General features: G+C 45.0%; 1 long non-coding RNA gene across 2 annotated transcripts; it reads right to left on the bottom strand.

Annotated features, from left to right (window-relative positions):
• Window positions 1-38,909: 38,909 nt before the first annotated feature.
• LOC139079716 (uncharacterized) lies at window positions 38,910-54,327 on the bottom strand. Of its 2 annotated transcripts, XR_011533597.1 has the most exons (4): window positions 54,211-54,327; window positions 53,677-54,014; window positions 51,201-51,314; window positions 38,910-39,086 (listed from the first exon to the last, which is right to left on the bottom strand). It is a non-coding gene; the product is annotated as an uncharacterized lncRNA (long non-coding RNA). The 2 variants fall into 2 exon arrangements; XR_011533596.1 differs by lacking the exons at window positions 38,910-39,086; window positions 54,211-54,327 and adding an exon at window positions 40,888-41,440 and having other exon boundaries at window positions 53,677-53,821.
• Between the last annotated feature and the right edge of the window lie 17,762 nt (window positions 54,328-72,089).

The raw sequence follows: 72,089 nt of genomic DNA, 5'->3' as shown, positions 1-72,089 counted from the left end.
AATCAGGCCAAGGCGAGGCTTTACCTGAGACCACAGTGTAGGGTGACCAACCATCCCCGTTTACCTATCCTGGTTTTAGCACTGAAAGTCCTGCGTCCCAGAAAACCCCTCCGTTTTTGGCAAATGGAGCTGATTGGTAAGCCTAGACTGCTAGAGTGAACAAATAAAAATACAGGATATCCAGTTAAATCCACGTTTCAGATGAACAAAGGATCATTTTTAGTATAAGTCTACCTTGTGCAATATTTAGAATATACTTGTAAAGAATTACTTGTTGTTCATCTGAAATTCAACTGTAACTGGACATCCTGTATTTTATCTGGTAGGTTTACCCTCGCCCGGACCCCTGTCTGTCCCTTTCCCCCTCCTTATCCTCTTTGCCACCTCCCTCCCCTGCAGGTTTTTGCTAAAGAGCGCTCCCGCAATGGACCACAGGGCTCTCACTCCCTGTCTCAGGGTCTGCTTCGAGGGAACCTGACTGAGGCTGTCACTGCCTCTCTCTGCTGTCCACAGCGGCCAGAGGAGTCCCTTAATTTCCCCCAGCCTCTGCAGAACATCTGTCTTTGGCCCAGTCTCTTGGCACTGGATGGGCAGTGCGGTTCTCGGCAGGGTCTCTGGGCTGGGTGACCCTGGGGGAAGCCACTGTCTGTAGCTACATTCCTGCAGGGCTGGCTTCTTGGAAACCTCAGGAAGACAGAAGTGTCCAGAAATCCCTGTGACCATGGCCTTCTTTAGGGAGATTCTGTTTTCATCCACCCGTGACAGAGCTAGGTAGGGTTGGTGGTTTAAGAGCTGAGCCTGGATTTCACCCTCTGGAACACGAAGATTAGATTAAATGACCTCTGGGGGACCTTCCAGCTGTGATCCAGCTAGATTTGGAGTTTTCGTAAGCCTTAGTTTATAAAGTACTTAAGCTAGTATCTGACACAGGGTAGTACTCACCAAACAGTTTCTATTAGTATTTATCATAAGCAACAGTGATAAATAACATCTGATTCTCCAGATAACATGGATTACTAAGCAGATGTCCCATGGGGCACCCAGCTAAACAGATTTCAGTCAAAGCCACCCAAAGGTGGAGTGAGTCGCCTCAGAAGGTGTTGAGCCTCCCGTCATTCAAAGGGAAGAAAGCGGGGGAAGGCGTTTATCCACCTGCCGGGGGCAGACACTTTCCACCCACCCTCACCTTTAATCAGACACTCCGGTGTTCTGGCAGAGGCCACAGGACAGCTCAGGGGGGCAGGCCAGCCTCGGCGGGGCTAGAAGGATGTACAAGTCCCTCCCAAACCTGAGATTCCGGAATTCTGTGAAAACACTGACATTCCACATTTATAATAAGCCCAGTGGCCCCTCTGGCGTCCAGGAATATGGAAAATGGTTCTAGGACAATGTCCCAGACTCCCCCCTACACTTTTCAGAGCTGCAAACACTCCCAGACCAATTAGAGGACCAGCGGGTCCCCTGGGAAAGAGAGAGAGATCGACCATGGACACTCAAACCTTCTGTCCCTTAAGGCCTCCAGAGACAGAAGACGGTCATATCCTCCTTCCGCTGGCCCGTCACCACGCTGTGCGTGCTGTCCCCTCTTCTCGAGGGCCTCAGCTCAGCCACAGCCTGAGGGTGAGGTGTGCTCAGTCACCAGCCCCAAGCCTGTGTGACTGAAAGAACTGGCTTTCTGTTCCCTCTCCCACAACTGTCACAAGGACGCCCAGGAGCCCTCATTTCCCATCAAAGCCCGTCATGGGATCTTTGCCCACAATCACAAAATCACAGGCTGAGGAGACTGTGGGGTGCCTGGGCCAACCTTAGCAGACCCGTGAGCGGAGTCCCCTCTAGAAGGCCCCCGCCAAGTTCCCCCGCTTGACACCTTCAGGGTGGAGAGCTCACTCCCAGCTGGCATCACCTTCCCTTCGTTGAACTACTCAGCCATCAGAAGGTGCTTCTCCTGTCCAGGGGTGATCTGCCCTCTGTGGTTTCCTCTCACTGGGCCTGCTTCTTTCAGCGACGGCACAGAGAGTCCAGTCTGGTTGGAAGAGGGTGTGTAAAGAGGTGCAGGGAGGCATATGGGGAGAAGCTTCGAGAGGTGAAGTCGGAGGTGGTGAGAAATGTCAGAGAGGGAGAGAGGGCAGGGATATGCACATTCTAAAAGGAACCTGTATCCTGCACGCTTGAAGATGTTCTATCATACCTTTTTTAAGAGTTTGTTGCTAAAAAGGTAACTCCTCAGCCCTCTGGGAAAATTGTCCATCCCAAATAACTTCTTCTCTGAGAACCGCAGAAAACTGGGGTATTGTTACTGTGTCAGGTACTCTGTGACCTACTGCGGCGACAAGAAAGGGGTGATCGGGAAGGGAGGAGCTCAAAACTGTGTCACAGGGAGGACAGCTGAAAGAACTGGGTCTCTTCGGCCAGAAGAATAGATTTGGGAGGCGTAGTAGTTGCCTCTGAAAATCTTTCCTGGAGAAGAAAGATTGTACCAATTCCAAACGGAGCAAAGAATTGGACTCAGGACAAAAGGGTGAACCATCAGAGTCACGGAAAGCTTTCTCCTAGACAGAGATAGCTAACACCTGCTGAGGTCATGAGGTCCCTGCCCCTGAAGGTGCAGGGAGCTGGGGTGGGGCGACCACCAGTGCAGTTCAAGCCCCGTGTGGAGGCTGTACTTAATGACTTTTAGTATCTGAGAGTCCATGAGCTGTCTTTTAGTATATATGCATCACCAACCCCACCTGACACACGCACAGTGAGGTCCGGCCATTGAAAACGAGAGGCTGTGTATTTTTCAAGGCACATCAGCGTAGGCTATGCGTTTCTTGCTTTGCTGAGCTTTGGTCAATCAGAGATCTTCCCATCGCTGACTTGGTTGTCAGCAAGTAATAAAAGCCTTTCCTCTCTCCTTGGGAGGAGCGGAGCAGATTGCCTGGATCTGCTGCGTACTGCCCTGGCTCCGGTCTCAGCACCACACGCGCGCCTTCTGCGCAGTCTGTTCCCGTTTTGACAATGCAGAGGGGAGAGCTGGAGAAAGTCCCGTAGCCAGGGGCTCTGCAAGCCGCAGGGTGGGGCTTTGCTCTGGGACAGGAGGGATCACGTTTGCATTTAAGAAAGTCAAGGTCAAACCCTTGCTCCCGAGGGAAGCAGCGGAAAGTTGGCTGGGGTCGGCATCTATCCTCAGCATCTTTCAGAAAGAAAGCGCTACCTAATGCAGTCACACCAGGTATTCTCAAGGGCCGAGTCTGAAAGGGGTTTTTCACCGTCCTCCTGTGAACTCCCTATACCTCTCTAGCATCCTGGAGAGTAAAATAATATGTTGGCTTTTTCTCTGCGTAAGAGACGAGATTGTGCTGTGCTGCCTGGGGATGGAGTACTAGGCTCTCTGATTTATTGAGATCCAGAAAACATCCTTATTCAGACTAGAGCGTTTTACATCCTGTGACCAGCCAGTAGCGATTCATTAAATGATATTACTCAGCTGTGATTTACTGAGCCCCCTCAGTGCCAGGCCGTGCACCAGGCACTGGAGAGCAAAGATGAACAAGATCCAGGCTTTGCTCTCAAGAACCTTATAGTCCAGTGGGTGAGACAATCACAAGCCAAAACTTAAATCCATGCAGCCAGGGCTCTGGAGGAAACATGCTGTGAGTACACTCAGGGACAGTGTCCTCAAGGAAGGGATGCTCGAGTTTTCGAAGATGAGCAGGATTTTCTGAAGCTCCAACGGCAGGAGTGGGCAGGGCTGGTGGAGGGAGGGATCTGTGTGTTCAAAGGTGTGGGAAGGATGTGGAAAAGCTTTGTTTATTTAAGGAGCCACGTGTACTTCGATGTGACCAGAGCCACTTAAGATGCAGGCAGGGAAGTGCAAAGGATGAAGCTAGAAGAGTGGTTTCAACCAGGGGTGATTTTGTTCCCCAGGGACATTTGGCTGTCACAAGGGAGGAGGGGTGGCGCTACTGGCATCTAGTGGGGAGAGGCCAGAGGTGCTGCCGAACATCCTACAGTGCTTGCGGCAGCCCCCACAGCAAAGAACTATCCTGTCCACAATGTCAACGGTGCAGAGGTGGGGAGGCAGCAGCCACCTCGTGAAGGGTGGAGCTCTTTTAGGGCCACTGCATTTTCTGAGGGTCACACAGAGTGGGCCCTCAGGGGAGAGAAACCAGGGCAGGGTGTGGCTTTCACACCCTGCAGTCTGAGGCCTCCCCTTTACTTGTGCTCTGCCAGCCCTCCCAGCTTTCCTTTCTGCACACATCTTATAAGCCTGCATCTAGTAGCTTCCTCCAACTTGTGGATGAAAATATCAAACACAAAAATTACAGGGGCAAATAATGCCTTAGATTCATACAACATCATTCAATTTGTGGGGCACTTTGCGTCTCTCATCTCATTTTACTCATTCTACAAAAGACAAAAATGATGCTCAGAGATGTTCTGCAATCCAGCAATTATTTAACTGCAACACTCTCAGCTCTCATCTCTTCTCCCAGCTGGTCCCTGAAAGCCATCCCTCTGGCTGCAGGGGATGCTGGGAGTATCCTCCATCCTGGCCTTGACAGCCTCCTTTCCAGCTTCCTGGATCCAGGTCTGTGTGAGGGGCCAAGAGCAGGCTCCCTGTCTCCCTCAGACTATACCTGTGACACTCACGTACCCTTCTGACCATGGGGGACCTCACACCCCCGTGGTGACCTGGCTGCCTTGGTAAGAGGACCTCTCCTGGCCAGCATGTCAGGGACAGCTGCTGGGCTCATGTCCTCTGGCTGGGAGGCATTACTGACCCTGTGATTTGGCCCTTCATTCGAACTGGCAGATGGGCACTAGTGCCTTGCTCTGACCCTGCTCCCCTCGACCAAGCAAGTCGGACCACTAAATCACCCAGCGGAGGACACCACTGGTCAGCTGAGGGGTGGGATTGTTCCAAGTGGAACCCCGAAATACTGCTGATCTGAAATGTCACTGTCCTCCATGACAGCGTTCACGAACCACGCCAGGTCACACACTGCACCACGCTCTCTATAACTGACACTGGCTGTTCTAACAGCTTGTTCAAGGCCTGTCCGTCTGTGGTTTAGATGTTTGTAACATGACAATTTTCTACCCCAGGAGCTCATAAGCTCACTGAGAACTGATTTCCTACATTCCCAAAGCCATCTCCTCTGTAATATGGGAAAAAAAACAGAGTCTCCCCCGTCCTGTCATCTCCCACGACCCATTAATTACAGGCCCAAAGAAAAGAATCAAGGGCAATGAATCTTCATGAAATAATAAAGTCCTGCCCAGTATCAGGCCCCCTTGTGTCATCCCAGCACTGTCTACCCTGTCCCACCCCATCAAACCTCTCGCTCCCAGCAGCACCTCAGGGTGGCTCCCATTGTCTTCTCTGTGGCTCCTCCTCCCCCCAGTGTGGCCCACTGGTTGTCTCCTGCTGACCATGGCTCCATCCCTCTCCAGGAATATTGCTCCTTCTCCTGCGGTCAAGGCTGCAACTAGACAGGGTGCCTGAGCCCTGGCTGCAGGGCGGGGTGGATAACAGGAAACAGGAGCAGAGGGAGAAAAGAGGTGGCTGGAAGAGGGCAGGTAAGAGACGACCATGGCTGGGTCTAGGATGGAGATTAGGGAAAGAGGGAAAAGGAACATGTGAAAGCTAAGCCTGTGTTGGAAAGAATGTGAAAAGGGGCTCACGCCCCAGATGGGGTGAGGGGCAGGAGAGCAGTCTCTTCCAACCTTGAGTCCTTTAAATAATAAAGCGGGGTCCAGTGACAGGGAGCTGTGCTGGGACTCTGATCCTAGAGAGTAAGCATCTCTTTCTCGGGGTACAGGACGACAGCGCCCACTCCTCCACGAACCAGCTGCTTGCATTTCCCAGGGGGGCACTGTCCAGAGACTCTCAGGTGCCCTCCCTGTGTGCTTGGTCATCACCCCAAGCCACTGCTGAGCATGATGCCCACCTGCTCGGCAAGGGACAGTGGGTTCATAGCACCGGGGCTGGACCCAGGGTGGGGGCTCTGCGCTGAGCCATGGGACACTGTGACAGGAAGGCAGCCACCGTGTCAAGTGGCTGCTCTGATGGGCTTTCCAAAAATACCTTCAGTCCTGCTTTTCACGGGGCACCAACCCAACCCTCGTGAGTGCCAGGCACACAGGCGAGTACGGCCTGCTCCCTGCTCACCCTCCCGCTGTGCCCCGCCCCCCCCTTAGCTCAGGTTCATCCACTCGCACCGTGATTACTACACAGGCTCCTGACTGCTCTCTCTTCTCCACATGGACCACTGAGGTGACTGAAAGACACAGGAGACCACCCCATAACCAAAGCCTATTCAATTACTCGACATGCGTCCAGCATCCAGTGAACGTGTGCGAGTTGAATGCCTTTTCCAGGCCGGGACTTGTGGTAGATGCTAGGTTGGGTGAGCGAAGCCAGACGCAGAAGAGCACCTGCGGTGTGGACCCGTTTGGGTGATGCTCGAGAATAAACATCACTAATCCAGAACAATGGCTGGTGGAGTGAGAAAGGGCAGGAGAGGGTTTCTGGGATCTGAGATGTTCTGCATCTTAATCTGCGTGATGGTCTCATGGGTGCAAAAATATGTAAAAAGGTACTGAGCTGAATACTTAAGATTTGTACCCTTTACTATGCATGTTATGCCTCAATAATTTTAAAAATTTATATAGAGTATTACTCTGCTGTTACTTTTTGCAGTGGTGTACATACCCATGAATCAAATTTTATCAGCGAGTATCTCTGATTGGTGAAATGATAGCGAATTTTTCATGCCCTTCTTTAGACTTTTCTGGATTTCCCCAATATTCTACACTGAAGCTATCTGGTTTATGTAATGAGATTAAATATATTAAATGTTATTTTGGAAGTCACAACCCTAGAAGTGAAACATTCGGCAAGCACGAGGCAGGTGGCTCTCTTCCCAGAGGGGACAGAGTCTGCTCACGAGCTTTTGTCCTCCTGGACAGTGAAGACACGGTCTTAGGAGTCCTGACCCAGCTCTAGGATTTCAGGGCAACTAAATAAAGCTCTTGGCCCACTGAGGGCTGTGAGGTGGGGCTGCTGGAGGAAGCCTGGGGCTTTCCTCTCGTTCCTGAGGGGATGGAGCCTCCGGGCGTTCGGAGGCCTCGCCAGGCCCAATGTCACCCTGGCAGCCGAGAACTTGCCCAACTCCGGTCACCTGCATTGCTGACCGCTTCGGCTGGGGATCCCACACCGCAGCAGCATGGGAGGCCTCTCCCCTGAATGTAGGGTGACTTTAGGACCCCGCACCTCATGCGGTTAGCAAGAAAGACCTGCCAGTGTGTGCAGTTTGGGGCCACAGTGAGGAAAAAGGAGGTGATGGGGGTATTAAAACAAAAACAAGAGCAGATTAAACCCTGGAAACCCTGCAGAAGAAAGAAAAGGGAACTCAGAGGAATCGATCAGGGCCTTGGTTTTCTCTCTGGGAAATGGGGCTATTATTACAAATGAGCACTTGGAAAGTGCTGGAATTGGGGCTGGTTTTGGGTTCTGGTTTTGCTGACATTTTGGGAGATGGAGTCTGTCACACGGCTGGCTGTTCCACCTCCTGCGCCGATCCTAGTGCCCCTCTGGGCCACCACGTTCTGCACAGAGCAAGGGGCAGGATGTATTTTTTGTGCCCAAAGCCTAATTTCTTCATTGGCAGAGCTAATGGGGCCCTGTGATGAATATCTGCTTGTGATTCACAAACGCATGTTGTATATCCAGCCCAGATCCTACAATCACTTCCCCCTCCCTCCCACCTCCTCTCCCACCCCCAACATGTAGGCTCCCACAAAGAAGTCATGTGAAGCCTTCTCAGATGGAGCCCAGGAATGAGCCGGCGGCCCAGCTCTGCCCTGTGACACACGCAGCCTCCAGCGGTCACATGGCCTCCAGTTGCCACCACCTGCCCTCTGTCCCCGGCCTGGTGCCCTCTCCCTGGCAGCCTTCCTGAGCTGACTCGTCCCTCCGGGCTGTAAGCTTGGCAGACAGCAGGACTGAGAGACAGAGGGTACCGAGCCAACAGGCTTGGACAGTTCTGGTCCCAGCTGACCTCGAGGTGCAGCCCCGTCCAGGAGTGTCCTCCACACCACGTGGTGTGCCCCACGGTGGATTAGGTGCCCTGCTGGCCTGATGCAGAGGTGGACAGAGCTGTTGGCAGCTGGGCCCCGGCAGCCAGCCCCAGCCAGAGCCCCCAGGAACTGGGAGCATGAGCCACAGGTGCTGAAACAAGGCTGTGCAGGGAGCCAAGGGCACCAGCCAGCCGTGTACCTCGTGGAAAGGCATGGAGCCAGGCATTGCCAGGCCTTAGAAGGAGGGAAGAGGGCAACTACAGGCAGGGCCATCTGTGTACACACTCAAAAAAGAAAAGAAGGAAAAAAGCCCTCTAGAGCAGTGGTTCTTAACCAAAAGGAGTTTGCCACCCCAGGCACAATGTCTGGAGACATTTTTAGTTGTCACAACTGGGGGCGTGCTACTGGCTTCGAGTGGGTAGAAGCCAGGGAAGCTGTTACTGAACATCCTACAAGGCACAGGACAGCCGCCCACGGCAAAGGGCTATCAGCCCCAAATGTCAGTGTTGCCGCAGTGAAGCGACCCTGCTCGAGAGAGAAGGTAGCCCTCCTGGGCAGATCTGAGCAGGGCCCCAGGCGTGGGCCCTCTGCCCCCTCCAGAGTGACCTGTGCCTGTCACTCCCAGGCCCGGAACCCTCAGCACCTGCCAGTGCCTGCAGATTCTAACCCAAACCCAAACCCCTTAGCCTTCCTTCCATGGTCTAGCCGAGGCTTACCCTTCAGCCTCACCTCCTGCTGGGTTTTGGTGACACCAAACCATTCAGCATCCCAAGGCCTTTGCCCTTGAGGAAGGGGATCCCACATCCTCTGTCTGGAATGCTCTCCTCCTCCTTCCATCTGGCAAGTACTCACCCATCCTTCTGAGTCCAGCTGTGCCATTTCCTCATCTGAGAAGCCCCTTGCACCCTCATCCCTGGGTGGCACATGGCATGGCTGCCATAGAACATCACACAGGACATGCTGGGGCGGCAGGCCTGTGTGTCTGTCTCAAGGGACTGTGGGTTCCCTTGATGTCTGGGTCTGTGTCCCCGGTGCCTGTGGAGACGTTGAACAAGGGGAGCAGCACTTTCTTTGATCTTGGGGTAGGTGAGCATTGTCCCTCAATGGCTCAAGATACATGGGGAGCTGGAGAGAATGCAGAGGAAGAGGTGAGGCCAACTGAGCCATCAAAAGCAGGTGGGAAGCAGGGACATGAATGAGTCCTGAGGGACAAGCTGAACAGGGTCTGGGAACAAGCCACAGAGTAGCAGTCAGCCTGAGAGACTCAAAGGGAGATGGTATGTGCCAATTCCAGAGTTGGGGTCTGTAAGCCCCTAGCAACTCCCAGCGTGGGCCAGTGGCATCCAGGACTGGGATTGCCACCAAGTGCTCGGCACACAGGCGTGCTACATAGATGAGGAAATCTGGCCACTCACACTTGAAGGCAAGATGACTTACTTTTCCCCAAATCAGCCTCATGGGCAAGGCAAGGCAACAAGAGACGTTCCCATTTCATAGATGAGGAAGCTGAGGCTCAAGGAGGTAAAGGGACTGTCCCCAAATTGCCAACTACTGCATCCCCACCTGCTTCCATCTTTGGGCTGCACCATTCTGAGGCAGCCAAGAAAGACCATTCCTTCACCATTGGTTTAAGTTCCAGGAGAAATCCCAAAAGACAATGAAAAACAGCACTGCGCCAATGCCACTTCTCGTGTGCTCAGTCAGCCTCAGGATTTGTTTTCATTTTTTATAGCTTTACTGAGATATAATTGACCTAGAATAAACTGCATACATTTAAAGCATACGATTTGATGAGAGTTGACACATACGTGCTCCCATGAAGCTGTCGCCACAGTTGAGATGACGTGCATATCCACCACCCCATAAGCTTCCTCCTGTTCCTTATTTGTCCATCCTTCCCACCTATCTTCACCTCGCCCCCGGACACACACACAGGCAACCACAGCCCTGCTTTCTGTTGCCATTGCATTTCCCAGAACTTATCTAAATGGATCAGACAGTATGTACTCATTTTTATCTGGCTTCTTTCAGTCAGCATAATTATTTTGAGATTCGTGCACGTTGTTGCTGTGTCAGAAGTTCATTCCTTTTTCTTACTGAGTGGTATTCCATTGTAGGCATACACCACAATTTGTTTATCCACTCACCCACTGATGAACATTTGGGTTGTTTTCAATTTTGGGGTTATTACAAATAAAGTTGCCATGAATGCTTGTCTACAAGTCTCTGTGTGGACATAGGTTTCCATTTTTCTTGGATAAATATCCAGGAGTGGATTGGCTGGGGCATATGGTCAATTTATGCTGAAACTCTTAAGAAACTGCCAAACTGTTTTCCAAATTAATTGCACATTTCCCATTCCCACCAGCAGCGTATGAGAGCCTGGTTCCTCCACATCCTCACCAACACTAATTGTGATCAGTCTTTTCAATTTCAGCCATTCTAGTCGCTGTGTAGTGGTGTCTTATTATGGTTTTAATTTGCAATTTCCTAATGACTAATGATGTTGAGCATCTTTTGACATGCGTATTGGCCATCCCTATACGTTCATTGGTGAAATGTCTTTTCAAGGAAAAAGTTTTGAAAGTAAAGCATATAGCTTTGAACACGGCCTTTGGAGTCTGTCAGACCTGGTTTCACATCCTGGCTTGGCTGCACAGCTTTGGATAAGTGGCCTACCCTCTCTGAACTTCATTTTCTCCTTGTATAAAATGAGGATAATAATAGAACCCAATCAGGTTTAAAGGAAGATCAAATACTTAAAACCTTTAAAGCACTTAACTCAAGGCCTCGCATATAGAACTTAATAAATGTTATTAATAATTATTATTATAACATCCTCTGCAGGTCTGACTTGAATTGTAACAGGCAAGACCCCCGGCAAAACTCAGAACTAATCTCTGTGAGTATTCAACGGTGCTTTGTGTCCAGCACAGTAGACATCCAATATTTTCTTCTCCCTAGCCGTGTGAAGAGTGGGATTTAGTACAAGTCTGGTACGTGAGAGCTCAAAGAGTCCTTAGAGATACTTAAACCAACTCCATGCCTTAGCTCAGGGCCTCTGGAGAGCAGAGCCTGAGGCGAGGATATAGTCCCGGGACTTGACTTGGTAGGTGCAAACTGAGGGTGGTTAGGGAGAGGGGAAAATGGCGAAGAGAAACAAAGGAGGATGCACGGGATCTCACGCAGGTAACCGCCACACAGCTACTCCACAGAGCGCCAAGGAACACGGGCAGTCTCTTGGCAGGCGTGCTTTGTCACACACAGAAATTCCCTGGAAGTTTCGCGAAGAGAAACCATGCTTCTCAGAAGTCCAAGGAGGGGGAAGTAGGGAACCTGCATCTGTCAGTTTCCCTCCTAGGGTCGAGGTTCACTCCATAGAGAACAAACCCCCCCGCACTTCCAGGGTGTGTCACCCAGCACCATGATGGCCACCAGGGAAAAACATCCATGGACTGCCTCGTGGCATCCCACCTGAGCCCAGAAGTCAACGGGCAGCCTAGTGCAGGTGGGGTGCAGCCCAGGGAGCAAACGAAGAAGGTGCACAAGCCTTGTGTCTTGCCTGAGGCTGCGCACCCACAGAGGCAGACCCTGAGTCCAAGATCTGAGTGCAAGAAGGTTGGGGGGATAGGGTCCAGGAAGCGCGGATAGGAGAATGGAGAGGGGACAGAGGGAAGCCAATGCAGGGGGTGGTGATGTGGAGGCTACTGTTGTGAGCTGCGCATCAGGGGTGCAATTCTGCTGGGGACAGCTAGGAGACAATATGAAACAAATTTCAGGATTGTCCTACCTGCGAGGTGAGGCAGCCGAGATAGCTACCCCCAACTTCCATCCGCCATTGGCGGAGGGCTGTTCCTGGGGGCATTAACTTCTATCACCCCTCACCCAAGAGAAAGGGGAAGAGTCCCGGTTGCTGGCAGAAGGATGCCTTTAGCACATCCTGGAAGGGGGAACGCAGTATCTGCTTCATCCTGGGTAGGCAAACTTTTGCTTAAAGGGCCAGAGAGTAAATATTTTAGATTTGTGGGCCACGTGGTTTCTGTTGCCGCTAGTCAACCCTGCGGCGGTAGCTCAGCCCCAGACAATACGTAAACAAATGGGACTGGCTTTGTCCCAATATGACTTCATCTACAAAAACAGGCAGCCAACCCACAGGCCATACTTTGCAAGCCCTTGTTCTACATTTATGATACACCCCACTTTGCAGATAGAGAAACTAAGGCTCCATAGATTAAAGTAACTGGTCACACAGCCAGCCAGAGGCACATCCCCTGACTTTCTGCCCAGTATACCTTTCTACCTCTTTATTGCCACCGTCATGCTTCTTAGGGGACTTGTAGCCAGAACTCTTTTGGGGGAGTCGGTGTAACCCATAATTCTTAAATGACAGTGCTTCCTTTCCTCTTAGTGGCCAGAGAGGCCTCAGGGACCGAAGCCCCGTAGCCTGCAAAGATCGCGCAGAGCCGCTTCTGGAGGCGTCACTGACAGGCTGCTTCGGGAGCCTTCCCATGCCAGGCCCTGTTCCGTCAGCCTCTGCCTCGGCTGCTTTGGCAGAGCATCTCCCCACAGCGACCACAAAGCACAGAGTGAAAGAGAAGTTAGAACTTTGGAGCCTGTAAAAATCTAAAAATACCCCGGAATGTGTGCACATATGTGGCCCTTCTGTGATCAAAACATCTGGGGAGAAGATCAAATGCTCCTGCTTCAACTTGCCTAGAATGCTGCGAAGACTGGGGAGGGAAACGAAGTTGAAAGTCAGTGACTTTAGGGGGCGGGTTGGCAGGACGTCACAGCAGTCTTGTTTTTTTAAGACAAAATAAGTTATGCGCATGCAGAAGCCTCCCACGGGGGAAGGCCTGGACCTGGTTTCCTTGGGATTCTGGGGACCGTTTCTCATAACAGGGGCGGGCGGAAAGTTCATTGGCTACAGGCTTGAATTCCTGATTTGATGCCTTTTTCTAAAAAAAATATGAAGACTAAAATAACAACTCCCTCAAGCAAAATACTAAGAGCTGTGACGATGTAGGGAATCATTAAACGTCAGACTTGAAGAAAGCCTAGTGTAAGCCATGCATATGATAGATGAGGAAACCGAGACTTAGAGAGAGCTTTCCTGGTGGCAGAGGCAGGGCTGAAATGTACGCCTCCTGACTCCCCGACCAGAGGTGCCCTGGGAAGAAGAGGTGGAGGAAGGTTAGTCCTGGTCCTGCTGCATCTAAGCCACATGAGCTCGTCTATACACTAAAGATGCTAACGGTTAGTTTTTTCTGTGAGAAGCCAGGCAGTGGACCTCTAGGTCTTGTGCAGCTGCTTGCTGTGGAGCTATGGGATCCCTCAAGGGTGAACAAAGGCAGGCAGATGCCCACTGTTTTCATTACCAATCATGGCCCCAAACCGTAATAGAAGATCCTGGTAGTTTGGGCTGGCTGATGTGTGAGCCTGGAATTCCATTTGGCCCCTGGCTTGAATCTTCGGCCAGAAGCAGGCTCGCTGGCCTATAGGGTGCCCTTTCCTCAGGCTATGCCCTAACTCTGGAGCAGGCACAACTAGCCACTCCCTAAGGCTTAGGGCAGCCAGACTAAGCCACCCACCCATCCTCTTTTCCAACTGGGTGCCACACTTCGGTTTCCACCGGCCTTTGGAATGCAAATAGTGGCTTCTTAGAAACTCCTCACTTTGTGGTGTTTTTTTTTTTTTTTTGGAGGAAGATTAGCCCTCAGCTAACTACTGCCAGTCTCCTCTTTTTGCTGAGGAAGCCTGGCTCTGAGCTAACATCCGTGCCCATCTTCCTCTAGTTTATACGTGCGACGCCTACCACAGCATGGCTGCCAAGCAGTGCCATGTCCGCACCCGGGATCTGAACCAGCGAACCCCGGTCCGCCGAGAAGCGGAACGTGCGAACTTAACCGCTGCGCCACCAGGCCGGCCCCAGAAACTCCTCACTTTGGAGGTGGGAGGAAGGCCCGATCCTCGAAAGAGAAGATGTAAAGGGAGGAGGGTCTTAGCAGAGCCTGCCTCTCAGGTACCAGAACTTTTCAGCCTGCCCCTTATCATGGAGGGCTATGATCCAAGCACGCCCGTGACTTGATCTCCACCGGAAGTGAGGCCTAGTGCGCCCCCTAGAGGCCAACATTTTGTTTATCTCCAGTTAGTCCAGCCGGCTCAAAGACCAGACCCAGCAGAGGCACAGATGTCTTCCACAAGAGAGAAAATCATGAATTAGCAGAACAGTCCTAGGAGTATCTTGACAATGCTATTTCTCTAATCCTTTCCACTGCTTCTGTCTCCCACTGGGTCCCACGTGGGACCATTGAGATAGGAAGCTTACACTCCCGAGGTCTTTACAAACACCTCTTTCATGCTGCCCCCTCTCACTACGCTAAGCTGAAAAGTCACGTTCTCTCCTATTAACCACGTGGCTAACAAGCTGAAGACCACATAACGGACTTCCAAGAGCAACAAACCATGATTGCAACAGAAACGCCCATATTTGCCACTATGCTGTCAAGTTTATCAGTGTGTCCCCTCCTATTTTAATCAGCCCCTCTTTGCCACAGAGAAAAATATTCTCCAATTATGTCAAAAGCTCCGTTTGCACTTTGTTTCTTCTTATTCTATTTGATTCCAGCCGTGGGAACCATGGGGGCCATAGGAGCCAGGGTGGAAACTGAGTCTCTTCCTCAGTAGCTGCAAAGGGGCAACTTGTGCTGCAGCAGTTTCAACCCGTCCTTAGCTGGGTCCATCCTACACCAGCTCTCTCATGTGTGTACACTTCTCCAGAGCTCCCAAGGGTCAACAAGACAAATTGCCATTGCAGGACTCACTTGCGGCATCTGGAAAACACAAACTAATCTCAAAGCCAAATGCCAACCACATATGCCAGCTTCCAGAGGATTAAGACTGGGATTAAGTGGGATTAAAAGACTCCACCTTAAGTCCACCTCTAGGGACTGAGGAGCATCCAAATGGCAGGAATCAGCTTCATCTTATCTCCATTTCGGGGGCTGTCCTGTTTTGTATATTGGGGGGGGTCACTCGTCATATGTATTTTTAAAAACTGGTCCCAGGGTATTTTTCATTTGGGAAGTGGGGAAATGGAAGCAGAGAGCCTCTTGGTGTGTTTCTAGTCTAGACACTAGGCTGGAGGGTACATGTGGAGTCACATTGATCCTGAGATATGCTTGTGATTTCTGCATCCTGTGGGTATGGGACTGATACTGTGCACTCCTTAGAGAGACTATCGACTAAAGTGACCTCACACCCAGATTCGCTCAGGAAAGTCTCAATTTACACCTGTTGTCCTGACTTCCTGTCAGGTTGAGCATTTATCCAAGGTGTTTGTATGTAATTTCTTTTAGGGAGTGTTACCTCGTTCTTCCCTGCATACTGTATAAACCTGTCTGGTGAGCTTAGTTGTACAAAGTGACTGAGCATATTTCCAGATAGAATTTAGAACAGGTAAGACTACATGACCTAACTAGCAGGTAACCATGAGGAAAATTGGGTGAGCTACCCGTTCATTGGTTCTAGGTCTAGACATAAGAACAGAGGCGAGGTTTGGAGGAGAGACCTCGTGAAGAGTCAAGGAGGACTTTTCTGATACTCTCGATTTTTCTGTCCCAAGGCCACATCCCTAAGTTAAAAAAAAGAAGATCACAATATTGGAGCATGTTGGCTGTAGGCTCCACCTTCTAGGGGGGAAACTAAAGCGCCTTCTCACATGCTTTACCCATAAGCAGGAGTTTTCTGACGTGGGTGATAGGCAGTGCTCTACTGGGCTGCTAAGATGTGAGGATGATAGGATTTTAAACACTGGCCAATTCCAGTCATCTAATATAGCTGCTTAGGGCATCATGTTGAGAAAGATTCTAAGTTTGGGAAAAACGAGAGCCACCACTGACTTGGGATGTTGGCCATGGTTCAGGAGCAGGGAGCATCTGCACACATCTCAGTAATTTGCCATTTCCGTACTAACAAGAAGAGCTTTCAATAGGAGGAACAAACTACTTTAAAAATCCTTCCTTCCACATGGCATACCCTATTGGATCCTCTTTCATTTCTGGACTCGTTATGTCTGTAACTCTAGCTGGCTACGAAGGGCCTGCAGTGCTCCAGCTTATGAGACTGCCCTCTTTTACCATGTTTTATAAGAGTGAGTAGAGTGGGAGATTTAAGCTTACTTCACTACATCTTAGGAAAGCTCTCCCTTTCCCTTTATCCTCTTTCCCTTGAATGTGTCCTTCCTTGGCTTTGCTCATGGGAACGATAGCTCTTAGAATGGGCTATGGTAGTTTTCACATAGGCCTTAGTCCATCCAGGACGACAAAGTTGGTCCTTCTGATTCAGGCACAGTCTAGCGTACCTCAGCAAGGTGGGAAGAGTTGGTGCCAAAGCTTTCTCTATAGTTATAAACGTTTTTCCTCTGACTAGCTTTTCCCATTTGTACCTTTCTCATGGAAATAGCAGGGCTGGTGTCAGACAAGGTGGGCAGCTGATCAAGGACTCATGGATTTGAGACCCTGCCATCTTATCACTACTACCAATAATATATACCTTCCTGGAGATGTAAGGACAAAGATAATGTATATAGAGTGCTTAGGACTTAGGCAGCTCTTGTAGAGTTAGCTATTACTATTATCCTCACAATAATGACCAACATCACTTGAAGATCAAATCTTTCCTTACCTGACTTGATTTTTGGCCAAAGTAATATGTACTATGGTGATTGGAAGGTAATTCTCTTAAGAAAATACCTGGACAAGAGCAGGCAGTGCATATCCTCTCTAAAGACCCATTAGTAAGAAATTCAATACAAATTCCAACTTATACTCCGTTGTTTAAATGAAAGCTTTGAAGCATAAAAGAAAGTTTGGTGGTTAGGAAGCCACCTTGCTTCCTAAGATTCATACTTTGTGAGGTCTGCATTGCTTCTTTCTTTAAAAGTATCCTAGAAGTCCAGAGTGAGCTTCCCCAGATAGTATTTGCTCATCAGTGGGCTGGATGTGAGATGTGCACAGACTGCAGATGTGGTGTATGCAACCACTGGAAAACCTTGAGGCCCTTTGGCAAGCTGTCTTCAGGATGGCAAGGAGCTGGGAAGTGGGCGTGTGTCTTAGCTCCTTCCATAGAAATGGTCATCTTGCATTACAATGGGAAGATGTGGACCAGAGGGCTCTTGGGAAGGAAGTAGCTTACATCATTAAGAACAACTATAAATATAGGATTTATAGATTTGGATAAATTAGGTTTATACACTGCCTATTGGTCAGGAAGGAAAAAGACTCTGTGTTATGAGTCTGTGCACTTTTAAGATATGCCAGTAAAGATGCTGAAGGCCCTATTCTCCAAGGAAAACTTCGGTAGATAAGAAAGCTCAGTGTGTCGGCCAGGCCCTGATCTGTGTAAATAAATGTTGGGCCAAAGATGTTAAAGGGCTTCTGCTTTTACAAGAAGGGGAGGACCTTAGAAATGGAAGTCCCAAAGACAAGGATGATGCTATGAGATGAAGCCAGTAAGGCATCTTGTAGCCAGGAAAGGAGGCTGAGAATGTGCAATGTGAGCCCAAGGACACACTATGTGAATTTAAAGGATGATTTTTGTGAGTCAAAGGGTCTATGGTGTCAATGTCCACTGCATCAGAAGCCACAGGTTTGAGAGATGATATGAAAATGGAATTTAGCCAGGGGAACCAGGAAACCCCTAAATTCTCCCTTTGCCCAACCACTTTCTTCCTCATAAGGAATCCAAGGAAGACAGGTATGCTCAAAAGTACCAAAATAAGACTTTATTAGATAAGTCTCCAGTACTAAAATCTGTTACAAAATTCCAACAAACTAGGCTAGACCATGTGAAGGGATCCCTTTTCCTAATCCGAACAAGCCACATGAATAGCTAATGTTCCACTGTACCCAGGGCACTATCCCATCTGAGGTAGACACACCTGGAGTTGCTGGTGCTTGTGTCAGGCTTGGCTGTCCCTCTCTAAGGATTCTTCCCACTGTAGGTCCACCTAGAACCTACCTCTGCCATTGTTCACCAGGGGCAAGGGATGTCTTCAGGGCAAACTGAAGACTACAGAGAAGAAGGTAACAGGAGGAAGACTTTAGCGGTTGAGGAGGAACTTTTCAATGGTCAAGCCCTCCAAGATGGAAAGGCTGCCTCTGAAGATTGTAAGCTCTCTGCCCCTGGCAGGGCACTAGTCAAGACAGGTCAACTTCTAGTGGAAATGCTGCAGAAGAGTTTACAAAAGAGGAGAGACCCATTAGGTCGCTGTCCATTTCTAGAATTATGATTCTGAGTCACTTCACCACCGCAGGCCTCAGTTTTCTGATCTTTAAAAAGATTCCTGAGTTCTTTTCCTGCTCTGTGATAATGATAGATCCTTAATAATGTTGCCACATAGTGTGACCTTGTAGATGTTGATGCACTGTGGATGAAGGGAACAGAACGAACAAAGGCATGACAAACAAAAGCTGAGGAAGTCCATCACCACTGACCTGTCTTACAAGAAGTACCAAAGGAAGTTCTCTATGAGCTGAAATTAAAGGACACTAATTAACAACGTAAAATCATAGGAATGTATAAAACTCACCAGGAAAGGTAAATACACAAACAAAGTCAGAATTCTCCAATGTTGCAACAGTGGCATAATATATTGCCTATAAGAGACTCACTTTAGCTTTAAGGACACAGATAGGCTGAAAGTGAAGAGATGGAAAAGACATTCCAAGCAAAGGAACCAAAAGAGAGGATGAGTGGCTACACTTATATCAGATAAAATATACTTTAAGTCAAAAATGGTCACAAGAGACAAAAAGTCGTTATATAATGACAAAGGGGCCAATTCATCAAGAGAATATAACAATTGTACATATTTATGTCACCTAACATCAGAGCACCTAAATATACAAAGCAAATAGTAACAGAACTGAAAGGAGAAATAAACAGCAATACAATAATAGTAGGAAATTTACTGTCCCACTCACAACAATGGATAGATCATCCAGACAGAAAATTGATACCAAAACAGCAGGTTTGAACAGCACTATAGTAACCAAATAGACCTAATAGACATGTACAGAACATTCCATCAAACAGCAGCAAAATACACGTTCTTCTCCAGTGCACATGGAACGTTCTCCAGGATACATCATATGTTAGGCCACAAAATGTCTTAATGAATTCAAGAAGATTGAAATCATATCATGTATCTTTTCCAATCACAATGATATGAAACCAACCACAACAGTGTGAATCAATAACAGGATGAAAATTGGAAAATTCACAGATATGTAGAAATTAAACAACACACTGCTGAACAATCAATGGGTCAAAGAAGAAATCAAAACAGACGTCAAAAAATATCTTGAGACAAAAATGGAAACACAACATACCAAAACTTATGGGATGCAACAAACACACTTCTAAGAGGAAAATTTATAGCTATAAACACCTGCATTAAGAAAAAGAAAGGGGCCGGCCCAGTGGTGTAGTGATTAAGTTTGCATGCACCGCTTTGGCTGCCCCAGGGTTCACCAGTTCAGATCCTGGGCATGGATCTAGCACCGCTTATCAAGCCATGCTGCGGCAGGTGTCCCACATATAAATAGAGGAAGATGGGCATAATGTTAGTTTAGGGCCAATCTTCCTCAGCAAAAAAAAAAGAGGAGGATTGTGGCAGATGTTAACTCAGGGCTAACCTTCTTTAAAAAAAGAAAAAGAAAGATCTCAAATAAATAACCTAACTTTACACCTCAAGGAACTAGAAAAAGAAGAACAAATTAAGCCCAAAGTTAGTAGAAGGAAGGAAATAATAAAGATTAGAACAGAAATAAGTGAAATAGAGAACAGAAAAACAATAGAAAAGATCAATGAAACTAAGAGTTTGTTTTTTGAAAATATAAACAAACCTTTAGCTGGGTTTGTTTCTTTCTAACCAAGAAAAAAAGAGACATGACTCAAATAAAATTATAAACGAAAGAGGAGATGGTCCAACTGATATCACAAAAATATAAAGGATCATAAGAGACTACTATGAAAAATTGTACATCAACAAATTGGATAATCTAGAAGAAATGTTTAAGTTCCTAGAAACGTATAACCTACCAAGACTGGATCATGAGGAAATAGAAAATCTGAATAAGCCAATAACAAGTAAGGAGATTGAATCCATAATCAAAAACCTCCCAACTAAGAGAAGCCCAGGACGAGAAAGCATTACTAGCGAATTCTACCAAACATTTAAAGAACAATTAATGCCAATCCTTCTCAAACTCTTCCAAAAATGAAGAGGAGAGAACACTTTCAAACTTATTTTATGAGGCCAGCATCATTCTGATACCACAGCTAGATAAGGACTCTACAAGAAAAGAAAATTACAGGCCAATACCCCTGATGAACACAATGCAAAAATTCTGAACAAAATTCTAGCAAACTGAATTCAACAGCACATTAAAAGGATCATGATCAAATGGAATTTATCCCTGGGATGCAAGGACAGTTCAACTTTTGCAAATCAGTAAATGTGATACACCACATTAACAAAATGAAGGATAAAAATCACATCATCTCAATAGATGCAGAAAAAGCATTTGACAAAATTCAACATCTTTTCATGATGAAAACTCCCAACAAGTTACGCATAGAAGTAATGTACCTCAACAGAATAAAGGTCACATATGACAAGCCCACAGCTAACATCATACTCAACAGTGAAAAGATGAAAACTTTTCCTCTAAGATCAGGAACAAGACAAGGATGCCCACTCTCACCACTTCTATTCAACATAGTACTGGAAGTCCTGGCCAGAGCAAGTAAGCAATAAAAATAAATAACAGACTTCCAAATCAGAAAGGAAGAAGTAAAATTACTTGTTTGCAAATGACATGATCTTATTTTTTGGAAAGCCTAAAGACTCCACCAAAAAACGGTTAGAACTAATAAACAAATTCAGTAAACTCGCAGGATACAAAATAAACACACAAAAATTAGTTGTGTTTCTATACATTAACAAGGAACTATCCGAAAAAGAAATAAAGAAAATAATCCCATTTACAATAGCATCAAAAACAACAAAATACTCATGAATAAACTTAACCAAGAGTGTGAAAGAGCTGTACACTGAAAGCTGTAAGACATTGATGAAAAGAAATTTAAGGAGACACAAACAAATGGGAAGATATCCTATGTTCATGGATTGGAAGAATTAATATTGTTAAATTGTCCATACTACCCAAAGTGATCTATAGATTCAATGCAATCCCTACCAAAATTCCAATGACAACTTTCATAGAAGTAGAAAAAAATCCTAAAATTCATATGGAACCACAGAAGCCCCCAAATAGACAAAGTAATCTTGAGAAAGAATAAAACTGGAGGCATCACACTTCCTGATTTCAAAATATATTACAAAGCTATCAAAATAGTATGGTACTGGCATAAAAACAGACACAGACCAATGGAACAGAATCGAGGGCTCAGAAATAAACCCACACATATATGGTCAACTAATATTTGACAAGGACACCAAAAGTACACAATGGGGAAAAGATAGTCTCTTCCATAAATGGTATTGGGAAAACTAGATATTCCCATAAGAGAGAATGAAATTGGACCCCTATCTGACACCACTCACAAAAATTAACTCAAAATGGATTACAGACTTAAATATAGAAAACCATAAAACTCCTAGAAGAAAACAGAAGGGAAAAAAATCCTTGACATTGGTCTTGGCAATGACTTTTTAGATATGACCCCAAAAGCACAAGCAACAAAAGCAAAAGTGAACAAGTGGGACTACATGAAACTAAAAAGCTTCTGCATAGCAAAGGAAACCATCAACAAAATGGAAAGAATGGGAGAAACCTACAAAATGGGAGGAAATATTTGCAAATCATATACTTGATAAGGGGTTAATATCCAAAATATATAAGGAACTCAGACAACTCAACAGCAAAACCCCAAATAATGCTATTTTTAAAATGGCCAAAGGACATGATAGATATTTTTCCAAGATATCCAAATGGTCAATAGATAACGTGAAAATATGCTCAACATCACTAATCACGAGGAAAATGTAAATTAAACCACAATGAGATATCACCTGACACCTGATAATGGCTATTATCAAAAAGACAAGAGATAAATGTTGGCAAAGATGTGGGGAAAAGAGAATCTTTGTTCACTCTTGTGAGAGTGTGAACTGGTACAGCCACTGTGGAAAATAATGTGGAGGCTCCTCTAGAAATTAAAAATAGAACAACCATATGATCCAGGAATCCCACTTCTGCATACATATCTAAAGGAAACAAAATCACTATCTCGAAGAGATAGCTACACTCTCATGTTCGTTTGCAGCGTTATTCACATTAGCCGAGATATGGAAACAGCCTAAGTGTCTGCTAACAGATGAATGGATAAAGAAGATGTGGTATATAATACAATGGAATCATATTCAGTCATTAAAAAAGAAGGAAATCCTACCATTTGTGACAACATGGGTGAAACTTGAGGGCATTATCGTGAGTGAAATAAGTCAAACAGAGAAAGACAAGTCTTAATACCTTCCTTCTCAAACTCTTCCAAAAAACTAAACAGGAGGGGAAGCTTCCTAACTCGTTCTATGAAGCCAACGTTACCTGATACCAAAACCAGACAAAGAAAACACAAAAAAAGAAAATTACAGGGGCCGGCCTGGTGGCAAACAGTGGTTAAGTGCACACATTCCACTTCAGCGGCCCAAGGTTCGCCAGTTCGGATCCCGGGTTGGGACATGGCACCGCTTGGCACACCATGCTGTGGTAGGCATCCCACATATAAAATAGAGGAAGATGGGCATGGATGTTAGCTCAGGGCCAGTCTTCCTCAGCAAAAAGAGGAGGATTGGCAGCAGCTGTTAGCTGAGGGCTAATCTTCCTCAAAAAAGAAAAGGAAAATTACAGACCAATATCACTGATGACCATTGATGTAAAAATCCTCAACAAAATACTAGCAAATCAAATACAATAGATTAAAAAGATCATACACCACGATCAAGTGGGATTTATTCCAGGGTTGCAAGGATGGTTCAACATCCACAAATAAATCAATGTGTACACCACATTAACAAAATGAAGACTAAAAATCATGTGATCATCTCAATAGATGCCGAGAAAGCATTTGACAAGAGCTAACATCCATTTATGATAAAAACTCTTAATAAAATGGGTATAAAATTAAAGTACCTCAACATAATAAAGTCCATATATGACAAACCAACAGCTAATATCATTCTCAATGGAGAAAAACTGAAAGCTATCCCTCTAAGAACCGGAACCAGACAAGGATGCCCACTTTTACCACTCTTATTTAGCGTAGTATTGGAAGTCATAGCCAGAGCAATCAGGCAAGAAAAAGAAATAAAAGGGGTCCAGACTGGAAAAGAAGAAGTGAAACTGTCGCTATTTGCAGATGACATGATTTTATATGTAAAAACACCTTAAATAATCCATTAAAAACTTTTAGAAATAATAAATGAATACAGTCAAGTTGTGGGATACAAAATCAACATACAAAAATCAGTTGCATTTCAGAAAGAATAAACAAATGGGACTTCATCAGATTAAAGAGCTTCTTCAAGGCAAATGAAAACAGTATTGAAACAAAAAACAACCCGCTAACTGGGAAAAAATATTTGCAAGTCATATATCTGACAAAGGCTTAATATCCATAATATATAAAGAACACTCGCAACTCAACAACAAAACATCAAACAACCCAATCAAAAAATGGGGGAGACATGAACAGACATTTCTCCAAAGAAGATATACTGATGGCCAATAGGCACATGAAAAGATGCTCATCATCACTGATCATCAGGGAAATGCAAATCAAAACTACACTAAGATATCACCTTACACCCGTTAGAATGACAAAAATATCTAAAACTAATAGCAACAGATGTTGGAGAGGTTGTGGAGAAAAAGGAACCCTCATACACTGCTGGTGGGAATGCAAATTGGTGCAGCCACTATGGAAAACAGTATGGAGATTCCTCAAAAAATTAAAAATAGAACTACCATACGATCCAGCCATCCCACTACTGGGTATTTATCCAAAGAGCTTGAAGTCAGCAATCCCAAAAGTCCTATGCACCCCAATGTTTATTGCAACACTGTTTACAATAGCCAAGACATGGAAGCAACCTAAGTGTCCAGCAACAGACGAATGGATAAAGAAGATGTGGTACATATATACAATGGAATACTACTCAGCTGCAAAACAGAACAAAATCATTCCATTTGCAATAACATGGATAGACCTTGAGAGAATTATGTTAAGTGAAATAAGCCAGCAAGAGAAGGATAATCTGTGTATGACTCCACTCATATGAGGAATTTAAAATTATGGACTAAGAACAGTTTAGTGGATACCAGGGGAAAGGTGGGGTGGGGGGTGGGCACAAAGGGTGAAGTGGTGCACCTACAACATGACTAACAAACATTAATGTACAAATGAAATTTCACAAGATTGTAACCTATCAATAACTCAATAAAAAAAATCAGTTGCATTTCTATACACTAACAATGAAGTAGCAGAAAGAGAAATTAAGAATACAATCCCATTTACATTGGAACAAAAAGAATAAAATATCTAGGAATAAACTTAACCAAAGAGCTGAAAGATCTGTACACTGAGAACTATAAAACGTTGAAAGAAATTGAACACAAATAAATGGAAAGATATTCCATGCCCTTGGATTGGAAGAATTAACATAGTTAAAATGTCCATGCTTCCTAAAGCAATCTACAGGTTCAATGCAATCCGTATCAAAGTTTCAACACACTTTTCACTGAAATAGAACAAAGAATCCTAAAATTTATATGGAACAACAAAAAACCCCAAATAGCCAAAGGAATCCTGATTAAAAAGAACAAAGAACAAAGCTCCCTGATTTCAAAATATACTACAAGGCTATAGTAACCAAAACAGCATGGTACTGGCAGAAAAACAGACACACAGATGAATGGAACAGAATCAAGAGCACAGAAATAAACCCACACATCTATGGACAACTAATTTTCTACAAGGGAGCCAGGAACATACAATGGAGAAAGGAAAATCTCTTCAATAAATCATGCTGGGAAAACTGGACAGCCACATGCAAAAGAATGAAAGTAGACCATTCCCTTACACCATGCACAAAAATTAACTCAAAATGGATTAAAAACTTGAATGTAAGACCTGAAACCATGAAACTTCTAAAAGAAAACATAGGCAGTACACTCTTTGATGTAGGTCTTAGCATATTTTTAAGCACCATGTCTACCGGGCAAGGGAAACAAAAGAAAAAAATAAACAAATGGGACTATATCAAACTAAAAAGCTTCTTCACAGCAAAGGAAACCATGAACAAAGTGAAAAGACAACCTAACAGTTGGGAGAAGATATTTGCAAACCATATATCTCATAAGGGGTTAATACCCAAAATATACAAAGAACTCATACAACTGAACAACAAAAAAAACTAAAAACCCAATGAAAAAATGGGCAAAAGATCTAAACAGACATTTCTTCAACGAAGATATACAGATGGCCAACAAACACATGAAAAGATGTTCAGCATCACTAACTATCAGGGAAACACAAATCAAAACTACAATGAGATATCACCTCACTCCCATCAGAATGGCTGTAATTAACAGGACAGGAAACAACAAGTGTTGGAGAGGCTGTGGACAGAAGGGAACCCTTGTACACTGCTGGTGGTAGTGCAAACTGGTACAGCCATTATGGAAAACAATAGGGAGATTCTTCAAAAAATTAAGAATAGGTCTACCATATGATCCAGCTATTCCACTGCTGGGTATTTATCCAAAGAACTTGAAAACACAAATGCATAAAGATACATGTACCCCCATGTTCACGGCAGCATTATTCACAATAGCCAAGACTTGGAAGCAACCTAGGTGCCTATCAAGGGACGAACGCATAAAGAAGATGTGGTATTTATACACAATGGAATACTACTCAGCCATAAGAAATGATGAAATCTGGCCATTTGTGACAACATGGATGGACCTTGAGGGTATTATGCTAAGCGAAAAGTAAGTCAGAGGGAGAAAATCAAATACCATAAGATCTTACTCATAAGTAGAAGATAGAAACAACGACCAACAAACCCACAGAAACAGAGATTGGATTGGTGATTACCAGGGGCAAGGAGGGAGGGAGGAGGGTGAAAGGGGTGATTAGGCAAACATGTGTGAGGATGGATTGTAATTAGTCTTTGAGTGGTGAACATGATGCAATCTACAGAGAAATCGAAATATAATGACGTACACCTCAAATTTATATAGCGTTATAAACTAATGTTACCGCAATAAAACAAAACAAAAGAAGATGTGGTATATAATACAAAGGAATAGTATTTAGTCATAAAAAAAAAAGGAAATCCTACCATTTGTGACAACATGCATGAAACTTTGAGGGCATTCCGGTGAGTGAAATAAGTCAGACAGAGAAAGACAAACACGTATGATCTCACCTATATGTGGAATCTAAGAAAGTTGACTCATGGAATCAGAGAGAGTAGAGCGTGGTCGCCAGAGGCTGGGGGCTGGGGAAATTGGAGAGAGTTGGTCAAAGGGTACAAACTTGTGGTTTAAGATAAATAAGTTCTGAGGATGTAATGTACAGTATGGTGACCATCAGCAACAATATCATATTACATACTTGAAATTTGCTGAGTAGATCTTAAATGTTCTCACCACACACACACACAAAAGGTAACTATCTGAGGTGATGGGTGTGTTAACTAACTTCATTGTGGTTATCATTTCACGGTATAGATGCATATCAAATTTTTTTGAAACATGACACATTTACTATTCCACTTTAAGGAAAACCACTGGATTAGCCAGTGAGGAAAAATTACAGGAGAAAGTGAACACAGACCTGCGTTGTCGGTGCTGGAGATAAATATGAGGTCATTAATATTTTAAATAATAAACATATGTGTATCTGCACATATCACTCATTCTGCCTAATGTTTTATCAGTTCATGCCTTTTGCTTCAGGAATTGTGTGCCTTCACGTGGTATATAATCCAATTTCCCAACCAGCTTTAGGAGATGCCAAATATTTAATGACACCCCACCTAGAAACAATAAATACATTTGAGTCAGTTTTAGACTCCTGGGGAAAGGGATGCTGAAAATTTGATGAAAGGGATTAATAAATTATAACCAGGCTATTAAGATGTGAACCACTAAAGACTCCTGACACTCTTTTCCTTTCTCTAATTAGAACTAGGAAACAAATAAACAGACTCGCCTCCCCATGCTCAGAATTCCATGCCCTCCTTTCCAAGCCCGCTTGGTTGGTCGAGTTCATGGACTTCCATTTAGACGTTAGGAAGGTTTTAACCTATTGGCAATAAGGCTCTGACAGAGGCAGTCACTAATTCACTAAACCAGATGCTATGACCCTATTGGTGAGATGCCAATCACACAGCTGGGAGGGTGGAAGACCCAATTTGTGGGCTGTGGGGTATCTTCCCAATCAAAGTGCTCCTGCTGATGGACTTCAGGGCCTGCTTCAAGCTGTCACAGATCCAAGCTTCCTGGAAGGAATCTTAAAGTGAGCTCATCCCACCCTTTTTGTGTTTAAGCGGAAACTTACAAAAGTTTGAAACTTCTCTGAAAGGAGAGGGAGCAAGTTGCCCAAAGTCATGCAACCTTTAACAGCCGACCTCACACAAGAACGTGGGTCTCCTGACACCAGCCCACTGCTGCTCTTTCTACATCTATTTCTATACCTATTGTGGGGGCCCCAATCCAACAGCTCTGTACCTCCCTATCCGATCACTAGACCAGCTCCTTATGATGTGGGCATCAGAGGACAGCTACAGCTATCAGGTGTGGGGAGACAGTCCCAGCTCCCCACTGTGGGTGAAACATCCGTGACTCCTCCCTCTGAATACCTAACGTGGAGGGACTGACATCACACTCATTCGCTGTGGGTGCAGAAACTGACTCTCTCACTCCTCTTCGTATCCCAGAGCATGGAGCCATGCTGGATAAAGACATCTTCAGCGGAAAAAATTGTTGAAATGAGTAAATCATGAGAGTTTACCTAATTTCAGAACTTGTCTCTTTTTCTGAGTGTACAGTGACTCAATTCAAGAATGGTTAAAAACTCATTTTCCTCCAATATTTCATGGATTCTGCCTCAAGACAATCTTCAACAAATATTTATTCAGGTTTACTACATGCTAAGTGCTAGGTAAAGAGAAATGAAACACAGCCCCTGTCCTCAGGGCTCACAGTCTATCAAGGGGGATAGATGTCCAGAGGGTTGTCATCTGGGCTGAAGGCACGCCAGGAGGCAGGTATAGCAGAGAAGGAACATGCAGACAGAGACAGGTGCAGAGGTGACAGCTGAGCTGAGTGTTGAATGACAAGTTAGTTGGAGAGATAACAAGGAAGGGTGTTTCAGACAGAAGGAACAACACATGCAAAACCATGGAATGAGACGGCATGAGAAAGCATGGCTTAGCACGTAGGAAGAATGACACTGGCAAATTTTAAGATGCTGTACAAATGAAATTTAAATTTGTTTGCTTCTCTGCTTGTTTGCTTTTCCAGAGGTGGTCATGGTTGAATAGGGAAGAAGCATTGGATTTGGCACTGGAAAAATTTTTTAAATAATAATGATTTCAGTTTTCGTTGCTGAGCTTATCCCGTACTCGCAGGCTCTTGTGCTACACAATCACCACATGAGGGAGACATCACTACAGCCCCTACGGACACACGGGGAAACCGACGCTCAGGGAGTCCTAGCCAGCTCTAGCGTGGCTGTTTGGCTTCTCAGTCCTGTTTGTCGAGACCGAGGGATGTGGCATAATCAGAGCCACCACCTTAGATCCAGGCCAAGGCCACGCTCAGCCTCTCTTGGCCGGGAACTTCCTTCTGCCATAAAGAGCGGCAGTCCCACCTCTTCCCTGAACTAGCTCCATGGTGATTCCTACCACACAGAACTATCCCAGAACCTTCCAAAGCGTGGGAGAAAACTGCCCCGCCCACTCTCCTGCTCAGCTCGGGCGCCTCGCCTCGACTCTCCTTGCAGGCCTGGGAGTGCGCCCTCCAGGGGACATGTGATTGCGACTCCTGAAAGATAAGGACTCTTCCACACTCATCTCAGTGTCTCCAGCACCAACTGGGCAAAGAGTTGGCCTCCCAATCACAAACAGGCTGAATGCCAGAGAAGATTGAAGCCCTGACTCTGCCACTTCCTGGGGCCAGGCACAGGCTGCAGTCGGAGCTGGTGAAAACTACGGCCCTACCTCACCCGGTCACCACGTGGCCGACCTGAGCCAGAAGGGTGCACCTGGGTAAGCTTCTTGTTCTAATAAACTTCTGGAGGTTCCAGGGCCCACCCTCATCTCCAGCCCAGCGCTGAGCCAGGGGTGGTCATGGAAAGTGACCAGGTGTCTCGATCAGCCCCCACCATCCTGCTCGGTCTAGGCATGCCGTGTCTCCACTGCAACCTGAAGAATGCCCTGGTAGTTTCTAGTGAGTAAAAAGCATCCTTCCCCATTTTCCTGCACAGTTTTTTCTCTCTTATTACATTTCTTTGGCTAGTTTAAGGATATCTTATATCAGAGTGGAGTAAAATGCATATTTCTGTCCTGAACCCCACCAAAGATTTTAAGTAGGTAGGTTTCTTTTAAGTAGCATTTTCTGACTAAGGAATGCTCAATACTGTCACCCTTTGGATACTAACTGACTCATTCTCTCCCTCCCCCTTGTTTTTTTGAGGAAGATTGGCCCTGAGCTGACATCTGTTGCCAATCTTCCTCTTTTATTTTCTCTCCCCAAAGCCCCAGTACATAGTCATATATCCCAGTTGTATGTTCTTCTAGTTGCTCTACGTGGGATGCTGCCTCAGCGTGGCGTGATGAACGGTGCTGGGTCCATGCCCAGCATCCCAAGGCAGCCGAAGCGGAGCATGCAAACCTAACCATTCGACCACAGGGCTAGCCCATTCTCTCATCGTCAGGTTTGAATCTTGGCCTCCAATTACTATCTGTGTGATTTCGAACCAATGACTTAACCTCAGTCATTTTTTTCATCTGTGAAATAGGAATAATGCCAGCTTTTTCCCAGGGTGGTTGTAGATTGAGAAATAACTACAAATTGCTCATAATAGACACTCAATACATCACCGCCCTCCTGTGTTCTCTACGTATATCTTTCCTTCTACACTACCTTTCCAACCCTCTGGAGAAGAAAAGGATGGCCAAAACCCTAAGTACCCCATAAATAAGTCGAGTAAACTAATACTGAAAAGCGTCTATTGGATTGGAAACTGGGGTTTTTTTTAACCTTAATAAGATCAATTTTACTGAAAAGATTGGGCAATGAGTTGCCCCAAGTTGTGCTATGAACTTGCCACAACTCCCACTTCCTCCCGCTCGTCCTCTACACTAGTATGTCCACGGCAGCTCTCCAGGCTCGGATATGAATCTGTGGTTTCCAGGCAAAGACATCAGGCAGGGCTCACATCTCCCCAGTCTCAACCCCCACCAGGCCAGAAGGACAATCCCTTGAGCATGTTAATTGAATGCTATAATTATAGTTGATGCATAATAGGCATTTTGCACTGATGTTGTACACTGCCAAGAAAATATTTACTTGGCTAACTCAAGTCCACGACCAAGTCTATTTTTTTCACAACAGAAATAATGCTTTCATTTGGCATCACCAGACACACCAGCGTGAAGCATCTTGGATATTTCAAACATCATCAAGATGTCTCGTACATCTTGCCTCTTGTGTGCGTCATATGCCTCCACGCTTTGCAGGATCTAGTCCTAAATCTTGGGTGGGTTCTTTTGTGTTCCTTACTGAGTTTTAATGAGATAGCTGTTTTTTGAAATTTCATTTGGGGAGGGGGAGGGGAAGTGAGATGTGGGGATCAGGAAATTTGGGCAATGTTTTTTTGTCTCAAAGCCCCTTTCATTAAGTCTGTCACTTCCTTCGCACTTGGATGCTTATTTCCCTTCAGATTTTTGGCCCGTGCTGTTCACAGCAAAGCCTTTTAAACCACAGGCTCTCTGGCAAGTAGCAAATGCTGCCTCCTCCACCTCCTTCCTCCCATCTCACCTCGGCCGGCTGCCCTCGACCAGGAGTTGGTCTCAGACAATGGCAAGTGTGGACCTGTGTGATTTCCCCTTCAGCATCCACTTCCCAGTTCTCAGGGGGGCGCTGGTCCTCTACAAGGACGTTCCTATCCATCGGGTGACCCACCCAGCCCTGGACCACATCATTCTAATCGAAAGCTCCCGTCAGGATGGGAAATCCCACATTTAGGGAAATCTCTTTCTTGCTCAAGCCCTGAGGGGGTCTCCCTTCCTCTCTCATTTTCCTCTGGGTTTCTTCGCTAGTTGGGGTAGGCATGCTTCATAGTTTGGGGTGCAGGGTTGTGGTCTTTTCCTTGTTTTATTGAAGATGAAGGGCTTTTTTTCCCTCTGTTTTTTATTTGTTGTTGTTTTCGGGGGCGTTCTAGAGAGGGACCAGAACTAAAAAGGCCTTCATGCTGCCATCTTTAACCTGAAGTCCCGAAGGCCTTTTCAAACCGCATCCCGTCACTTATTCCTTATCCTCCTGTGTTGTGTGCACTGCTGCAGATTGCTTCAAAGCATGCTGTGGAATAAGCGGAGGGCATCCGGATATAAGCTTTAAAGGCCACGTTCTTCCGCTCACCCCTCTCCACACTTTCATTTCTGTTTACCTCTTTGGAAGTCTTTTCATTTTTCACTTTCTTTTTTGTCATTTCTCTCATCCAATCTGGAAACTCTTCTATTCTCTAAAAGAGCTCAAAAAAGAGATTCCTCTTCTCCTCCAGGCAGAAGAGCAAACCGCCCTTGTCAGAGATGTAATGAGTTCTCTCCCTTCACGGCCTAACCGTATGCCCTGAATCGCTAAGCAAACCCCAGGGGGATGTGGCTCCCCTCGAAACTCTCTCAGCCACTGCCATGGAAACTGCCTCTTTCTGGTGTTGATTGAAGGGGCTTCCGGGAGAACTGATTTTAGGTCCCCACACCATGCCCCTCTCTGCAGCTTGCTGTATATTACAGAGGAGAGACCCTGGTTAGCTGAAGAGCCGCCCCATTCCTCCCACCCCCATCCCCACGGGGCCATTGAGCGGTGTAAGCCTGGCATGAGCAGCATCCTGCTCGCCAGAGTTCCCACCTGCTTCCTGCACCTGTCTTCTTGGGTTCCTGATCCGAGGGGAAAGAAAAGATGATTCAGCCTTGCATGTGTGTTTATCCTGCTGGTGGAATGTCATTAAATATGGAAAATCATGCAAGTAGAGTTCCAAAGAAATGGATCATTGTACTGATGATTCCCCTGGATTCATTGTGCTCACAGCTGGGAAACCCGGTTCCTCAAAAAAGATACCTTCAGGATTCAGAGTAATAGGAGGGAGGATAAAGTCCTGCCCTCCCTCCGGTGGACAGAACAGGAGTGTGAGAGCCCAGATTTGAGGGCAATAACTTCTACTCAGGCTGCCGTTGACTAAGGGCCTCCTATTCAAGCCAACCAGGAGAGGCACATCTTACACCTTATCTCATCCAGTCCTCCCGTAATCCTGCAGGCTCGGACCTCCATGTTATGCGTAAAAATAGCAAGGATTCTGGTAGAGATGGAAGGGACCATAGGAATATTTTTAAAGAGTAATTACACCGTTGATGATTACTTGTTAAATCAAAAATGTTCTAACGTTTGCCTTTGAATAAGTCTTTCAAAAAGCTGCAAATGGAGAGGTGGGGACTGACCCTGAACTTAGGCCTTCAAGCAATTTGAGGTTGGAGACCAGTTGCTCCTGAGGCGACTTGAATATGAGAACAAAGCCAGTGTCTCTCCCGGGCCAACTTGCCCTCTTCCCAAGGTCAGCCATCAAGACGTCCAAGTGCATCATGGCAGTTCCATTCGTGTCACTGAGACTGTAAATATGACTACACGGTACTTTCCGACTATGCCAAAGATCACAGGACTTTTGAACTAGAGAGCATCTTAGCAACTCTAACCCCTGCATCAGAGATGACAACTAAGACCTAAGCAGGCAAAGGCTTTCCTCAGTTTACTTTTTTGAACTGTGGAAGGACAAAAAGTCAGTATTATAACAAAAGAAACCTCCTCCATGATGTTGTCGTAACCCCTCTAATGCTGAAAAAAAGGAAAATAGCACATACACTCAGCCCCAAGGCAGATGCCTGCAGTCTGAAGGGAGTCAGGGGAGGGGGGTTCTGAGAGAACAGAGGCTGAGTGCAGAAGGCATGGAGAATAGTGCTGACGCAGGACCCGGCCAGGGAAAAGCAGAGATGAGTGTGGCCATCCAAAGAGCTCCATGTGCTGGAGACGCACGGAAGGCCACATGGATTTGTTTTGCAAATTAAGTTAGAACTGTTCTGTGGTCCCATCCACTAAAAGCAAGAGGCCCAGTTTCTTAGCCTCAAAGGTCCCTCCTCTCCCCTAGATTGTATGAAAACTCGAAGGGCTTACACATTGTGAGACTGTTGTAGGACAGGGAAGACCCTCTGTGGACCTTTTGGGTGGACACTGGAACTAATCCTCCACCATCCACCTAATGTCCTTCCCCATTTATCCAGTGGTCCCACTATCCATCTAGGGTCCCATCTATCCAGTGCCCCTCTGTCTATCCAGCATCCTCACCATCTATCCAGTGTCTCATCTATCCAGTACCCCACCATCTATCCAGCATCCTCACCATCTATCCAGTACCCCACCATCTATCCAGTGGTCCCACCATCCATCTAGTGTCCCATCTAGATATCCAGTACCCCACCATCTATCCAGTGGTCCCACCATCCATCTAGTGTCCCATCTAGATATCCAGTACCCCACCATCTATCCAGTGGTCCCACCATCCATCTAGTGTCCCATCTAGATATCCAGTACCCCACCATCTATCCAGTGGTCCCACCATCCATCTAGTGTCCCATCTATCCAGTGCCCCACCATCTATCCAGCATCCTCACCATCTATCCAGTACCCCACCATCTGTCCAGTCGTCCCACCATCCATCTAGGGTCCCATCTATCCAGTGCCCCACCGTCTATCCAGCATCCTCACCATCTATCCAGTACCCCACCCTCTATTCAGTGGCCCCACCATCTGTCTAGTAGCTCCCACCATCCATCCAAGTTTCCCCACCATCTATCCAATGCCCCCCACAATGTATCACATGCACCTTACCATCCATATATGCATCCCTGTCTAGGAGCTGTCTAGTGCTGCTACCATTTCCAGCAGAGAAGTCTTGCTTGCCTAGTACCCTGCAGGCCAAAGTGGGCCTTCAAGGGAAGTCACGACCTTTGGTATCCAGTCCTTTCACATACCTTCCAATGCCCCATGGACCCAGAGTTGCAATGCCAGAGTAGATCCAGGCATCCACCCACCATGAAATCTGCAGCCACCTTCCCAGGAATCCCCCAGGGGTCAGGCTACTTTCCTCTTCGACTCCACTAAACCCCGGGGACATGCCATTTCTTTCTCCCACAGGTGTGTTTGCAAGTTGATCAGAGAAGGCCCAGACCTCAGAAAAACAAAGCCCAGCCCAGGTGAAACCATTTTCTTTATCTAGGTGTTTGTTTGTTTAAAAGTGGACAATTACAGAGTGTCCGGTACGTGCCAGGACTTATTCATATGCTGTTCAATCCTCACAACGATGTTTTGCAGTGGATAGAGACTGAGCAGCCTCCCCAAGGTCCCTCAGCCAGAGCTGAGATTCAAATGCAAAGAGGAATCTGTAGCATCCAGAGTCTGAAGAGCATACTCTGGCTTCAATGTTGCTAAATTTTGTGAACCACAGAATCATAGAGTTGAAAAGGCAGGCTTGCTGTAGGCCAGTCTTCCGGCTAATATTTCAACGAGCAGAGAAGTGGGAGCTCTCATCACTGGAGGGTCTTCACAGCACAGACAGAAACCTCCCGCCCTTCAGTTTCTCCTAGATATCGAGGCTCCAACTTCCGGAGCCACACCGGACCAAGCCAGTCTCTGCTTCCTCTTGACAGCTTTTCAGAGTTTGGAAGAAAACTCTCCTGTAGTCTTTCTGTCTCTCTTTTGCAGCCTAGGCATCCCCAGATTCTTCTACCCTTTCAACTATGGCTGATTTCAACTCTCTGCCTCTTATTTCTGATGCGAAGCTGGGCCGTGAAAGGGTTTTGCAAGAAGTATCAACTATTGTCAGTGACATTCCTGGGCATCCGTGTGGAGTAAATCCTCACACTCCTCTTTGGTGCTCTCTACCAGGTGCCAGAAACCCGAGCACGACTCGCGGGTGATTTAGGAACATCCTTGAAAACCTGCCTAGCGGGTAACGAGATGTTTACCTGCAATCACCTCAGAGCAAAGGTTAAGCGCTTTCGAATATTGAAGACATTTTAAAAGATTATTGTCAAAATTTGCAAAAGGGGAAAATATGAGAACATCTGTTCTTGAAAATCACTGTAAAATATTCACGTGCAAATAACTTAAAAATACTGAGTAGTGAATCTCTCTGAGTTCTTTGGGTATGGGGGTCCAGAACGTCTCAGCCAGAAGAGAGTTTTCCCCAAGAGGTCCTCCTACATCCTCTCACCTCACCATTTTCTTTATAATACTATACCTTTCCTCGGGGATTATTGCCACGATATTTAAATACGGGGTTTTGTAATAAGGGTTTTTAAAAATAGATCTCTCTTGGCAAGGGAGAGAAGTTCTTTTGGAACCGTTCTAGTGTCTGAGATAAACATTATGTAAAGGAGTGTTTCTGCCGTGAACCCGGAGAGTCACCCGAGGCCCTCTCGTGCCCTCTGGAGAGCGGTTCCACCGTCATGAATTTCATTCTAAGATCAAAAAAGAAGGGCCCTGGGAAGGCCGCTGGTTCTTGGATATTTTGCATCCTTTCTGATGCCTGTGTTACTCTTCATTTAAGGACTCTTGTTAGAGCCTGATAGCCTTGGTGACTTTGGTAAGGTCGGGATAGAACTCTCTCGATACTTCAGGATCTCCCGACCTCTTTTATACGCTAGCCTGGTTGGCAGTTTCTGGACTGAAAGACGAACTGCGGGCCTGACCCACTTTATAAAGTTTGTGGTGCCCCAATAAGCTTGCCAGACTTAGAAAAAAAATCATGCCCACTTAAATTTGGATTTCAGATGAACAACAATTTTTTAGTGAGTGTGTCCCAAACACTGTGTTGCAGCTGGCATCCTTATGCTCAATCTCAGTGTCAACTGCCCTACATTAATTTTCGTTAATGACCTTTAGAAATCTCTCCATTGTGAGATAAAATAAAAACTCCACCTATTTTTTCAATCTTTATTAAAAACATAACAAATCCTTTCTTGACAAAAGAAATACGTGCCAATTGAGGCATATGGCTAGTCTCACCCAATGTGTGTGCCTTGCACAGAATTGGAATCTGGGCCTGCACTCATTTCTTAGGAGCCGATAATTACAGGAAACTACAAATAAGCTCAAAACAAAAAACAAAAAACAAAAATGAAAGGAGAAAGAAAGGATCTCAGCACCTGAAGAATCGTGAGGAGATCGGGAATCTCGTGTCTCACCGTTATTTTCCCCGCACCCAGCACTGTGTCCAGTGCACAATAAATACTGGTACAATAATGTAGACGTGAATAAATGAATGAATGAGTTATGCTCAAAGCCTCTTTCTCAAGCCACAGCTACAAGATATGTAGGGGCCTTTCAGATCTCAGTGTTGTGTTAGGCTCTAAAATAAGAGACTAATTAGGCTTTAAAATGTGTGGCTATGTGAGTTAATGAGTTTTGACAAGAAACAAATTTCTCTTCCCTAAATGGGACTCTGCTTCTTACCTGAGATAAAATAGATAAAACAAACTGAAGTTTGAGTAAGAAGCCATATAACTGTTTCCAGTAGAGACATTCACGATGAAATAGTTTCAAAAGCATTGGACACCACCAACGCCTCCACCCCAACCCATAATTCCCTCTTAGAGAAAGACACTCCATGTTGAAGTGCTAACGTGCACAGTGGAAAGCCAGGGATCGTGAATCTTAATGGAGCAAAGAGGAGGGGAAGGAGTGGAAGGGGGTGGGAGGGGATGGGATGGGATGGGAGAAAAGGAATGGAACCGGAACATCTAAACTGAATAATTGTAAAAATGCCAAATGCCAAGATATTATTTATGCTCAGACGACATCTCAAAGACACTGCATCTCTTATGTCTCCGAAACATAAGAATTTTGCAACAGAGTGTTACAAGCCTTATTTGAGAGATTTATTGAAAGTTTGCTCCAAGTCATTGGGCATTAGGGTGGATGTTATAGCTGGCTAAACGGAGATTCATGTACTGTTTCTATGCTAAGCCTGTGAATGTTTTAAGTTTTAATCACTTCAGTTGAGCAGGCAGCAAATTTGGTGCCTGTCCCACTATTCTTTGATCCTTGAATTTGTGACCACTTGGAGAAGTTGATCTATATCTGATCAATTTCATGACGTAAAACACTAGCTGGAAAAGTGCAAGTAACTAATACATATCTCTTTCTGTAAAAGGGAAATTATTTCCATAGAAAAGAAGCATAATCTCTATTTTCCATGATTCAGATAAAGGTTTTATTTCTATCATGTAAATCCACATTTTAATAGATTTTTATTGTTGTTTTGCTTATCCCAATTCACTTTTCAGCTTCATCAAAACACTCAGTGTGGATATTTTATTTTCCAAAGTTGACTGAAGCAAATATGGACAGTAGCTCATTGCCAATTCTATATATTAAACTTTAAGGATGTATTTTCTGTGCTATACTGGGCAGAAAATAGCTATTAGATAAAGTCATTTGAAGAAGCAAACAAACTTTTGTAATCTGTTCTTCAGCAATGAGTTCTTCGGCAATACATATATAGTTGCCTTAATAACATGAGCCTCTGTTTTTACTTGATTTTATTTGAAAATGAAAAATCCAAATTTTTAACATACAGGACTATGTTGAACAGATCACTTTAATCAGTGTAAACAATCGAACTATACGCGTTTGTTTGGAAATGTATTATCTGCCCATCCTTATCCAAAATGGACAGGAGGTGCTATAAACTAAAACACGTTAGTATTATTTAAAATATTAAGAAAGGACAACCTTTAGATATTTGAAGTCAACTGATATGTTCTCCTGAGGTTTTTTTGTTTTTTTTTTTAAGGCTAAAACATACAGCTTCTTCACCCATTCCACATCTGTTGCGGTGTCAGTACCTGCATGACTGAATGTGTCCCCCTGGAATTTGTATGTTCAAATCCTAACCTCTAATGGGATGGCATTTGGAGGGGGGACCTCTGGGAGGTGACTAAGTGATAAGATAAGATAAGATGACTAAGATAAGAGTGAAGCCCTCATGAACGGGATTAGTGCCCTCGTAAAAGAGACCCCAGCGAGCTCCCTTGCGCCTTCCACCAGGTGAGGACGCAGCAAGAAGATGGCAGGCTGTGAGGCCGGAAGCTGGCAGTCACCAGACACCGAACCTGCCGGCTCTTGATCTTGGACTTCCCAGCTTCTAGAGCTCTGGGAAATAAAATATTTGTTCTTTAAGCCACTCAGTCAGTGGTATTTTTGTTATTGGAGCCCAAACAGACCAATATAGTACCCCTCTGTTCTTCGTCTGCACCTGAACAAGCTCAAGCTTATAAATAACCCGAGTGCAATGTGAAACCAAAACCCGGCCACAGAACAATGGAAAACTGGCAGATGGCCTTCCTTGTTCTGGTCACCGTACTACATAATGCCACCTATTTATGAGGCCTTTTTGGCATCCCAAAACAGCTGTATAAAAGATTTATTTTACTGTTGCTTGTTATTGAATTAATATGAAAGTTAATATGTCAAGATAACGTTTTGAAGCATTTTGATGTGCTTTTCTTTTTTCCCACTTGTACATCAAATTTGTCCTTTTCAGCCAGAGGGTCATTGCCTTGAGGAGAATAAGGATTGTTAAAGCTGGAATGCAAAGAGAAAAAAGATGTCAGTTCAACCTTTAACCGCCAAATTAGGATCTTAAAACAATAAGAACCAAGAATTTCATTTTCAAAAGCAAAGTTTATTGAGGGACAGGAAAAGAGTCAAACCTGGGAGGGCTCATTTATGGTGTTGACCACAAACCACCGAGCAGGTAGAAGGCAGGATGTGCATAAGAGTAGGAGATAACACTTCTTAGCCGTGAGGACAGTTGCTGGTAGAGGGAGAAGAGGACGAGAGAGTGGAGACTCAATCACGCGCCTTCTGCCCCCTGCGCACACGTGCCCCTCCTTGGCGTCGTAGCTGGAGCAGGGGGCCCTAACATGGCATGACGATAAATGGAGCGCTTCCCCACCCCTGACATTCCGGGGCTCTCTATCACTCCTGATTTTTATTAAATAATATGAACTAATTTAAGTATGAATGCATTTTAAAACTACACAAAGCGTAAGTATACAGTTGGATGGATTTTCACATCCACCCAGATCAGGAAATAGACCATTACCAGCCCCCCAGATCCGCGCCCCCTTGTGCCCATTTCTATCATTAATACCCCTTCTCAGGGGTAACTACCATTGTCATGTAACACCATAGATCATGCATAGACATCTTTTTGAACTTTATACAATACGCATTCTTTTGTGTCTGGTTTCTTTCACTCAATATTGTGAGTGTTATTCACCTGTGCTGTCATCTGTAGCTATAGTTTGTTTATTTTCATTGTTGAAGAGTATTCTAGTGAATAAATACGTCACCATTTATTTTTCCATTCACCTGATGATGGATATTCGAGTGGTTTTTGCCTATTACAAATAATGCTGCTGTGCACACTCCTGATCATGTTTTATGGTGCCCACATGTACGCATTTCTGTTGGATTTACACCTAAGAGTGAAATTGCCACTGGGTCATGAGCTATGTGCATGTCAGCCTTAGTAATTGCTGACAGCTTTCCAAAATGGTTGTATTAGTCTGAACCTTAGGAAATTGTAGTTTTTGCAGGTCAAAATATTTGAATACCAGTAAGTTCAATCGTTTAACCTCCAATTTACGTTTCTCCCAGAAGTGTAGGAGAGTTCCAGTTGCTCCATATCCTCGCCAACATGTGATATTATCAGATATAGCCAATCTACTGAGTGTGTAGTATTCTCTCTTTATAATTTTAATTTCCATTTTCATGATGACTAAGGTCTACATCTGGACTTTCTATTCGATACCTCTGGTGGTTATCTCTCTCTCTACCAACGCTACACTCTTGTAATGACTATAGCTTTGTCTGGTAGCGTAAGTCTTCCAACTTTATTCTTCAAGATTGCCTTAGGTATTCCCGGCCCTCTGTGTCTCCATGTAAAATCTGGAGCAGATTGTTGATTTCCACACACACAGACACACACACAAATCTGCTGACATTTTGATTATGCCGACATTTGCTTCAGAGGGAAGTGGTGATATTGAGTCTTCTGCGCCATGAATGTGGAATCGATTTCCACTTGCTTAGTTCCTCCTATGAGGCAGCCAGCGCTTCAGGAGAAAAAGCAATGCAGAACGGCAGGCTCCTCTCTTTCAGTTTTCCTTCTTTCAAGACTCTGGACCCTTCAAGTCTGGGCTGCTTGGTAGCTCATCAATCCCTTCATCCACGTCCTCACCTTCAAACAGATATTTTTCCCTAGTTTTTCCTGGAAGGGGGCTTATCTGATAGAAATTTGTCCACCAAAGTGGAAGTGAGTAGAAGATGGAGAGCAGAAGTGGGGTAAAGCAAGGATCTGGTATCCAACAAAGGTGAGTTCAAGTCCAGGTTTGGCTGTTTATTCTTTGTGACCTCAGCAAGCCTCGATTTCCTTTAAAAACATCAGATTAAAGACACAGAGGTGGGAGATGATGAGATGTCTTCAGAGAATGGCTATTCTGGAAGAAGGGTACACGGAAGAGAAGACTAAAAATGCAGGGAGAGGTCCACATAATACCGGCATTTACTCTGTGTGTGTTCACTATGCATCAGGCCCTGTGCTACGAGACACCGTCATTCTCGTGTCATGGATGAATAAACTAAGGATTAAGAAGTGACTGGTTCCAGGTCTCTCTGCTAGTATCGATTAGTGATGGAGCCTGGATTTCAGTCCAGGCAGCCTGATTCTGAGCATCTGCTCCTCATCAGAGACTTCAGCAGTGAACCACACAGTTTCAACTTTATTCCACACTCACTGGAGAGCTTTCAGATTTCTTTAAGGCCAAAATGATGTTTGATTTAGGAAGAACAATCTGGTCATGCTTGAAGGATGAATAAATCTCTCAACATAGTTTTTAATTCTAGATTTCTACGTCATTGTCCCGTATTGTCTGAACAAAATAAAACAAACAAAAAAGTAAAACTCCTGCAATTTATTAAGCCACATATCTAAAGAGACCACCACTCAACTTGTTGCGAATGTTACCCATTTTCTTGGTTTTACATTTGTCTTGATTTTCCGGATTCACAATTCTTACCCAGCAAAACTACTTCTTGAGAAATGGGTATGTGAGCCATCCTGTATCTTATATATACATTTGAGTTCCTTTCTGACCGATTTCCACATGCTTGAGATTGCTATTCTTATCAGCTATACTGTTTTTGTGTTTATTACTATTACTTTTTAATTGCTAAAAAAAAATCTCTCAAGAGCGTAATCTCGTCAGTCCTTCTGTGACGGTCCTCTGCTGGCATGGGGGATGTTAGATGCTATAGATATTTTTAATAAATTATTTTAATTTCTCTGGTTGTGAAAATAGTGTGCATTTTTCAACTTATTTTTACGTGAACATCATCTTTTTGTGGTTAATTCTTAATCTATTATTAGCTTTTTCTCTCTCCCTGTTGTCATCTTATCCCATTTGTTCTTTTCATTGAAACCTCATCGTTGTCTGCCTTTTGGCAGAGACGTCTTAGCTTTGCATATTCCAAGTAGGAGATATTATCTACTGCTATTTCTTACATACTTAAATCCTGCATAAATTTATCACGTCTAAGCAACAGGGCCAATATTGTTGTCTTCTCATTTTTTAGACGCCTATTGTCTTAGTGTCCTAGTCAGCTCAGGCTGCTGTAACAGACTGCCATAGACCAGGGCTTAAACAACAAACATTCACTTCTCACAGTTCCGGAGGCTGGGAAGGCCACAATCGAGGTGCCGGCAGATCTGGTGCCTGGTGAGAGGCAGCTTCCTGGTCTGCAGGTGCCTGTCTTGTTGTATGCTCTTGTGGCAGAGAGCAGAGAGGGAGGAAGCAAGCTCCATCCTATCTCTTCTTATAAGGGAATTAATCCCTTTCAGGAGGGTGGAACCTCTCCAATGACCTCCCAGTACTATCACATTGGGGGTTAGGATTCAACATATGAATGGGAGGCTGGACACACACACACACACACACACACACACACACACACACACATCCAATCCACACATCGAGGCTCGATGTTGAAATGTTCTCTTGACTTAACAATGATGATTTCACTACATGCTACTTAATTTGCCGGCTTCTTGGGATATTTACCAGGCCTGTGAGTTTAATGCATTAGTTTCTTCCTGGGTCTATTATTAAAGTGATTTTTTTAATCAGTTGATGGTGAGGGTTCTCACCATGATTTCATGCATCCTACGATAACAATAATCATAACAATAATCATAATAGCAATAATAATAAATTTGTGTTTATTATTTGCTTGGCCCCGTGCTAAATACTCTGCATACATCATTTCACTGAATCCTCTCAAAATAAGTATCGCTACCCCACTTATCATATGACAACACCAATCCAGACACTAAGTGGCAGAGTGTGATTCAAACCCAGATCTTTCTAAAGCCAAATTCTGTGCTCTGCTCTATTTAACATCAGCGCCGTTTGACCCGTCTGCTCTTCAACAACGGTGACAGTTTGGCTGAGCTCCTCTTCCCTGGTCCCGACTTCATGTGTGACTTTCTGTTTGTTCTGTTTTGCCATATCAAACCTTCTAGCATTTCTTTCAAGCATATAAAATAAAAAACCTAGTGGAAATTTTATGGCAAGAATTGAAATAAAAATTCAGGTCACACCATCATTTGAACTATACTTTAAAATCCACACAATGTATTGATTTCCTCAGGTCTAAAACTATTTCTGAAATTTTTCCGGATATGTGCTTGGCTTTCCTTTAAACGTTTCTGTGTGCTGTCTCATATGCAGGTACCCAGAGATTCAGTTAACCACAGAGACAGAGTTACTTGCTGTTTTATGGAAGCTTGTGTTCCATCTTCTGGAAGGAAAGGAGAACACGACAAGAACCTCTAAGAGCTCATGTGTCCCAGTCCCTGGACTTGTGCCACCAGAGGGCACACACAAGCCCCTGGATAAAAGAGCAGTGGCTAGAGGACCGCGTGGAAACGGTCTCCCAGACAGAGGTCCCGCCACGTCTGCGTGCCCATCTCGGCTGCCCCTTGGGTCCCGTGCAACTAGCCTGCAACTAGCCAGAGCCTGGCCTCTTCCACAGAAAAGCCTCTTCTCGCCCTTCTTTATCAGCCCTGAGGCTCCTCCTGGCTGGGCGGTGGGCTCCTAGCATGGCTAAATTCCCACCTCTGGTAGTCAGTCACTCCACCCCGTCAACGTGATTGCGAATATGTGGACTTCAACATTCCCGCCACGATCCCCGCTTTTGTTTCCTCTTCAAAACTTGTAAACGCATTTTCAGCATCTTCACATAGATTTTACTTACAATATCAGTAGGCCCAAACATGGAGTTTAGAAGCATAGGGAAATCCTCCCTACAGGTTTATCCTGAGGAATTAACAGGTTATAGATATATTTGTGCTTAAAAAAAAAAAAAAAACCCAGGGCCTGCCCGCTGGCACAGCAGTTAAGTGCGCACGTTCCACTTCTCGGCGGTCGGGGGTTCACCGGTTCGGATCCCGGCTGCGGACATGGCACCGCTTGGCAAAAAGCCATGCTGTGGCAGGTGTCCCACGTGTAAAGTAGAGGAAGATGGGCATGGATGTTAGCTCAGGGCCAGTCTTCCTCAGCAAAAAGAGGAGGATTGGCAGCAGATGTTAGCTCAGGGCTAATCTTCCTCAAAAAAAAAAACAAAAAACTCAGCAAGAGTATGTTGCTTTCCTGTGCCAGAGTCCCTTGGGTATATATCTTTGGGGACCTCTTAAGGTGACTATTAAGCAATATTCAGGCATTTCTGGGTCTTCTGGACATGAGCCATCCACTAGTACCAAACTGTGCTCCTATTATAACACCTCCCTATTCTTCTGGCACTTAGCATAGCTAGAAACAGCCTCTGTATTTTTTCCCTTCTTTTTTTTATGTTTTTTTAAAGATTGGCACCTGAGCTAACAACTGTTGCCATCTTTTCTTTTTTCTTTTTTCCTGCTTTTCCCCAAATCCCTCCAGTACATAGTTGTATATTTTTAGTTGTGGGTCCTTCTAGCTGTGGCATGTGGGATGCCACCCCAAGTGTGGCACAACAAGTGGTGCCATGTCCGCGCCCAGGATCTAAACCAGTGAAACCCTGGGCCGCCGAAGAGAAGCGCGCAAACTTAACCACTCCGCCGCGGGGCCGGCCCCTTTTCTCTTCATTTTTGCCAATCTCAGATTAAGGAGAGTTTTATCCTCCACGACACATTCTTGTAAGTCTCTGTCATTCTCTTCTTTCCACCTTTGTTTCAGAGCTTCTGTTTCCATCTGTGTTCCCAAGCCTTTTATAATGTGTGTTCATCAGAGAGACCCCAGGGCAGCTATATCGATTTCTTTAGATGCTCTTGTAAGAAGAGTTCAGGTGAAAGAGATCACTATCCATCACTGACCTTTAGCCTTAGTTTCTTGGGTCTCTCTCTCTCTCACTCTCTCATTCTCTCTCTCTCTGTCTCCAGCTCTGCTTGGTGTTTGGACCACTATTGCCACCAACTCTCCTAGTACTCCTGGCTCTTCCAGCTGAAGGATAAAGCCATTTCTCTTTCCCCTTAATTTAAGAGAGACATTTGCCCTCCCTCAACTCCTTTAACTTACTGGACTCCTTCCTGCCTCAGGGCCTTTGCACCTGCTGCCCCTCTGCCTGGACTATCCTCTGTCCTCCTTCTCTACCCCGACACCCATTTCCCCACCACAGCCTGACTCTTCATTTGGTTCATCTCTCCTCTCCTCATTCAGGTCTCTGCTTTCATGCCACTTCCTCAGAAGGGATGTTCTGACCACAACTCCCCTCCCCAGGTCTAAATTACATCTTCTCTGTCCATCTCAATCACGTCACCCTGTTCTTTTCCTTCCTACCATCTAGCACATTTCCAGTTATACGCATATTTGTGCTTGTTTATTTCATACCCTGCTCTCCCACTTCACCTCTAAGCCCCACGAAGGGCTTGTTTTCCTTTGTAACCACATGCCCAGCCCAAGGCATGAAAAGCCTGAAATCAATATTTAACTTGATGAGTGAATGAACAATCAAATGTTGAATATTTTAGGAACATTTCCCAGGAGAGAGAAGAAAGTAACAAATTTGAAAATGCAGTACCTGAAAAGTTTAGAAAATTCTCTATCTTAATTTTGCTGACCACTGAGCCTAATGAGCCGCCCGAGATCTCACGTGGACGAAACTAGTGCTGGGGTGAGCGACCGTCCCTGTTTGCTCAGGGCTCTCTTGACTTCAGCGTGGAAAGTCTCCCATCCGAGGAAACCCCTCTGTCCCAGCCAAACTGGGATGGTTGGTCGCCTGACCTAGCATAGTCCGTGTCTTAACCCACCTGGGATAAGAGGGCAACAAATCTTTCTGACCTCTGAATGTTTTCTTTCAGCCCCAGGATCACTCAATTTCTGTGGACTTTCTAGCTGTGCAAAGACCTTCTCTCCCCTTCAATGCACACTTTGGCTGGAAACCAGACCTGGGACTGGGCACGTATTTTGGATGTTGTGTTAAACTCAAGGACTATACATTTTGCTGTTTCCTGGAGTGGCTGTTGCTAAATACGGTACTATTTTTTTTTTAAGATTTTATTATTTTTTTCCTTTTTCTCCCCAAAGCCCCTCAGTGCATAGTTGCATATTCTTTGTTGTGGGTCCTTCTAGTTGTGGCATGTGGGACGCTGCCTCAGCGTGGTTTGATGAGCAGTGCCATGTCTGCGCCCAGGATTCGAACCAACGAAACACTGGGCCGTCTGCAGCGGAGTGTGCGAACTTAACCACTCGGCCACGGGGCCAGCCCAGGTACTATTTTTATTATATTGAGCTGTGCAGGATAACATTTTTCTTCTGCTGTATGCTGTTAAGATCTTTTCCTTCACATGGACGTTGAGAATTTGGGGCCATTCATTATCTAGGTGCACCCTTATTTGGGTTTCTTCTTGCAGGTGTTCTTGAGTTGTTTCCGCGATAGTTTTTTCAGAACAGTATTGATGTGAGAATTTTTCTTTGTTTTCTTCCTCTTATTTCCATCTTTACCTCCTTCAGATTTGCCTGGCCCATGGAGTCCTTCCTCCTCTGCCATCCTCAAGGCCTTCTCTTGTTTTAAAGCCCAACCGACGGCATTTCTTGGCTCTGACTGTCTTTACCGTCTGCTCTGTGAGCCTATTTCCTATTTCTTCCTGCTGGCTGGTGATGATTTCCAGTTTCCAGGTTACTGTCTCTGATGTCCTGTTTATAATTCCCTGAAGTTTGTGATTATAAAAAAGGGTTGATTTTAAAATCTTCCTGTTTCTAAATTTCTGAGAAATGCTTTGTGAGCCGTTTCTTTTCTCTGTCTTTCCTCTCTGCTTCCATTTTATTCCATCTTATAATAGTAATTACTAATAATACCATTCGAAGGTGTCTTCTTTCATTTAGACACCTTTTTTTCTTTCCCGAATTAATTTATTAACTAACCTACTCTTTTCTCTCTTTAGGGCTTTGCCTGCCTTGCAGCTCAGCAGCCTCATGACTCCACCTCTGCTTTGAGTGTTAATAGAGTCCTATTTTTATAGGGGATAAAACTCCACACATTTGAATGCAAATAATTATAATTCCTTTTACCCATTTCTTTCCATTTTTTCCATTGAAAGTTGGTTATTGAGGCAGAGTCCATGGCAACATCAACCACCAGGTGCTATTTTCTCTGATTTTGGACATAGGGGCTCAGAAGCATCCTGGCCCTTGTGAGTCCAGTAAAGTGATATGCTGTGATATAATACAGAGTCTATCCGGGACTTGGGAGAAAAAAGTGGGAAGTTACCTGAACATCAGTAAATAGGAGCTGTGTGTGATGGTGCAAAAGAGAGGCACTTGGCTACCAGGAGGACTGTTTCCAGCTCATGAATAATCAAAGTCAGTATGAACATCTTAATAAGCAAAATAACCTGCAGGCACGACAGACTCAGAGGTTTGGTGAGGCCTCATGATTCCTCCTTAAAACGTGCCAAACACTGTTTTCATTGATTTTAAGAAGGCAGACATATGCTCGGGAAACCTTCAATAACGGGCTCTTGTTGGGCACACGCAACAGCAGCTCTGAGGCGGTGCCTGCCTGGCCTCTCTCTCTCTCATTCCCTCTCCCGTAGAGTTTCTGCTTTCTCTTGGTCTCTCTTGTTCAACTGCCCTAATCACGTACAATCTTATAAGGCAGGACGATTGGCATCCAGCAGGAGGTTCTCTGTCAGGCAGCCTTCGGCTCTAGCTGGTCCAATAAAACAGCAGAATTTGTTCTACTCAAAACATAAAGCTCTAAAAGCCATTAAAAAATGGCTAAGGGGCCAGCCCTGTGGCATTGTGGTTAAGTTCCCATGCTCCACTTCAGTGGCCTGGGGTTCATGGCTTTGGGTCCCAAGTGTGGACCTACACATCGCTTTTCAAGCCATGCTGTGGTGGCGTCCCACATACAAAATAGAGGAAGATTGGCACAGATGTTATCTTAGGGACAATCTACCTCAAGCAAAAAGAGGAAGATTGGCAATAGATGTTACATCAGGGCCAGTCGTCCTCACCAAAAAAAATTAAAAATAAAAATAATAAAAATTAAAAATTGCTAAGAGACTACTTTTCTTGGAATAGAACTGACACTTTGATAACTGGCACTTTGGAGGCTGTGAAAAGAAAAAAGTAAGAGTATGAACCATGGATAAAACAAACAAGACGTTCTGACCCAGTTAGAAAGGAGTAGAAAGACTTTCTGAATTTTTCCTGTGACACGTCTTGCTGTCTTTTGCCCCTATGCCTTTTGCTTTGATGCATGAGGTTGAATTTAAAAGTCAACATCCGGGCATTTCTCTCTTACAAAAATGGCTATTTCCCTGGCTTTCATTTAAAACCTATTACTTGAAATATCATTAGCTTCCTCTGCCATCTTTTTCTATCCAAATCCTGCTCATCCTTTAAGGCTCAGTCCAAATGCCAGTGCACCAGGAACCTCCCTTGAGTCTCCCAGCCTAAAGGAACGAAGCTCCCCTCCAAGTCTGTGCACGTTAATTTATCGTCACCCCAATCACCATCCATGTTGTGTTGCAGGTATTCCCTACATGGCTCATCTCAGCTTCCGACCATTAACTTCATTTTTGGACCCATCCCCGCTCTTCCCCAGCATCTCCCAGCACCACATCTAGCACAGAGTAGGAGCTTGTCATTGGCAGAATAATTATTCATGGATTACCTTACTTGGCAAAAAGGAATTGGGGTTCCAGACAAAAATAAGGTTGCTAATCAGCTGGCCTTGAGGTAGGGAGATTGTCCCGTGGGTCCAATCTAATCACACGAGTCCTCAAACATGGAAGAAGAGGCAGAAGAGAGGGTCAGAGTGATGGGATGTGAGAAGGACTCACCCTGCGTGGCTGCCTTCGAAAACGGAGGAAGGGGCTGTAAGCCAAGATATGCAGGCAGCCTCTCAAAACTGAAAAAGGCAAGAAAACGGACCCTTCCCCAAGAACCCAGAAAGAACACGGCCCTGCCGAAACCTTGTTAGCCCAGCAAGACCAGTACCTCCCTTCTGACCTGCAGAACGCCAGGATGATAAATTTATGTTGTTTTAAGCCATTGAGTTTGTGGTAATTTGTTACAGCAGCCATACAGAACAAATATAAAGCTCAATAAATATTTGTTAATTAACCAATTGTTGTGGGTTTTAACGACTTTTTGTTTCTAAATCAGAATTAAATCAACTCAAATTTCACAGGGTCACACGTTTAGAAGCTTTTTCTTTATTTATGGAGATGAGTAGAAATGCAAATCTTTTGTTTCATTAAAATGCTCACTCAAAACAATATATTTTTAGATGTTTGAGAAAGGGGAAAGATTACTCATCACCTCACCAAGATGCAATGCTTTCATTTTTTTCCTCTTTTCCATTCCTGATCATAAGCACATCTAATTTGACACTGAAATAATAGCAGTCATAGCAAAAATATAATTGTATGTTCCTTTCCACTTACTACTGCATAATAAATATTTCCCATAGTTCTGTGTGGTCCTTATAATTGTCAGTAAACCATTACCTTCTATTCCATTAAGTTGGGTACTAGCATTTACTTCCATTCCTCTTCAGTGTATCGTTGGGTTGTTTGAAACATTTTCCCCTTACACTTAGAGAAAATACCGGAATTAACTTTTGTTTTCATTTAGACTTTTGTTTCTGCTGAGTTATCTGGCCAGCAGATTTCCATCATTGAGACACCGGATGAAAGGTCGAGGAGGTCATGGCTCACGATGGGCATCACCGGGACGGTTCCAGGGAGGCTGAGAAGTGGACCAGTTTCACTACTGTAGCTGTCGGAGTTTGGGGTGTATCACAGTTGTTTACACTGTGTGCTTTGATTGCTAGTCAGGATTAACATCCATTTGTTAATCCATTAGTTACATTTTTATTGAGCAAAATATGCTGATGGCCTTTGTTCACTTACCTCTTAGGGATTTGATTGTTTTCTTATAAACAACACTTTTAAAATGCTCTTCAGAAAATGTAACTCTTAACTTTCTGTCAAATTTATATAAATACGTTTTGTCATCCAGTTTGCTTTTTAATTTTAGCTATGGAGGGTTGAATTTGTTTATTCCTATAATTTTTTTAGGAAAACTAAACCAAACCAAAACATCAACAACAAAATGTAACAACTTATGTGATCTAAACTCTGTGGAGCAGGCTAGCAATTCAGAATAAATCAAAAAGCTTGAAGCAGAGTGTTACATGAATAACCTGTATGGTAGCTTTAAATTTTAATCTAATAACTTATATGTGATTTATAATATGAATAGCAATTTATTATTTGTGGCAAAATTTCTGGAGCTCACTTACTTTTCTTTTATCTCCTGACAAAGCTGTAATTTGAAAATGAGCAAAAACCTTAAAATTAAACCCATTCAAGAAAAACCAACCTCTGCCTCTTTCTTACCATTTTTTTCTGATTATAAGAATAGTGCATGTTCATTTTATAAAAATGAAAAATAAATGAATTCCAACTCTGATCTCTCATCATCCAGAAATAACTCCTGCTACAATGAGGTGTACTGTCTTTCAATCTTTTTGCCAAGCGTGTGTGTGACTATTTAAAATTTTTAATAGGGGCCGGCCTAGTGGCACAGCAGTTAAGTTTGCACATTCCGCTTCTCCGGAGCCAGGGGTTCGCCGGTTCAAATCCCAGGTGCGGACACGTCACCTTGTGGCATGCCATGCTGCGGTAGGCATCCCACATATAAAGTGGAGGAAGATGGGCATGGATGTTAGCTCAGGGCCAGGCTTCCTCAGCAAAAAGAGGACGACTAGCAGTAGTTAGCTCAGGGCTAAACTTCCTCAAAAAAAAAAAAATTTCTAACAAATTTGGGGGCTGGCCCAGTGGCATAGCAGTTAAGTTCGTGCTCTCCGTTTTAGTGGCCCAGAGTTTGTGGGTTTGGATCCCAGGTGTGGACCTACGCACGGCTCATCAAGTCACGCTGTGGCAGTGTCCCACATATAAAACAGAGGAAGATGGGCACAGATGTTAGCTTAGGGCTAATCTTCCTCAAAAAAAAATTTAACAAATTTTGATCATAATATTTTGTATCACCTGCTATTTCTTGGTGAGCATTTTCCTATTTCGTTAAATACTTTTGAATCGACTATATAATTGAATAACATAATCTACATGGGCTAGTTCAGCTCTACCTTAGAAGCAGTTCAAACTCCTGAAGGAAGTCTTCTCATTTCTTAGGGGACGGACGAGACCAGTGTTTCTGCTGCTGGTTCTGAGATCAAGTTCGCACAGCATCCCGGAAACAGCTGACAACAGAAAGAGATGCCGTTCGTGTGGAGAGCCAGAACTCTCCCTGTGGCCACTCTAGGTCCACCTCCTAAAAGTCCATGCACATTGTGCTCCAAGGTGCTACTTATTTTTAGAAGTTTTCCTCTTGTTTCTGCAGCTGTTTTTAATCACAAGCTTTGGGCACTACATCCCAAAGAAATTCTGGCAGAGACAACGAAGGGAGGGACAAGGCACTTGGCAGACCCATTTGGACACTGTATTTACAGAACGGGAACTTATCCACATAGAACTTCACATTTACAGGGCAGAGAAACTTGCTGAGTCCCCACACTGCATCTTAACTACCAGCTGGGTGACCTGGAGGAAATCCCTCAAGTGAACTTTAATCTTCTCCTCTGCATAACAATAAATACCCCGCTAAGGGATGATGGTTAAATGACAGTGTAAAACTGCTTTGTAAATTATCCGACCACTTCTGAGTAGAGAGGGAGAAGAAACTTCTAGGGCATCCTTCTGTGCCTCTGCATTTTATTAATTATACTTTCGTAAGTTATTAACAACAAAGTGAGCCAATATAGGTGGCTAAACCTTTACAAAGGAGTTTAGATAATTCAGAAGGAATTGAAGTTTTGAGCCAAGTTATCTTAAGAACCATAACAAATCCCCAACTTTCAGGGCCCAACACCATAAAAGTTTTGTCGTGCATGTGAACTTCCACCACAGGTGCTGCCGGTCGGTGGGCAGTCTTCCAGGGACCCAGACTCCTTCCATATTGTGGCTCTGTCCTCATCCTCTAGGGCTTCAGGGTCCCTGCATTCAGCCAGCAGATGGAGAAAATGAAAGGAGCAAGAAGGCACACACCTGCTCCTTAACCACCACAGCCGGAAAGGGACACTCGTCAATTCCACTCACAGTTCATTGGCAAGAATCCATTTCACAGCACACTTCACTGGGGAAGAAGCTGGGAAACACAGTCTAGGTTCGGTGAGCAGCTAGCAAGCCTGCCACATATGTTAATAGAATTAATTCCATCTATCTTGGAAATAGATGCCAAGAATCAATGCTAAGATTGAGCATTACCTACAGTTCTGGACTAAAAGTGAATGATACGGTTCTCTTTGTGATCTCTTACAGTCTTGTTCACAGCATATTCTTAGAGTCGTATACCCTTATGAGCACACAGTCTTACAGCATACTCTTACGGTCTTGTTTACAGGGGTCTCCAGAGGAAGATTACATTTGTTCTGCATTTATTTGTTAATTCTTCATTCTTTCAAAAGAGTGTTAGCCAAGCACATTCTGTGAGCAAGTAACTTATACCCATGAAAAGTGACACGCTGGAGGCCTGGGGCTCTTTGTTCTGTAAGCTGCTAGGAGAGCAGCTATGCCCAAATTCCTCTGCTCCATTCTAATAGGGAACAAAGATTACGAAGTCAGACTGCCGGCTCAGATCTGGACTCTGCCTCTGATAGCTGTGTGGCCTTGGGCAAGTCATCTAGCCTCTCTTGGCCTCTGCTTTCTTATCAGTAAGATGAGGATGAATGAGAGAGTGCTTATAAAGCTCTTGGCACAGTGTCTGGAACACAGCAAATGCCCACACACGTTGGCTCAATGAGCATCGCCACCACGCCTTCCTCAATCCACCCCACACTGCCGACCTGTAACAACCGCTGCTTGAATGTGCCCTTCAGGGAATTGGGCAAAGAATTTGTTATTCAGATAAATAACTTTTCCTGAATTCACTAGCTGTGAAATCTGCCAGTAAGGATGTGCGAAGTGTGATTATTTTGATGATGGGAAATTGGAAAGAGAATGTTCTAAACCACGGCTTGCCAATCCTTTCATAGACAAATATAATATTAATAGATATCATTTATTAAATATCCACTTCTGTGAAAAATGCTAAACTGGGTTTTGTATGTATTCACTTTCATCTAATTCCCAGAGTAACCTCATGCAGTAGGTGTTATTTTCACCTATTTTACAGAATGGACAGCAATAACAATGAAGGTGCGGATCAGAGGGGCTTGTAATTTGCCCAAAGTCACACAGCTGATAAACAGCAGAGTCAGGATTTGAGCCCAGCTCCGCCCAGCTCCAGGTCCACTCTCCTCCCACGGGCACACTGCTTCCCGAGTTCCTTTAACGGGGCTCTTTCCTGGACATAACAGGAAAGAATCACAATATTCACATGACATTTAACTGCTTTCAAATTCCATGCTCTCTTTGGATCTTCATATCACTCTGTGAAATAAGCAGGAAAGAGACCACTGTCCTCATTGGACAGTGAGGAGAAGCTGAGACTCAGGGAGTCCCCTCAGGTGGTGTGAGGGAGTCAGTAACAATATAGCAAGAATTTCCCGAACTCTAGCTACCTACCTGCCTGGCACGGTGAGAAGCACCTTGTGCATATTTCTCATTTAGTGCCCTTAAAAACTCCAGGAGATGGGTGCCTTTATTACCCCCATTGTGCACTTGCAGGGATCTGCACTTAAATATGAGAATCCTGTGCAAACCGACGAGCCTGTAGTGAAGAAGACAAAGCTGAAACATATTTCAAACCTAAAGGAACAAATTCTGTCTCCCATGCCCCTTGTCTGCAAAAACCAATCAAAAAACAAAACCACTCATCCATTCAATAAGCTTTTCCTGAGCATCTCCTCTGTGAGGGGCAGCAGCACCCGGCAGACGATGGCCCCATTCTCGTGGGGTGACAGCTTAGTAGGGAACACAGATAAAACACAAGGAAACAAATTAGTAAATGATATACTTTCTGATAGAAATAGTGCTATGGAGAACATAAAACAGGCTAAAGGGGTAGAGAATGACAGCAGGTGGCTAGTTCAGATAAGGAGGGGATATTTGACCAGGTGACTGAGTGTTAATAAGCACTCAGCACCCAACCATACAAACCTCTTGAAGAAAGCATCCCAGTCTGATGAAGCAGTAAGTGCGCCGGCTCTGAGGTGTGACAAAGCTTGATGTGTTGGAAGGAGAATGAGAAAGCTGGAGTGGCCACAGATTATAGCTAACAATGGAATAAAATCAGAGATGAGAACAAGAGTAAGAATCATTGGAAAGTATGGCCAGTTATCAACCAGGAAATTCGATGCAAACATCCTAAATTATAAATATTAACAAATCAAATCCAAGAATATATTAAAGAATACATTTTGGGGGCCGGCCCCATGGCCAAGTGGTTAGGGTTGTATGCTCTGCTTTGGTCGCCCAGGGTTTCACTGGTTTGGATCCTGGGCGAGGACGTGGCACTGCTCATCAGGCCATGCTGAGGCGGCATCCCACATAGCAGAGCCAGAAGGACCCACAACTAGAATATACAACTATGTACTGGGGGAGAAGAAGAAGGAAAAGAAAGAAGATTGGCAACAGATGTTAGCTCAGGTGCCAATCTTTAAAAAAAAAAAAGAATACATTTTTTCCAAGGAGAGCTTATCCAAGGGGCAAAGGACAAGTCAACATAAGAGAAATTCATCCTGTAATTCACCACAGAGATGAGTATTAATTATCTCAATAAATACAAGAAGGATTCAAAAACTTCAACATTCAGAATTAACTTCAAAATCTCAATAAGTCAGGAATGGAATGCAAGTTTGTCAACATAAAAACAGATATCTAGGGCCTGGTCTGGTGGCGTAGTGGTTAAGTTCAGTATGCTCTGCTTTGGTGGCCGGGGGTTCGCAGGTTCAGATCCTGGGCACCAACCTACACACCACTCATCAAGCTATGCTATGGCAGTGATCCATATGCAAAATAGAGGAAGGTTGCCAGAGGGCCAGTCTTCCTCAAGCAAAAAGAGGAGGATCAGCAATAGGTGTTAGCTCAGGGCCAATCTTCGTCACAAAAAAAAGGTACCTATCAGAAATCATCAGCAATTAAATACCTCGTGGTGAGATTTTAGAAGCATTTCCACTAAAGGTAAGTGCAAGACAAAATTGACCGCTATCGTTGATACTAGTCATTATTGCCCTGGAGGTCAAAAGATGAGGAAAACAGACATAAAGCTTGGAAAAGAAAAAAAAATTCACTTTTTGCAGATAATATGATTGCCCACCTAAAAAAACCCAAGGGAATCAACTGAAAACTATTAGACTAACAAGAAAGTTCAAAACGATGGATAGACACACCACATATTTAATCCAATAGCTTTCCCGTATATTAGTATTAATTAAATAATAACTTTTAAAATACTCAACTTATAACAAAAAACATAAAAGTCCTAGAAAACAAACATAATTTTTAAAAGTGCAGGATCTATTTGAAGATAAAATAACATGAAAATATAAATAAAGTGATAAACCTGATTGGGAAGACATATTGAAAATACACTGATTTTCCCCACATTTATCCATCAATGCAATTCCAGTCTAAATTCAACAGCACTTTTTATTCATGTCTTATCCCACCATACGTCAAAACACACTGTAAGCTATAGTGTTAATATGGCCCAGTATTGGTGGAGATATTGGCAAATAGGTTAATGGAAGAGAATAACAAACCTAGAAACAAACCCGAGTCTATATAAAAATTAAGTATACAATAAAGGCGATAGTTCAAATTAGTAGAGAAACAATGGACTAATCCACAAGTGAGATTGGACCAACTAACTATTCATTTGGGGGAAAAATTAAATTAGATTCCTGACTCGCGCCATCCCCCCACAGAAAATGAGTTAAAGGTCAATATCCTAAAAATATTAGAAGAAAATAGGTGAATATTTTTATGAATTTAGGACGGTAAGGGCTTCCTAAGCAACAGACAAAATCTAGAAACTATAAAAATTGCCTAGATTTAAGTTTATAAAAGTTACAAAATTCTGTAAGTCAACACCATAAGCCAGGTTAAAACATAAGCCAGGTTAAAAAGTCTGGAAAAAAATATTTTCAACACACTTAACAGGTAAAGGGTTAATATTCAGAACACAGGGAGTTCCCAACAAAGCAAAAAAGAAAAAGACAACTCAACTGTAAAAATTCATAAAGGAAATAAACAGGTAATTCTCAGAAAATTAAGACTTCACACATAATTAACAATCATGCAAAGCTGCATTAGTAGAGGAAAGAGAATAATTTGACAAAAAGTAAAAAGATAGGTACCAAGTGTTGGCAAAATGTGGAGAAACAGACATTCTCATACCGCTATGTGTGTAAACTGGTGAAGCCAATTGGTGAAGGCCATTTGAGAACATCCATCAAAATGTCAAATGCACATATCAGCTGACCCAGCTGTTCCACTCCCAGAACTCTTCCCAAAGAAACATGTGTTCGTGTGCCCTGTACAACTCAACGCACAAGTTTATGGACATGGATCCATGAACGCTATCACAGTACTGCGTGCAGAAGCAATAAATTAAAAACTTAATTTACTATTAATAGGGAGGAAAACAGTTCAGTAAATTATGGTATATCCGTTCCTCAAAAAGCAGAGTGCATTAGAGATGTGGCAATACGAAGATCTCCAAAATAGATGACTTAGTGAAAAAAGCAAGCAGCAGGAATGATACATGGTTAACATGTGTATGTGAGTAAATATATCAAGAGGGGAGAAGAGTGTAGCCACACTTCCTCTGGGGGGAGGAGGAGGGGGGAAAGGAGACTCGCCCTTTTCATATATCACATCTGTCTCGTTTAGCTCTTTAAAAAAAAGAACTGAATTACTGTACCATTTGGGTAGTAAAGAATGTCTTGAAATACGCGTTACATATCATCACTAGAACTGTGTAGCTGGAGGACGGGATAAAAGGGACGGAGGGAGCACTGAACTGCAGATTCCCATCCTCTGGGTTTCGGGTCCCTGGCCTTGAGATTCAGACCTGGGAAGGGAAGAAAGGAAGGAGGGGGCACAAATAGTGCGGAGAGGGATCACGCAGAAGGTGTCCCACCTTCTTGGTTACCATGTATCCCTCTTGGTCCTGGGTGGACCTGCTTCAGCGTCACTGGCCAATGGGCAGCCCCTCGCATGGTCAGCTCCCCATCAGAGTCATCTCGGACGCCTCCAATTCATCATTCTTGCAAGAGATTTCAAGGTTCCTTCCTATCATTTAAAACAATGGCCTGCAAATTCCTCTTTGCATATGATGCATGGATTTAAAATGAGCCAGGACTAAGGTATCTGTCAGGCTTTCTCGGGGCAGGTGTCTTCCTTAGACGTTTTGACTGCCTGGCTTCCCACCCCACCTGCCCCCGTTCCCCCAGCATCAAAGGAAAAAAAACTTAACTTATACTACAGTCTCAAAAGACGGCAGCCTGTAAATCACCCCTTCAATATTTACAAGCCTCTGGGAATCAATACTTAAGACCCCAGAATGAGATTCAGAGTTGCAATGTCACTATTACCATTAGTAATTATTAAAATAATTAGCCTGCATAATACTTTGCAGTCATCAGTGTTCCCGATTTATTATTTAAATGATCTTTACAATAACTCTCACTTCTACAAGACAGGGATGATTTTCTCATTTCATAAGTAAGGAACCTGAGGCCCAGAAAGGGGAGGTGATTTCCCAAAATTCCATGACTAAGGAGAGGCAGAGCCAAGACTGAATACAGGCTTCTGACTGTAAAATATGTGCCATTTCTACAAAAGTCCAGCTCATTCCAAAATAATCAGTACAATCACGTTTATCCAGGCTCTAACCTGGTAAATTTAATGCTCAGGAGCGTGGTCTCTAACCCAGAAATGAGGAAATCTAAGGCCCCTGCCCTGGCCCCAGATCGCGTCTCTAGAAGTCCTGGCCTGGGGCCTGTCCTTTGTTCCAGAGGCTCAGGAAATTACTCTGAATCCACTCGGCGGCCTTCTCTGCCCCCAGCAGATTAGAAATAGAGAATCTGAGTGGGTGGTGGTGGGGGCAGGAGGAACCTTTGAGACACAAGCTGTGCTATTCTCATTGTTTTACTCAAACATGAATCTTTGTTCCATGATGCAAATTTTGAGGAGTTGGTGCCAATCTGTTCTGAACAAAAGAATTTTGGTCGGAAAAAAACAAAATTTGGGATGGGAAGTCTGGCTTTCCTAGTTGCGCTTTTGAGCATCTGCCTCTCCCCACCACCCCCCATGCTGGATCTCTCCCAATGGTAGGCACGAACTTTGAGGAAAACTTCTTGGGTTGCTTACCAGTTACAGAAGTCAAGGAGAGAGCAGAGATGACGTGTCTGGGTTTCTAAAATAAACATCCTTATGATGCCATGGAGGTTGAACCAGCTCGCCCTAAGGGCCCTTCCTCAACACCTCAGAGATCTTAGGCTCCTTGGCTTCAGCGGAAATCTACTAAAGGCCTGACCCTCTATTTCTTCTAAATGGAATTTTCCATCTGCTTTATTGTCACAATATTGCATTAATGACACTATTTTAAATATCCATATTTATTAAGCAAATAATTATTTAACTAAAGTGTGCTTTTTCCATGTTCTCTTCTACTACTTATCCACATACCAAAAAAAGTATAAATGGACCAAATTTTTATTCAGCTAACCTACATTGAATGTCATAAGCATTTGTGTATGTTGATATATAGATTTTCTAATCATTTTAATAGCTGTATAATATTTCATTCATGATTATATTTCAATTTACTTAATACCCTATTGTTGGACATTGAATTTGTTCAAAATTTCATTGAAATTATAAATAATGCCTCTATGAGCATCTTGTGCATAAGCCTCTATCTTCCATCAAATGATTTACTTACTCTAAAATTCTAGGAGAGAAAAAGTATTAGATTGAAGGACATGAGTATCTTTTCAGTTCTTCCTAGGTTTTGACAAACATATTTAAAATTAAAGTTAATCCACTAACCTTGATATTGGACATTGACTTTAATTTTGTTACTATTAATCACAACTATATTAGTGGGTTATTTTTTATATTTTAATATTTTATTTTTTTAATCCCTTGTTCAGTTTTATCTGCCTTAAAACAGCCTCACTTATCTTCCTCAATCACAGAGACATGGGCATTTTAAAATGATTCTAAGAAACGTATAGCGATACATCTTATATTTAAGTTCAGATGAAAAAAATATATCACCTACCAGCTCATATGGCAAATATCAAAGCCAGCCTATCCGGCCACTTTCAGTGATGGGTTTTTCTCTTGAGTCAAAGGAATCACTCTTTGTATCCAAATGCCTCCTCCCTGATTTCCTATGCCCGGTGGGAGTAAGCATGGCTATTTAAAACAACTTTTCCAAGCCCGTCTCAGCCCCGTTGAATGCAAATCTCCAGGAAGGGTTGGGGATCTGTTTCACATGGGTTGGCGTTGGGTTGAATTTCAACAGCCTCCCAGGCGATACTTGTCATCAGGGAACTTCAAAAACACCTACTCTAGACCTTGGGTCAGTGGGTGAAGGCCCCAGGGAGTCAGATTTCCAGTCCTCCGAGAGAATTCCTGAGCGATCACACCTACCCAGTCACGAAGCACTGCCTGGGAGTTGTCCCCGGTCCCTGGAAGGGTTTGTTTGGAGGCCAGATAAGCACAGCCATCTCTCCGGGAGACTGCAGGGCACGTCACAAAAGCCCTGGCCCCCTCGGACTTGGGAGTCCTCTCTCCCCGCAGCTCCGGAGCTCCACAGAGCGCCTCACACGAGCAGGTGGGACTGGAGGCCTGTCAGTGTTCTTTCCACCCCAGCACTGCTCAATTCTGCAGTTTTGAATAAGGAAACAAATAGTGCACGGAGGTAGCTTCAGTGCCTTCCTGCTCTTCTTTCCAACAAGACGTAATACAGACTTTTTATTTGTAGATGGAGCTGGAAAGCGAAGGCCGGTTGAAACTCATTATGATGAGGATATTGTAGGTCTCTTAGCCGCCTTTCCCTCTGATGCTCAAATCCCCTTTATGACATTCCCAGTAAGCTGCCCTCCAGCCTCCAGGGAGGACTCGGTGACTGAGTGCTCCCTAACTCCAAGATAATCCTTTCACAGGATCGTGAAAATCACTATCTTTACCAACAATTTATCCTCAACCCCAGCAACTACATTGGGGGAAACTGAGTCACTGGCGTAACTGGGGCTAAAGTCCTGGCCTCTTGACTCTCATCTAAGTCCCTTTCCGTGAGTTCAACTTGTTCTGTCTACTTGGGTCGTAAGGGAGCTCAAACCTTGGAATGTGTTCTCTAAAGAACCAGCCTCCAAAGTGCCGTGGTTAGTCCAGATGCCTACGTAGATGCCGCCTTCTTCCAACTTCATCACCGTTACACTAAATGTTCAGCGAAATGTGAAGACCTATGAAACATGGGGTTGTGAGGGCGGTGAAGAGCAACGAGGCAGGTCACAGGGTGCACCCCGTCTCCACTTGTCCCCCATCACTTTGCTCTTCGAAGCTTGGTATGGGCCAGTAGCATCGCATCACCCGGGAGCGTGTGGAAGTGCAGAATCCTGTCCCACCCCAGACCTACCGAATCACAACCCGCATTTTAACAAGCTCCCCAGGTGACAGGCAGGCGCAGCACGCTCACGTTTGAGAAGCACTGACCTAGAGCACTGACAAAGAACATTATTTAATATTTTTTCTGGTTATAAATGTAATAAAAACTCATTGAGGAAAACTTGGAAGGCGTCCCCCACCCCACTCCCGTCCTCTAGGGAGGAGGAGGGGGGAGGAAGGCGCCTTGAAGGGGAACACAGGCTCTTGCATCTGGCGATGGCAAAGCCTCTCCCAGATCTTTGTGTGATTAAGGGGTCAGCCACCCCAAATCCAGTATGACTGGCCTGGGGTAGGGTGGGTGGCAAACTGGCGAGAGGGACAGAGAGAGTTGCTAATACAACTCTGAATACAGTCACGCATGGCTTAACGATGGGAATATGTTCTGAGAACTGTGTCATTAGGCGATTTCATTGTTGTGCGAACACCATAGGGTGTACTTACACACACCTAGATGGTATAGCCCACTACACACCTAGGCCATATGGTGCTAATCTTAAGGGACTACCATCGTACATAAGGTCCTTCGTTGACCGAAACGTCGTTATGCAGCACATGCGTGTAATAACACGTAGCACTCACAACTTTGTGTGCAGGAGCAGTACACTATGGGGCAAGTAGGCAAATGTTTCTCTTCTTCCCCATGACTTCCGTCTGAACTGACTGCGAGAGCTGGAGAGGAGCGCTCGCTGGGAGTCCTTTGGGAGTCACCGAGACCAGGTAGCTTGGACGGCAGGAGCCCTGGGGACGAAGAGCAAGTGACTCTGCAAGGGGGACGGGCCCCTGGGCTGGGTTCCAAGGACGCGGAGACAGGAAGGGAGTGGCTAAAGGAGGAGGGTGCTTGGGAAGCCGAGAAGAAGGAAGAGCAAGGTCAGGAAATGGCATCTGTGTACCTTCCCTTGAAGACGGGAGGAGCAGAGGCTGGGCCGAAGGGCGTTCATCCCACACCCCGCCTCTCCCACCGCCTCCATCCTCCAGGGCTGAGACGGTAGCCCAGTTAGAAGCCAGGCCCGCAGTCTGCACACAAGCTTCTCAGTGCTTTACTCAATTAACATTGCAATAGTAACATTCTCCCACAGGGTTAAGAATTCCATGAAAACATCATTTTAAAGACAGTGTCATTACCATAGTTAAGTATTTCCCATTTAAGTATTTCGCATTTAAGTATTTCCCACTTGGGGACTGTTAGAATGTTTCTATTTTTCACTATTACACGAGATACTGCAATAAACCTCTTTCTTCTTACGTCTCTGTCCATAGACCAATGATTTCCTTTATTTAGTAGGCTTTTTTTTAAGATCAAGGGGAACCATCCCCAAAGTGCACAAATCAAAAATGTACAGTTTAATGACTTTTCACAAAGCGACCACCCCATAGAAACACCACCCAGATCAAGAAACAGAATATCACCAGAACCCCAGCCCCGTCTTGCCCCCCACCAGTCACCTCCCCTCACCCCTCACACTCACACCTCCCCCGTACCTCCCCTCAGAGTGATGTTATCCTAACCTTCAACATCAATGATTGAATTTTAGGTAAATCCTAAAAAATTTTAAAAAATTTTAAAAATTTTAGGTAAATCCAAAAAAATGCATATTACTATATTTGTTTATCTAAATTGTATAAATGTAAACACTACATATTTACTGATATAGTTCATATTTAGATATCTTATATACCTTAGATGTATTTACATATATCTTATATATGATCATCTATATATAAATATATAAATTGTACAGATCTTGCACCTGGCTCCTTTGGCCTAACACCGTGCTTGTGACATTCATCCACATTTTGGCTTGTAGCGAGAGTTCTTATTTCCATCACTGCATATTACTCCATTGAATGAATACACACAACTTTTCTTTTGTATTTTGCTCAGCGTTTCCAAGTCTTAGCAGAAGCATTAGGCTGCTCCAAGCTACTCCATCAAAGCCAGAAGCAGAAGGCCACTTAGTTCTTTTTGTTAAATTCTGAGAAGTAGAATTCCTGAGCAAAAAAACAAACATTTTTTAGGCCACTGCATGCTGCATATTGCTAATTACTTTCCATCAAAGCTGTGACAATTTACACTCAAGAAAAAACATCAAATTCTTTTGAGGGATGAGTGTCAGGAGTCATCCTAATAATAATAACAATTTTTAAATCCTAGTAATAATATTTTATATTGTATTATAACTAATATATAAATTGTAAATATGAAAATACTGACATCGCATTTTATACAGCCCCATGTGCTAATTTATTATTTAAGTCTTGCAGACCTCAGAGGGGTCAACTTTATTGCTGCTCCATTTTAGAGATGAGGAATTGGCTCAAAGAAACTGAAACAACCAGCCAAGTCCCGTAGTTACTGAACCACAGAGCACAGAGTTGGGCCCGGGGTCCCTACCTCCACGGACAGTCCTCACCCACACCAGGCTACATCTTGTAAATTGCTGAACAAGTGCATCCCGGACACCGCAGGACAAAACTGGATGCCATGGGGAGAGGCATGTCACCCTTTGGTATGGAAATGAGCATCTTTCAAAGTCCAGCTCAAATGTCACCCCTTTCCTCATGTGACTGTCCCTTCATACACCCAAGTGGAGCCACACCCTGGTTCAGGAAAGGGCGCTTGCCCCAGGATCCTGGAATATCATTGCTGGCATCGTTTGGTCCAGGGATTGCATAGGGAGCATACCTTAGCAACACCCTTCCCTCCCACGCCCATGGCAGACATCACTAATCAATCACCGTCTAGCCACTGTCTCCCACTCTGAGCCTGTCTCCACCTCACCTGCTATACTGGCCTTGTCTCTGTTCCTTGGACAGGCCCAGTCCCATCCTACCTTGCGACTTGCACAGTGGCTGCAACCAGGTCTCCTCATGACTGGACCCTTTTGCCATTCAGGTCTCAGCTCAAATAGCATCTCCTCACGGAGGTTTTTGCTGACCCCCCAATCTAAAGTAGCATCACTTTCTCTGATTTATCTTCTGTAATATCATCATTTTTTAAATTTCATTTATTTACTTGTCTGTTTTTGTTGTTGTCATTGTTGCTGTTTCCTGAGAACAGAAGCCTCTTCTGATGTGTTCACCTGTCCCAGCCTAGAAGAGTCCATGGTACTTAGCAGATGCTGAAGCAGTCACTTATCAAGATGCACTTTCCTGCTGAGTCCACGTATGGCACTAAAATCCTTCCCATCGCAGCCTGATGGCCACTCACTACCAGTAATCAGAACTGAGACAAGAGACAAAACTTCCTTCCATGCCTAACTTCCTTAATCTCCCATTTTACAGATGGGGAAACTGAGGCCCAAAACAAGAGCCATGCCTTCCCAAGACCCCAGAATGAGTGAAAGGCAGAGCTGGTACTGGTACCAGCTCCTCTCACCCCTCCATCCTGCCCACCCTTCCACGCCCAGAGAGAGCTGTCATCACCTGTCTGCCACAGAGCAGCAGAGGGGCCCACTGTGCTCCAGGAGCTCGCCCATGAATTACACACCTAATTACCAGCTGCCTTTTTCCCCTGTTCTGTGGGTAACAGTCTGGTCACATATAAGACTCTCCCTGTGTTTCCGTGGATACAAAGCGATCCTAATTTCAAACCCCCTTGCAAATGGCAAATGAGTGAACTTAATTTTAATAAAAACCAGGAAAATCATATGTGTGAGCTTAATAAAATCTAATTTGGGCAATTTGGAGCTCATAAAATAAAACCTTTATGTAAAAACTAGTAATTAGCTTTCTGAAACAATGCAGTGAACCCCTGGCATTGGGGAGGGCTGGGAGCCAGAGGACTCCAGGGAGAAAGAAATGTGGCAATAATGCAGGGAGCCGAAGGGGCAGGGGAGCACGGTTCTCAGGGTCAGAGGACTCAAGTTCAAGTCCCCAAGCTACCACTTAGCTCTATGACCTTGAGCAAGTCACTTTCCCTCTCCAGACCCCAGTGTCCTTGTTTTTAAAATGAGGTTAATAAAACCTACTTTACCCAGTAGGATGGTTATACTGACAAATAAGCAAACGAACAGGCAAGAGCTTCGTAAAAGTGTCCAACAAGTGTTACTGCATCATCTCCCCCACCTACACGCCTCCCAGCAAGGAGGGGAGCGGAGGGTCACGGACAGGAGCACCTCGTCAGGGCTGGGGAGGGATGTGGGGCTGCAGGGCAGGTGTGCAACCTTCCACATTCACCTTGCGTGAGGGCATCGAGGCCCAACAACAGGCTGCAAGAGATGACACCCAGAGGTGGTTTATGGGAAACGGAAGTAAATCCACAAGTCAGACTGAGCCCGGGGGAGGTCCTGGTCCTCTTGACAAGAAGTCACTGTGGCGCCACCCATGTACTCCACCACCCACCCAAATCTTTGCAGGCAGGCTGTATCATTCCTGTTTTACAGACGAGAAAAACGAACCTCTGGGAGGTGCTGCGGGTAAACTCAGATCCCACCACCAGCTGACCCAGGCAAGACTCAAGCCAGGTTTTCTGACTTCACTCCCCAGCCTGCTCACCAACACCTCCCGTGGCTGCAAAAGCACTCAGCTGAGACAGAGAACCTGGTCTCTGCTGTGTCCCTTCTTCTTGCCCAAGGGCCCTGGCAGCTTCTGTCAGAGCTGCTGAAAGCCACACCCCAAAGAGCGTGGTCTTCATCACAGAGGCTCCAGCAAGCACTGGCTTTTCCCGGTCCCTCCCCAGCAACCACCGCTCCAGGCAGAAAGTAATTTTTTCCTAGTGCCTTCCCAGCAGCAAAGTGGGTAATTAATTGCACTGAATAACACATTAAATGTACTAATAATTGGGTAGTCACAGCAAAATGATTACTTTGAAGAAATATTACCGAGTCCCCGTTGTACTTAACATTTCTCCTTATTTATCATTACCATTTTAATCAATAATTGTCACAATACTAATAAATCCATCCTAATTTTAATTGTGTTCAATTGGATGTACCAGTACTTGAGGATTCTGAGCATACTTCATTATTTATATTAATTTAAGATCACTTAAAGGCAAATTACGTAGTTTGTACTTTCAAGTGGGTGGGTAATTATGACAAAGTTTCTCTAGATTCAGCGCTGAGGACTGCGAGGCGTCAGGCTGCTGCCCTTTTCTGTTAGCGTGAGGGTCAGGGGTGGAGAAGATGAAGGCAGACTCGCAAAGCGCCTGATGGAATTAGCATATCCTGGCCTTTTTCAAAAGGCTTGGGTCTCGGAAGATGTGATTAATAGCTCAGTGGCTTTGCCTCATCTCGTCATGAAAGCAGCCTCCATCGCTTCATTTGCCAACACCAAGGGCCATACACGGCGCTAGCACAGCCGACAGCGAGATAAGGTGGAAAGTGTGCAGAGGCCCTTAAGGAGGTTCAGAGAAAGGGGGCAGTAGTCAACAGACAGAAGAGGTCGATAACACATAACTGAAGGACTCAGGAGTGCTTCTAGAGCACAGGCATTTTCTAGGCCTTGAAGGTTGAGCGAGCTCTGGCAGCAATGATGGGGCAGCAGATTCCAGCTCTGGCACAGAGCCAGTTGTAAGGCTCCCAGCAGAATGAGGGTTTCCAGGGTTAACCGCAGAGGTGACAGGAGAGAAGGATCAGAAGGACAAACCAGGGCTAAGGCAAAATTGACCCTTGTTTTTTAAAGCTTCAGTGCATGGTTGTGTATCCTAGATGGTAGTTGAGTTCTCTATGTGAGCTGCGGCCACAGTATGACAACTGACAGATGGGTGGTGTGGCTCCATGACTGGGAAACGAACCCGGGCTGTGATGACAGTGCCAAATCTTAACCACTAGAACACCAAGGCTGGCTCGATCCTTTTTTTTAATTATTTTTGTAATGGAGGTCACATTGGTTTATAACATCACATAAATTTCAGGTGTACATCATTATATTTCGACTTAGACTACATCGTGTTCACCACCAAAAGTCTAGTTTCCTTCTGTTACCATACACATGTGCCCCTTTACCCCTTTCGTCTTCCATCCACCTCCTCCTCCGTTAACCACCAATCTGTTCTCCCTATGGATGTGTTTGTTTGTTTGTTTATCTTCCAATATGTCTTGGATTGGATGATTGGGGGGTAGTGATGTCAGAATGAAGGAGGAAAGCCAGGAGGAAGAAGCCAGGTTTAGGAAGTAAGAAGATGCATTTTCTGAAGGACACACTGAGCTTGAGGCGCCAGGAAGCAGCCGCGCGGAGCCCCCTAGCAGATGAAGTGGAGAAGCTGGCTAGAGCCCGAGGAGTGGTCACTACTGGAGAGAGAGGTCTGGGACTCTCAGGAAGAGAGTCCCGTGGGAGAGGAGGGTGAAAATCAGAGCCCTTGCCTCTGCGGGCCTCACTTTACAGGTATGTACATGTTCATGGCCACAGCCCTGCAGTCCGTGACCCCCTCAGAGGGCCCAGTCTAGGAAGCTCCTTCTCCCCTTCTCTGCCCAGGGCCTGGCACACAGGACATATCTTTTGAATCAAGTTGTGTTAACCTGAAACTACTGAACAGCTGTGTTGTCACTGGCCCCATTTTGTGAGGACATCCTGGTGCCCGAGGGGGTGAGGAGAGGGGCTACAGGCCCCGAGCGGTGGTTCTGGGAGCTGCGGGTCTGTGTGGCCTGTGTCTCCGCGGCCGCTCTACATAGCTGGGGTAGTGACACCTGCAACAATCTGCCAGGGCGGTTGCAACTGATGCTAATGATTTCTAGAGACCTAGAAGTTGTAGGAGGAGAGGAATTTAATGGGAAAGAGGCTCCACCTCCTGGTAATATTCAAAACCAACATTTCTTCAGCGCTTTACAGTTTATAAGCTTATGTCAGCTTTTAAAAATCTCATTTAGTTCTACTCTCTCTTGATCTGGGTGGTGGTTACCTGAGTGTATGCATATGTAAAAAAAACACTATCGAGCTTACAGTTAAGATTCAGATGCTTCATTCTATGTTTGTTATATGGCAATAAAAACTATAAATACACAAGTGGGTAAATAAACAACATCTCACTTCATCCTCGTAGCCATCTATGAAGTCGGCATATTTCTTGCCCACAAGTGAAGGAGCCTGAGGCTGAGGGACTCACCCTAGATCCAGGGCTGGTGAGTGGAATGACGGGGGAGCTGGAATTGACTGGCGGGAATTCCTCAGGTCCGACTTGGGTGCTGGGGATGATAACAACACAAACAGGACTTGGAAGGAGCAAGAAGAGAGCAATCGTGCTGCCAGAAGCTCCCCTGGAGATCCTTGGGGCCGAGACCTATCGTCTCCACCCAGCCCTCCCTCTCCCTGAGACCCAGGCTTGGCCTGGGAAGACATTTTTTCCAGATGCACATTTCTGCTTGGATGGAAACTCAGGATGGGCAAAATCCCAGGAGGCCCGGCATCTCAGGGGTCCTCCAGGTTGCTCCCCACTGGTCTCTCAAAGCTCCCTTGGGATTTTGCACAAAACGAATCATACAAAAGAAAATCAGCCTGAGGTTGCCCAACGGTTATACGTCACGCCTTACTGTTCACTCAGCAGGGAGCAGCAACCAAGCGCCAGAATCGACCCAGTCCTTGGAGCTCTGGAAGGGAACGGGGCTGGCTACTCCCTTCTCTGCCTAGGGTGGGAAACAGACCCTTAAAGAAAAGAAGACAACAGAATGCGAGAAGTAGAAGAAGATGCAAAACGCTCTGGGAATCTCGAGCAGAAAGTAACCATCTCTGCCAGGGGGAGAGGGGTGTGACTTCTGGGATTCTAAGTACAAAGAAAAGTTTAGCGGGCAGAAAAGAGGGATGTAAGCTCCAGACATAGCACAAGCAAATACCCAGAGGTGAACTGGTGACAGATGAGGTTGAGGAGAGAGCAGCTGGGGGAGGCTGGAAAGGGAGGGAGGGGGTCAGTCAAGAAGGGCCCATGAGTCTGGTTCCCTTCTCTCTACCTGCAGGGACCCATTCAGGGTACCCCGTGTCTTGCAGGTTAGAGGAGGGATGGAGAAGAAGTGCCTTTAAAAGTGTCTGCAATCCAGATGTGGCAGGCTTCCGTTCTTGTCTCCTTGGCAACAGCCAGGCCATGACTTACCACACCCCAACATGGAGCTATCTAGTAGAGCCATTCATGTGGTTTATGATGCTGCCTTTGATACTTGGGGACGTTTTCCCTCTGGAGCCTGAGAAAATTAGTTCACTCCAGTTCTCTCCAAGTTTCCAGCCTCAAGGTGGGATTGTTACCTCTGTTGGGTAACAACTTTCAATGTGATGAATGGGCTCTTGGTTTCTGTCTTCATGTGGAAGGTCTAGATTTCCAGCTGGAGGGACTGATCCACTTGGGGACAATGGCATTTGACAGACATGAGGAACAGAGACCGACCCACAGCTCCGTGGGGATCAGGTTGCAGACAGGGCTCTGACAGCAAGAAAAAAACCAATCTTTTTGCTCAAGCGAGATGCTCTAGAATCAATATTCTAGGGGCTTATTAAGATATTGACAACTGACTCTGAAACAAACCACACTCATGGCTTCACGTTCTGACTCACCCTTCCTCCTTCCCCCCAAGCCAGCCAACCTCTCCTTGACTTCACCGGATGCACTCCAGGTCAGGACCTGTGGTCTGAAGATCAGAGTTCAAGTCTCCACTCCGCTAAGTTTACTGCGCCGTCTTAGGCAAGGCCCCTGAGGAGTCTGTTTCCCCTCCTGAAAAATGGATGTGAAAGCAGCTCCCCCAGGGTTGATTGATTGATTCATGTATTATTCACCTAATTCACCACATGACTCTGTGCCAGACCCTCTTCTAGAAGCTGGCAGTACAGAGGTCATAACCTGCGCCCACACTCTGAGGTCCAAGGAGAGAATAAACGCCCTCTTGCCTTATAAATTACACCACTGTGCATCTTACTTATCAATATTAGTCCCGCGGTCTGACACCCAAAATGCTTGCCGGAGGAAACCACCATAATGTTCAGGAGTAAAGGGTTTAGAGTTAGACTTGGGCAATTTACTGACTGTCTGAGCAGCCCGACGTCCTTAAGCTCCCTAGCCTCGGTTTCCTCATCTATAAAACGGGAGCAACGACAGTTATCTCCGCAGAGGACGGTCTGAAGGAGTAGATGGAATAATGATGCACCAAAAGCAGTTTACAGGACTGGCTAGCACACATTAAGTGCCCAACAAATGTGATGATGATGACGGTCATTATTTTAAGAGCAGAGGATCTAGCACAGCAGCCCAAAATCACTTTCCCTGCTGAGAAGGAGACGAGGGTCAGCAGCCCCCGAGCGTTAAGCAGCGCGCCTTGGGCGCCACGTGGTGACACGGGTTTCTCTGTTTATCCCTCGAGGCTTCCTTTCAGCGTCTTCTTCCCCAGCAGCTGCTCTGTCAACAGTCCATATGCCGCCTCAGTTATGGAGCAGCTTTCAACTCGGGGCTGCCAACCCTGTGGGAGAACTTTGACGACGAGTTCAGGGGCACGCGCGTGCGCACTGTCGTCCATCACTCCGCCCCCTGCGAGCCTCCGCTTCCTTCCCTGCTCCTCCAGCCTCCCCCAGACCCCTCCTGGAAGCAGAAGTGGGCAGGGGAGCGGCAGGCAGCCGGGGCCTGGTTCCCGGCAGGGTCTGCACTGGCAAGGAGGCCAGCTGGAGGAACAGGAGGGGACAGATGCCGTGGGGGCCCAGATTTGTTCCTGCAGGAAGAATGCAAGGAGCTAATTGTCTCATTAGCCGGGAGCGATTTCTCCATGGCCCTGCCACGCCGTGTGTGGAGAGAACTCCCAGTTTGTGCTTGTCAAGTAGTCGGTGGGCGGCTCTGGGAAGGAAGAAAGAGGCTGTCCTGGGCCTGGACTTCTTCTAAGCCTGTGCTGCGGTGTAAATTCTAGCTCTGGGCCCCCAGGCCTTGGAAATACTCCTTCAAAAAATTCAACCTGTGCTCCACATCCCTTCAGCTTAGCTGATTATTGGAGACAACTCCACCTGTGCCCCCTTCTCCCCCAAAATCACCCTCGACGTGAACGCACACACACGTGCACACACACTCACACGCAGTCCTTATACCCTGTCACTAGTCATTTACACTGAGCAGTGATCTGGTTCCCCACCCATTCTTTAACATATGAAAGTCCTTGGGTCCTGGCCTGGTTCTTTTCCACTCCGGTTCTCAGCCTTTCCTTTCGCCTGGCCTTTGCTGGTTCCCCAGCTCGGTCAGCCAGCTTTGTGTTCATCCTTCTGTGGCTATGCATCATGGTTAGCACCAACTTTCAGGGGCCAGTTCAAAATCCACCTCTTCCTTCGACTTTCATTATGCGTGTTTCCTGCCTTGCTGCCTCTAATTTCAGACTGCCTGGGATTAAAGGAAAGGTAATTGACCTTTGTGCAACCCTTGGTTTTTACGGATTTCCACCCACACTCTCCCCTGTCCTCCTCATACTTGACAGCCCTGTGAAGTAGGCACCATGATATGGTTCCCTCCACTTTAAAATGCAATCAGATGGTAGACAGGAAGAATATTTACAACCCACTGCAACATGCTGTCTGCCTTGAGGGAGCCCCTGAACATAGGAGACTAGACCTTACTTGTCTGACCAACCCTTGCAGACTTAGTTCTGAAGTCCTGGCAGTTGGCCACTGCTGGATCACCCTTTCCAGGCTCCTACGACCCATTCAGAGAATTCTGGCCTCATGAACTCATGTCCAAGATACGTGAGTTTATCAGTAGGGACTGCAGGTAAGAAAGATGTAGTCACTGCATGTTTAACCAAAGAGAAAGGGCTTATTTTTTTTCTCGCTTAACAAATCTGCATGGTCAGCTCATAGTTGCGAGATGGCTGTGCACTTCCAACCTCACATTCGCATTCCAGGAGGAGACGAAAGAACAGAAGCAACAAAAAGGAAGGGGCAGCACCTACATCAGGAAAGCAAAACTCTCCTGCAACATCCACCAGACTTCCACTTATATTTCAGTGGCTAGAACGTGTCACATGACTACCCTCAGCTGCAAGGAAGGCTGGGAAATGTCGTTGCTTGCTGGGGCATATTGCCACCCCCAACAATATCAGGGTTCTGTTAATAAGAAGAAAAAGGAAAGAGAAAACAGTGATGTCTTTATGGTGTCAAGACATCTTGCAGGTTGAATATTCCACTAGAAATTGTGCAAAGAGAAAAAATCGACAACTTACAAAAAGAAATCTACAATGTGCAAGAAAAGAGGGAATTTTTAAAGATGCAATGGCGAAAGACTTCTGTGAATGCTGTTAAATGCAAAACTTTCAGAATCAGAAAACTGGATTTTGATTCTCGGATCTACCACTGTTAACTTTTGAATGTGGGGAGACAACCAAACCATCCTAAATGTTCATATTCTCACCCACATAATGGGGATAGTGGTATCCATCCTAAATGGCTGATAGATTCGATCAATATATGTA

The sequence above is a fragment of the Equus przewalskii genome, chromosome 26, assembly GCF_037783145.1.
Source record: "Equus przewalskii isolate Varuska chromosome 26, EquPr2, whole genome shotgun sequence".
Lineage (NCBI taxonomy): Eukaryota > Metazoa > Chordata > Mammalia > Perissodactyla > Equidae > Equus > Equus przewalskii.
This window is presented reverse-complemented; position numbering and strand designations above follow the sequence as displayed.